The sequence below is a fragment of the Papaver somniferum genome, chromosome 9, assembly GCF_003573695.1.
Source record: "Papaver somniferum cultivar HN1 chromosome 9, ASM357369v1, whole genome shotgun sequence".
NCBI classification, from domain to species: Eukaryota; Viridiplantae; Streptophyta; class Magnoliopsida; order Ranunculales; family Papaveraceae; genus Papaver; species Papaver somniferum.
Genome location: NC_039366.1, coordinates 89,248,501 through 89,320,589, shown reverse-complemented (window position 1 = coordinate 89,320,589; position 72,089 = coordinate 89,248,501). Strand labels below are relative to the sequence as shown.

General features: G+C 36.5%; 3 protein-coding genes and 1 long non-coding RNA gene across 10 annotated transcripts; all 4 read right to left on the bottom strand.

Moving 5' to 3' along the window:
• Positions 1 to 28,104: 28,104 nt before the first annotated feature.
• LOC113308129 lies at positions 28,105 to 28,905 on the bottom strand. The gene is made up of 2 exons (XM_026556614.1): positions 28,558 to 28,905; positions 28,105 to 28,411 (listed from the first exon to the last, which is right to left on the bottom strand). Exons 1-2 carry the CDS (start codon positions 28,874 to 28,876, stop codon positions 28,380 to 28,382), a joined length of 351 nt encoding a protein of 116 aa, XP_026412399.1. The 5' UTR covers positions 28,877 to 28,905; the 3' UTR covers positions 28,105 to 28,379.
• A 2,921-nt stretch (positions 28,906 to 31,826) lies between these two features.
• Positions 31,827 to 35,031, bottom strand: LOC113307703. Of its 7 annotated transcripts, none has more exons than XR_003339246.1 (7): positions 34,895 to 35,031; positions 34,166 to 34,199; positions 33,972 to 34,056; positions 33,019 to 33,060; positions 32,832 to 32,905; positions 32,539 to 32,710; positions 31,827 to 32,261 (listed from the first exon to the last, which is right to left on the bottom strand). It is a non-coding gene; the product is annotated as an uncharacterized LOC113307703 (long non-coding RNA). The 7 variants fall into 7 exon arrangements; XR_003339245.1 differs by having other exon boundaries at positions 31,865 to 32,053; positions 32,171 to 32,261; positions 34,166 to 35,030; XR_003339244.1 differs by having other exon boundaries at positions 34,166 to 35,030.
• An 8,323-nt stretch (positions 35,032 to 43,354) lies between these two features.
• On the bottom strand, positions 43,355 to 44,145 carry LOC113308092. The gene is made up of 2 exons (XM_026556568.1): positions 43,697 to 44,145; positions 43,355 to 43,557 (listed from the first exon to the last, which is right to left on the bottom strand). Exons 1-2 carry the CDS (start codon positions 44,100 to 44,102, stop codon positions 43,523 to 43,525), a joined length of 441 nt encoding a protein of 146 aa, XP_026412353.1. The 5' UTR covers positions 44,103 to 44,145; the 3' UTR covers positions 43,355 to 43,522.
• A 1,050-nt stretch (positions 44,146 to 45,195) lies between these two features.
• LOC113309085 (ferredoxin-dependent glutamate synthase, chloroplastic-like) lies at positions 45,196 to 61,289 on the bottom strand. The gene is made up of 33 exons (XM_026557513.1): positions 60,773 to 61,289; positions 59,311 to 59,623; positions 58,215 to 58,657; positions 57,991 to 58,122; positions 57,466 to 57,564; positions 57,162 to 57,232; positions 56,468 to 56,564; positions 55,624 to 55,716; positions 55,159 to 55,304; positions 54,888 to 55,047; positions 54,112 to 54,222; positions 53,770 to 53,985; positions 53,271 to 53,428; positions 52,536 to 52,665; positions 51,514 to 51,572; positions 51,255 to 51,360; positions 50,745 to 50,841; positions 50,441 to 50,556; positions 50,164 to 50,361; positions 49,938 to 50,048; positions 49,501 to 49,740; positions 49,273 to 49,371; positions 48,939 to 49,034; positions 48,650 to 48,847; positions 48,492 to 48,566; positions 48,262 to 48,390; positions 48,052 to 48,150; positions 47,232 to 47,374; positions 47,058 to 47,151; positions 46,579 to 46,817; positions 46,375 to 46,453; positions 45,925 to 46,008; positions 45,196 to 45,800 (listed from the first exon to the last, which is right to left on the bottom strand). The coding sequence occupies exons 1-33, from the start codon at positions 61,061 to 61,063 to the stop codon at positions 45,633 to 45,635; spliced, it is 4,890 nt and encodes a 1,629-aa protein (XP_026413298.1). The 5' UTR covers positions 61,064 to 61,289; the 3' UTR covers positions 45,196 to 45,632.
• Positions 61,290 to 72,089: the final 10,800 nt, after the last annotated feature.

Here is a 72,089-nt window from a genome sequence, read left to right as displayed (position 1 = left end):
GTTACAAAGAGTATTGGCTTGCTCTTCAACAACAAGGCCTTCCCAAAAAGGCTCATTTCTTCCACTACTATCACTAGAATGGCCTAATTATAAGGATTCTAACCTTTTGGCTATAGATGCTATTTTGGCATCTGACTCATAAGTTCCTTCTACCCTATTAACATTTCCTCTACTTAGAAGAATTGTTTTCTGGGGTTCCCTACTATTTTCCCATTGTTGGGTCTTATCGGCGATTTCTTTCAAAAATGTCATTGCTTCATCAACAGTTTTATTCTCAAACCCACCTGTGCATAAGGACTCAACCATGGTTGTTGTTGAATAATCTAAACCCTCGTAGAGGACTCAACCATGGTTGTTGTTGAGGACATTGAGATATCAAGTCATTAAACCTTTCTAAGTACCTATATAAAGATTCTCCCTCTTGTTGGGCAAAAGTACAGATTTGTGTCCTAATATACGATGTTTTATGCCTTGGGAAAAACTTATGTATAAAGGCAGAAGTAAGTTGGTCATAGGTTTCAATTGACTCAGAGGACAAACTATACAGCCAAGATTTGGCTTTATCTTTTAAGGAAAAGGGGAATAATCTAAGTTTCAACGCATCATCAATTAGGTTTTTAATTTTCAGAGTGCTACAAACTTCCTCAAATTCCCTAACATGAAAATAGGGGTTCTCATTCTCTTTTCCTAAAAACATTGGGAGCATATGTAAAGTCCCAGGTTTCAGTTCATAATTTGCCTCAGTTTCAGCTAACTTGATACAAGACGGACGAGAGGTCCTAGTTGGGTTTAACAAAGCTTTCAAAGTTGCCATTTCTGGCACTACCAAAGGACTAGGAGTACTTTCTTCACTAATTGTCAAGTTTTCAAAGCTGAAATTTCCAAAGACAGGGCTCTCAAAAGAAAAGTCTTCGAGCTCCCCGCCTTCACAAGAAGAACTACTAGGTTTGTCACTAATCAAACGACCTAGACTGTTTCTTTTCCAAGTCCGCTCTCTAATGACCTCGGGCATACACTAGAAAAACAAAGAAAAATCCTAAAATGAAGGGAATATCTAAGCAAACACAAACAAGGCTGACTCCACCACAGCAAACCTACTGATTTCTAGCAAACAAAAAGCATGATGACTCCACTTAGATTGTTTCTAGACCAACTTCTAATCCTTCGAAAGGGAATTCATTACAGTTTAAGCAAACCCCGCTGGAATCAATCCGATTCAAAGTAAGTTTAATAGAGGCGAGGGAAGCTCAGTGGAGCTTTGATACCCAAGGCCTCACCGGTATTACAAGGCGGCGCAGTCACGCATTCAACTCACAGAAACCATCATGAACTTCGAAGTATGCTTAAAAGGGTAACCAATATTTTTCGAACGACTTTCCTACTAAGCTCGTTACCCTATAGGTCTCGTTCTATTCCAAATTTTAAAGATTGGGTTCGCGATAAGTATCGTTTTCCTAAGGCGGGCAAGAAGAGAACGGTGATGAAATCCGAACCCTTATCTTGTATGGCCAGTCCTTGCCCTTTACTAGGAAATTAAAGCAGCCGTATTCAGTTCCTCGACATATATGCAAACGAAGGAATACAATATCTCGCTAGCAGGGGATTCGCGAGTGTTTCGACAAGCTTACCTCCCATTCTAGACGGGGGATGAACCGTTGAAGTCGACTCGGGCCACGACTTCTATGTCATGTGCGAACCCGAGGGGCCGAGGCGATATCGTAATCGTCGTCCTTCTCTGCAAATAATTTAATATTTAAACTACCCTTCCGTAGGGTTTAAAAATAATGTCCCAAAGTTTACAGTCCAAAGTCCAAAAAATAAAGTACAAAGGAAAAGGAAAGTCTAAAATAAATAAATAAAAACAATTAAAAATGTCTCTCTTTTTTTTTTCTCTCTTTCTTTTTTTATAAAATAAAAAAAAATTCTTCTTCTTTCGCTCCTTTCGCTTTGCCTTTTACTCCAAGTCTTTAAGTATTCACCAAAAGCTTTGGAAAAATTTTCTTTCGCTCCAAATTCCAAATTCTGTAAGGAAAAGACAAAAACCAAAAAACGTAAAGAAGAACAAAAAAAATAAATAAATAAAAATAAATAAATAAATAAATAAATAAATAAATAAATAAAAACCTAAAAAAGAAAAAAGTCTAAAAACTCTAGCCTAAGGACAAGTCCGCGTCGGCGGCGCCAAAAATTGATGTGATTTTCAATTGAGTTGTAGTAAAAAGGTTCGTTGAGACTTGTGAAAGCAAAAGAATTTAGACTTAAAAATTAAAGAAAACTTAACTCAAAATTTGATTTCAAGATATGAGAAAATAACCAAGACACTGATTCCACTATTACACATGAATGAATGATGGTAAATAACCCAAAACTCTAATTATCTTTAAGTCCCTTATTTTCTTAACTCACAAATAATCAGGCAAATTCTCAAAAATTAATTGTATCCCCTAAGCATAGTTTATCTAATCAAAGCATAACCTATCTAATTGAATCACAACTAATGAAGAAAATTATGCAAACAATTAAAAACTCTGCAAAAGCAGTGATTGAGTGAATTATAATTAAATATTAGAGAAAATATAATAATTACCAAATTATTCATGCGTAAATAGCTTCCTCATTGCCTTGGTTGTGAGAGAATTAGCACATCATCATGTTGGAAACACGCTCGAAATTCATTATTATTGCTCAAAAATGGTTTACAAATGATGAAAAGGGAAAAATATAATGAAAACCGGGTTTGTAACAGTTATATGTGTTACAAACATGAACGACCCACAGTATGTGTCACTGACACTGTAGCAAATAAGTCTGCCTCTGATGTACGACCCTCGGCTGTGAGTCGTTATCACTGTAGAAAAACGGCTGTCTTTGCTGGTCTGTTCTTCGTGTTCTTCAGCTATGCAGCAACAAAAATGGAGTTTCTGCAATTTGATCTTCTCGACTCTCTGGTGCTCTGTAATTCTCCCAAACTCTCTATCCCCCTTTATGAAACACCAGCACCCTTTATATCGCCAGTAGCACCAAGAAATCTCGCTATAACTCAAGATAATTCTCTCTTAACTCGGCCTTGATGAAAAATATTTTGGGAATATTTTCTTCCCTGATTTAGCTTCTCACGCTGTTTCCCCACGCCAAATTACTCTCAACGCATCTAGTCATTGTCCAGAAGTGTTCCAACATGCAGCAGCCACGCGAAAATCTCTTGGTCACTCAATCAGGACTCGGAATGGAAAACCAACCCGTGATGCTCTGATTTCATATCTTCGGTTATCTAGCCAAATTTGATCGCAAAAAACACCCATACCAGCTTTGTTATGACAAATCACATCTACCCATGAAGTTTCAGGGATTGAATCTCACTAAATCACGTCCAAACATCCGATTGAAAATCTGCCAGTTCTCTTCACCATTTTCCCGCCAAAACAAAATTTTGAATTTGTTAAATAAGGTCACCCCTTATCCAGTGGTCGCCCCTTATCCGTTACTGGAGTCCGAATAACATATGTCCTCCGGGGTGCCTTTAACAACTTTTTGAGCCGAATTTTCCTCAATATTTATTTCCAAAAAATACCTACAAACACACAAAACACCATAATAAGGACGAAAACAAGTACTAACAATACGAAACATTGAGGACAAATTAGACACATAAATGCATCTATCACACACGAGTCATCGTCAGATTCATTCAAGGCAACAAATAGGGGAAAGTACATGTACTGAGAGAAGAGCAGTATATTTGTTACCTTCCCTGTCTCTTCCTCGACTCCTGCGCTAGGACCTCTATCCCTCTTCAGAAGGGTTGGAACCCTCGGCTGACTACTCTGGGACTTAGGCTGCAAAAACACAGACAGATTAAAACATTACCTTACTAATTACCCGGGCCGACTAATCAAGAAGACAAAATAACTTACCTGATCATCATTAACTACCCAGAATGGATAAGACTCGATAGGAGGTGGAAATTTGCCACTTAAAAGAGGACCACGAATGACAAGAGGGACCCGATCCCAGGCGGCATCACTAGTATGACTGGCGTTCTTGTTAGAATTCTCTCCTCCCTCAGGTTCCTCGTCCAACATCAACTTCTTAAAGCCCCCAGTTGGAACCTTATTGCGATGAGGACTAGCCGCAAAGTCGGCAAGATCAGAATTGGTAGCAGTCTCGCTTCGATAGTTGTCGAAGAAGCTGGCAGAGGTGTAATGACTCGCTTGAGAAGGATCATAAGTCGACCAAGGAGTAGGAGAGCACTCGCCCCGTCCTCACCTCTCCCACTCAGCCATAAGGAGAAAGGTGTTACCATTCCATTGAGCTAGGGCACGGGATGGACGAATCTGGGATAAGACCTCATACATGAAAGGACAGCTAGGATCATACAGCGGAAAGAGTAACCCGAGCTCTAATTGACCTTTAGTGATAATATTCGCCTCTGCCGAGTGAGAAAACTTAACGACTTCCTCCTTTTTTAAAGTTGCCTTCTGACCCGACAAGAGACTGACGTCATAGCCATGAAGATTGAAGTCATCCTTTAATTGGTTGATGAACTGTTCGTCAGTTAAGTCCTTGGCAACCTTCTTGTCATTCCTACATGAAAACAGAGGAGAACCATCAGAAAAGATAGAATTAAGAGCGTGGTGATCATGATGAGAAGGACTATCAACAATAAATAAAGAATCAATGGAAACACCATCCTCGTCGGAAAAAGGTATAAATCACACACCTCTTTTCGGTCATGGAAGGAGTTGGAGTAGCCATAGAAGAACTAGAGAAAAAACAGGAAGCAGGAGATAAGAGGTCGGATGATGAAGATGAAAAGCGAAAATAGCAACAACAACAGCAGTACCAGAAGAACAATAACAAGACTTAGGCAAAACTAGGGTTCTGAAAGAGGGAGTCTAAAGAAGAAGATGATCAAAAACAAAGCAGCAATGGAGAAAAGGTGGTAAAAACAAGGAAAAAGGAAACATATGCTCTAAAGGGGATGGATGAGGAATCGAGGAGTTAACTGCTGAATTTATATCAAAAGCAGTTATGACCGGAGGAGAAGTTAGCAGTCACAAAGGTGATGTTAATGGGGAACAACATGGCGGGAAAAACGGCATGGCTAGAAGCATGGAAGCCGAAGCAGTTTCTTCCCCTCGGGTCAAACACACGAGTGAAAGAAGAGGCATAAATGTAGGTGTAAATAATCCACAGACCTAGGTGGAGTAATCCTAAGCTACACCATACCGATGATAAGGAAGGAGCATAGTACCGAATCATTCCCCTCGGATCTGGGCACGAAGAAAGAGGTATACGGAAGATCCCGTGAAGCTAACAGGTGTAAAGATAAAGCTCGGATGTGATGTCTGTCGGACGCTAGGGTAATAAGTACACTGACAGGATAGTTGGAGAAGATAAGAAGAATCTGGTCAAAGTGGGACCAATAACTAATAACATCGGGACAGAGAACGACATCGGGTCAAGCAGCATCAGATGGTCGACATCGAGAAGAAGGATATTGGGAGCCATGTGTACCAATGTCGAACCAATGTCTCGGGAAGAACATCATTGGTCACCCGAGAACAACATCAAAGAAGATACTGAAAAAGTGGGGGTACAACAACCACACCCAATATTTCACTTAGCAATCTGTATGGACAAACTCCAATATACTTTCTAGAGAATCAACTAGACAGTCAGACTCAATCTATATAAAAGTATATCAAAGAGTTTATATCCCAATCTCTCAATTTGATCTTTACTCAAGAAAATAGAAATCTGTGAGTCTTTATCAAAGAGAGATAACTTGGATTGTACGAAAGACCAATATCCAAGTGTCAATCAATTTAAATCAACAACCAAAAGGTCGGATATTCTAATTGATTGAACAACGCACAACCTGTGATATTTTAATTATATAACAAAATATAATGCGGAAAAGAAATAACATAGACATCATAATTTTCTTAACGAGGAAACCGCAAATGCAGAAAAACCCCGGGACCTAGTCCAGATTGAACATACACTGTATTAAGACGTTACAGACACTAGCCTACTCCAAACTAACTTCGGTCTGGACTGTAGTTGAACCCCAATCAATTTCACACTGATCCAAGGTACAATTATGCTCCTATGCCTCTGTCCCAGCAGGATGCTACGTACTTGATTCCCTTAGCTGATCTCACCCACAACTAAGAGTTGCTACGAACCAAAGTCGAAGAATTTAATAAACAAATCTGTATCACACAGAAAAGTCTACGGTGATAGATAAATCCGTCTCCCACGAATATACCTATGAGTTTTGTTCCGTCTTTTGATAAATCAAGGTGAACAGGAACCAATTGATAAACCAGACTTATATTCCCGAAGAACAACCTAGTATTATCAATCACCTCACAATAATCCTAATTGACGTAGCTAAAAAAGATATTGTGGAATCACAAACGATGAGACGAAGTGTTTGTGATTACTTTTCTATCTTGCCTATCGGAGATATAAATCTCGATCCAATTATTACAGTCGTACTCGTAACGATAGAAGATGCAAGATCAGATCACACAACTACAAGAAAAGTAGTATCGGTCTGGCTTCACAATCCCAATGAAGTCTTTAAGTCGTTAACCTGGTTTTGAAGAAAACCAAAGGTTAAAGGAGAATGGACTCTAGCTATGCAACTAGTATCACACATAAGGTGTGGGGATTAAGTTTCCCAGTTGCTAGAGTTCTCCCTTATATAGTCTTTCAAATCAGGGTTTGTAATCAATGTTAGCTTGGTAACAAAGCATTTAATATTCAGCGCTAGATGAAAACCTGATTAGATTCAAGCTAATATTTCTCAACCGTTGGATCGAAAACTTAGCTTGTTACACACAAATGAAATGTCCAACTTTGGGTTTAAGAATCGTTCCCAAACATTAAAATTTGTTGGTTCAACAATAGTTAACCAAATGGTTAGCCATATGATCACTTTCATATCTACCATATTCTTCTTCACCATAACTAGTCCAAATGAATCAAATGAACTAGTTAGAGAGTTATTCAATTGCTTAGATCTTATGTAACTACACAAGACACAATCAAAACAAAAACGGTTTGATTCACTCGAATCGGTTCATGAACTTTATAGCCACGGTTTGCAAAAGCATTCCTTAGTTTATATAAACATGAGTTCAAGTTTGCGGACTGGGTTCGCGGACTTAAGCTCACGGAAGGAGTTCAAAAACTCCAGCAGAAATTCTCGGGGCGAGAACTTCCGCCAGTTCGCGGACTTGGCTCACGCCACATTCTATTTCTCTTGATCAACAAAGTTCGCAAACTTTGGTTCAAGGAATAAGGACTTATACATATATGTGTTTCCACAACAATGCTTATATCCTACCAATGGTTATGTAATCTAAACTCTCATTTCAATCATTGAAACATTCTCAGCGGACGTTATATAGCCGTTATTCACAGACCATTTTTCGTCAGAGCAATTTCCAAAGTGATTGAAACATAACACGACTTTCGTCACTAGGTAAACATGAATTTGGCTAAAGCAAAAGCTTACCAACACATATTTGGAGAAATAGATAGGCGAGTTACACTCGGCTCGAAATAGCAAATGTGTATAATGAAAGTCTATACATCATCACGACTTTTGTCTCAAGAGTAGGAGATAGAGTAGATAGACTTTTGAGTGACAGATAAGTTCAAGTCTCCACATACCTTTTAGTCGATGAAGATACACCAGTTCCTTGAGTAGTCCTTCTTCTTGTATGATGATTTCCATGGAGTCTTGAGCTCAATTACACTTTCTATCCTAGTCCGAGACCTTTAGATATGTAGGCTAGAAATCAAGACTTATAGTTTTGATCAATAACATTGACAAACATGCTTGAGATAACAACGCATGCGAGTTCAACCGAGCAATTATCTAACAATCTCCCCCTTTGTCAATTTTAGTGACAAAACTATTAATACATATGGAATACAAAAAATAAATGAATTAACTTTTGTATCTCCTATTCCACATGCCTAATCTTCAACATTACTCGAAATCTTCATCACTTCCAAGTACTCCAATAACCCCAAAGGTTGTAAGTTTAGCATCATCGTTGTTGAAAATCCATAGCTATAACAACGAGAAAACAATAGTTCTCAATCATTGTTATACAGTGTCATAGTATCATTACACAGCGTCAAATTCCAATTGTATCACAACTTCAACAACAATACTATGGTGATATGTATCACTCTCCCTTAGTCAATACTCCATCTCACATGGGAACCACTCCCCCTTACATAATGATCCGAAAACCATATGTATTTGTAGTGTGAACTACATATTAATTCTCCCCCTTTTTGTCAATAAAATTGGGAAAAGTACATTTCCGAAAGAGATATTTCTTGGCCAAAAGAAAGTAAAAATATATCATCTTGTTTAGATGCAATCATAAAGCCGAAGCTAAATGCATTCATCAAGGAGTTTAAAGATACAAGATAACCCCTATAATATTCCACAGCCGCACTCCCCACAAAGATTTGGCAATTAAGCGTAAGTTCAAAAAGAACTCTCCCCCGTCAAATGTCATTCCAGAAATAACAACAAGAGCGACCTTAATTTCGAAAGAAAAGAAGGATTTCTTTGGACATAACAAATCACATACAAGTATGAATTTGAATTCAAAATACTCAATTAAATTAACCATAAGAGAACCCATGATTAATTTAATCGAAAATGCTCAAACATAAGTGAACTTATAGAGACTTAAAAATAATTAGATTAATCACAAGAGAACCCATAATTAATCTAATCGAAATACACAACCAAATTAATCACAAAAGTAATCAATTTAATTGGTCGTGCTCGACATAAGAAAACTTACGAAGCAACAACTAAATAACCAAACAAGATGATTAATTTAGTTGAAAATGCTCGACATCAAGTACCTCACGGAACAACGACATAGCTAATCATAAAAATAATCAACTTGGTCGTTCAATGCTCAACATAAGACACTTTACGGAGCCTTACAGTAGTACATAAAATATGGATCAGGGAAGATCAAATACTGCGGAATACACAAGGATTCATTCTATTTTCCATCATCATTCGCACAATGACATATAATAGACATAATCCTTGAAAACAAAAGATTTTAACCTATCTTCCATCAATAATTGACATAATAGGCTTAACTTTTGTATTTTTCAAAAGTTTATTAATTCTTTTATCAATACATGCATATTGACATACGAAAGACTTTACTTTTGACAAGATATGAGATAGTCAAGTTCACGGACGTAAACACACAAATCCCATAACAATATTGCAATATATAAAACCATAAAGATTAATACTGCAAAAATCATCTTCCAAACAAATTTATAATTTAAACCAATAAATCTAAAAACATGAAGATGAAAACGTTGGACATAGCTATGTGTAATCACAATAATGGCTATTCCAAGCTCTAGTTATTCTTCTAATAAAACAAGAAAATAGAATTCTCATCCGAAGACTTACTAGTCGTTGTAGATCTTTCTCAGAGCCTCTACTGAGAATTCCTTCTCATTATTGAAAAACCCATTGATTATGGGATCGTTCAATTCCTCTAAATCTTCATAAATATCAGTCAACTCACTAAGTTCTATTTTTAGCTCACGCAAGGTGTTCTTGGTTAGAGACAACATTTGTTCAAATTGTTTCTTTTGTTGATGAAATATTTCACCAAACCCCTGAAGTTATCATCATGATGATAAAAAGACCAGAGGTAGTTAGAGGAAGAACCTTCTCCATAATTTGTAGTCTTCACTTTCTTTACCCTTGAGGAAGAGATTCCTTTACAAAGATACACGTTTATTGCTTCAGCTGCATCTCTGCTTGTGATGCCTCTAGTTACAGGAGCCATGAAACTGTATCTTTTTAGGAAAAAAGGAGTCTACAAATGAAATAAATAGACTTGTGAGCGTATAAACCCTAGAACAATGTCTTCCATTGTTTAAAGATTCAATATTTATATTGTTAGGAGAATATATATGTTTAAAAAAAATAAATACAATACATGAGCCACAAAGATACAAAGCCTCATTTTCTCAAGTTAAAGATGAGGATGCGAACGTCTCTGGGACTAGACAGAGATATTGTGAGCTAGACGCTCCCCTTGTTTATCACATAGTGATTTACCAAGGTTTGTTGTATAAACAAGTTTCCTACCTCTTCTGATTCTGGAAGCGTTGGTTTTATGAGACCTATGTTAATTATCCAGATTCATCTTTTGCATGTTCTTTTGCAGGTTAGACATTCTTTTGTTGTACCTCTTGAACCTCCTACACGTTCTTTGAATATGATTCGCACTTCCACAAAACGAACAAATCAAGGATCCTTTGTCTTGTTAAAGCGCCTTCTGTTTATCACAACTGTCAACCTTTAATTTCCCATGACATTTCGAAACAGGGTTGACAATACTTGCAGTCTTGCTTTTAAATCCTAAACCATTTGTGTTTCCAAAGGATTTCTGACCAAATAACATTGCTGAGATTTTGTCAGAACTTCCATACAATCGTTGTAGATCATCTTTGAGAGTATTAATCTCTTTTTCCTTTAGAACAGTGGTTCTAGTGAGTTTATCATTGAGACAATCTATCTCAAGATCTTTCACCTGGATTAATGATTCTAATTTCTTCAACGAAGCTTTTAATTGAAGATTATCTTGAAGAACCTCCTTATTCAAGAATTCAAAAATCTCCGTGTCAGACTCAATTTCTGAATCAGACTTTGAGTATGTGGATGTTTCTGCTGCGAGTGCTGCGGGTTCATCACATCCACCAGACGTATTCAAAACGTTGACACTTAAGGATTTTTCTTTCTCAGAATCATTAGCAGCAAAGGATGACAGAGGATGTTTATCATATCTCATGCTTCTTTTACAAAACCCTTGATCCTTTCTGTTATCAATGGTTTCTCAAACCAATCACTATTTGAACAGCATTCATCATCCCAAGACAAGTTAGAGGTTTCACTTGTGTCAGAAACAGCATTGAATGCAAAGGTTTGAACAGACTTTGGATCAAGTATTTTTACCTTTCCAAGAGAGATATTTTTGGAGAGGGTGTTGAGGTTATTTCCTCCATCGATGACTGGTGGTACGTATATTGAGATAACACCTATGTCTATAGAGTCAAATCGCTACAAACACAGACTTGTGAGGTATTGAACGTGTTTGCCTGCTCTGATACCAATTTAAAAAGTGGGGGTACAACAACCACACCCAATATTTCGTTTTACAATCTGTATGGACAAACTCCAATAGACTTTCTAGAGAATTAACTAGACAGTCAGACTCAATCTAGATAAAAGTATATCAAAGAGTTTATATCTCAATCTCTCAATTTGATCTTTACTCAAGCAAATAGAAATCTGCGAGTCTTTATCAAAGAGAAATAACTTGGATGGTACCAAAGATCAATATCCAAGTGTCAATCAATTTAAATCAACAACCAAAAGGTCGGATATTCTAATTGATTGAACAACGCACAAACTGTGATATTTCAATTATATAACAAAATATAATGCGGAAAAGAAATAACACAGACACCAGAATTTTGTTAACGAGGAAACCGCAAATGCAGAAAAACCCCAGGACCTAGTCCAGATTGAACATACACTATATTAAGCCGCTACAGACACTAGCCTACTCCAAACTAACTTCGGTCTGGACTGTAGTTGAACCCCAATCAATCTCACACTGATCCAAGGTACAGTTATGCTCCTACGCCTCTGATCCCAGCAGGATGCTACGTACTTGATTCCCTTAGATGATCTCACCCACAACTAAGAGTTGCTACGACCCAAAGTCGAAAACTTTAATAAACAAATTTGTATCACACAAAAAAGTCTACAGTGATAGATAAATCCGTCTCCCACGAATACCTATGAGTTTTGTTCCGTCTTTTGATAAATCAAGGTGAACAGGAACCAATTGATAAACCAGACTTATATTCCCAAAGAGCAGCCTAGTATTATCAATCACCTCACAATAATCCTAATCGACGCAGCGAAAAAAGATATCGTGGAATCACAAACGATGAAACGAAGTGTTTTTGATTAATTTTCTACCTTGCCTATCGGAGATATAAATCTCGAGCCAATTATTACAATCGTACTCTTAACGATAGAAGATGCAAGATCAGATCACACAACTACAAGAAAAGTAGTATCGGTCTGGCTTCACAATCCCAATGAAGTCTTTAAGTCGTTAACCTGGTTTAGAAGAAGAAACCAAAGGTTAAAGGAGAATCGACTCTAGCTATGCAACTAGTATCATCACATAAGGTGTGGGGATTAGGTTTCCCAGTTGCTAGAGTTCTCTCTTATATAGTATTTCAAATCAGGGTTTGCAATCAATGTTATCTTGGTAACAAAGCATTCAATATTCACTGTTAGATGAAAACCTGATTAGATTCAAGCTAATATTTCTCAACCGTTGGATCGAACACTTAGCTTGTTACACACAAATGAAATGTCCAATTTTGGGTTTACGAACCGTTCCCAAACATTAACATTTGTTGGTTCAACAATAGTTAACCAAATGGTTAGCCATATGATCACTTTCGTATCCATCATATTCTTCTTCACCATAACTAGTCCAAATGACTCAAATGAACTAGTTCGAGAGTTGTTCAATTGTTTAGATCTTATGTAACTACACAAGACACAATCGAAGCAAAAACGGTTTGATTCACTCGAATCAGTTCATGAACTTTATAGCCACGGTTTGCAAAAGCATTCCTTAGTTTATATAAATATGAGTTCAAGAACAACCGGTTTTAGATATAACCTTCTCAAGTTCGCAGACTGGGTTCACGTACTTAAGCTCACGGAAGGAGTTCACAAACTCCAGCAGAAATTCTCAGGTCGAGAACTTCCGCCAGTTCGCGGACTGAGTTCGCGTATTTAGTTCGCGGACTTGGCTCACACCACATTTCGTTTCTCTTGATCAACAAAGTTCGCAAAATTTGGTTCAAGGAATAATGACTTATACATATATGTGTTTCCACAACAATGCTTATATCCTACCAATGGTTATGTAATCTAAACTCTCATTTCAATCATTGAAACATTCTCAGAGGAAGTTATATAGCCGTTATTCACATACCATTTTTCTTCAGAGAAATTTCCAAAGTGATTGAAACATAACATGACTTTCGTCACTAGGTAAAGATGAATTTGGCTAAAGCGAAAGCTTACCAATACATATTTCGAGAAATAGATATGCGACTTACACTCGGCTAGAAATAGCAAATGTGTATAATTAAAGTCTATACATCAGCACGACTTTTGTCTCAAGAGTAGGAGATAGAGTAGATAGACTTTTGAGTGACAGATAAGTTCAAGTCTCCACATACCTTTTAGTCGATGAAGATCCACCAGTTCCTTGAGTAGTTCTTCGTCTTGTATGATGATTTCCATGGAGTCTTGAGCTCAACTACACTTTCTATCCTAGTCCGAGACCTTTAGCTATGTAGGCTAGAAATCAAGACTTATAGTTTTGATTACTAACATTGACAAACATGCTTGAGATAGCAACGCATGCGAGTTCGACCGAGCAATGCTCTAACAGATACACTATGACTCACATTATATTTTGAATGTATCAACATGTTAGCTATAAATAGAGAGCCTTGTAGAGAGCTAAGGACCAAGTGATCTAGTGAGAGGGAGAGAACACTAAGAGGTTTGTGGAGACAATAGAGAGCTTGCTAGTAAAAAGACACCATTTGTAACCTTGAATCAAGTAATAAGATCATATGTTTCACCCCGTGGACATAGGTAATCATACTGAACCACGTATATCTTGTGTTCATGTCCATCTATTACTTGTTTACTTAGATTATGTGTTCTTGAGATTCATTGAGTGTAGTAGTAGGAATTTCTACATCTACACCAAGTTTCTTCTTTTGTTGTGTTATAGTTCCTAGAACAGGGACAACTTGTTATGAATTGGCATATCAAAATTGAATTTCTCTTGCATTAAATATAATTAATCTGAAGTTAGACCTAACTCTGATTTTAGGTTAGGGTTGGTGCTACAATCAACAAGACAGTTAAAGGGTATTGGATTTCAAACTTATTTCCAATATGAAGGTTTAGGGACTAATTAATTCTTATGATATGATAAAATTTCAATCAGGAATGGGTTTCTTTACTATATGATATAAACTTCAAAATAAAAAATACAATAAAAATCAATGATCCATTTTCTTGTATACAGGGAAAACTGAAAAGGAAGAAGATGAAGATAGAAGTTCATATTAGCTAGGGTATGGTTTAAATGGATTTTGATTGCTAGGGTATGGTCTAAATGGATTATGATTTATGTGATGTTTAGTTAAGGTTGGGCTTGGAAATTGAACGAGGAAGAATAATTCATTTTGAAAGGATCAAAGATTAAATCGGGAGTAGGAGGCAGTAGGAGGAGGAGGAGGAGGCGATCGGTGGTGAGAATTGGCCCTGTGAAGATTAAAATAAAAACACAAAATGGTCAAACCGTAGTTTTGTTTTTTCAAAACTTCTCACTTTTTGGTCCATCCACAATGACAAAAGTCAAAAAACACTCGGCCCTCTGTATAACACCCAGCCCTCGGTATAACATAATTTTTTTACGAAAAAAGCCAACGTTCAGTCAAAATAGAGTGACTTAGGGGTAAATAGAAGATGATAAAAATATATTATCCCTCCTATCCATAGGACTAAATCCATTGTTTTCCTTTAATACTTCTTCCAAACCAGTCATATCGGGTAAAGGCAAGCAGAAGAAATAAAAATAAAGCAACAGAAAGAAAAAGGAAAAGGTGAACAACATGGTTTTAAGCTTATTACTCCTTCAGTCTTGTCTGACAGACTCGGGATTAATGGATCCCTAGCTCATAGGGAAATAAAGGATTTGGTAGTAAAGGGTTTAATCAGGATGGTGTCATCTCATTCCACCCGATAGATATATATCAGAGAGTCACCGACACTTAGAAGAACACCAAGAGTTCGTCAGTATTGTTTTTGGTTGTTCTTAGAATTGATTAGTAGGGTATGAAGTTACATCTTAAACCACTGGGAAACACATTTTAAGCTCTACACCATACTAATCAAAAATTATAAGGAATGCAATCTTTGCAAACCGTGGCTATAATGTTCATGAAAGTGAATCAAACCGATTTTGTTTCAATTGTGTCTTCAAAAAATCTAAGCAATTTAAAAACTCTTTAACTAGTTCATTTGAGTCATTTGAACTAGTTGTGGTAAAGAAGAATAAGGTTGATATGAAAGTGCTCATATGGCTAACCATTTGGTTAACTGTTGTGAACCAACTAAGTGTACACGTTTATGTACGGTTACTCAAACCTAAATGAAATACATTTCATTTGTGTATAACAAGCTAAGATTCGATCTAACAGTTGAAAGATATTAGCTTGAATCTAATCAGGTTTTCATCTAACGGTGAATATTGAATGCTTTGTTACTAAGCTAACATTGATTTCAAACCCTGATTTGAAAGACTATATAAAGGAGAACTCTAACAATTGGGAAACCTAATCATGACACCTCCTGTGTGATACTAGTTGTATAAGCTAGAGTCGGTTCTCCTTTAACCTTAGGTTTCTACCGAGACCATGTAGGTTAACGACTTGAAGACTTTATTGGGATTGCGAAGCCAGACCGATACCACTTTCTTATAGTTGTGTGATATGATCTTGCTGTTTCTATCGTATTGAGTACAATCGTAACGATCGGCTTGAGATTGATATCTCCGATAGGCAAGATATATAAGTAATCACAAACATCTTCGTCTCATCGTTTGTCATTCCACAATATCTTCTTTCGCCGCGTCGATTAAGATTATTGTGAGGTGATTGATAATACTAGGCTGTTCTTCGGGAATATAAGTTTGGGCTATCAATTGGTTTCTGTTCACCTTGATTTATCAAAAGACGGAACAAAACTCGTAGGTATTTCTGTGAGAGACATATTTATCTATTACCGTAGACTTTTCTGTGTGATACTGATTTGTTTATTAAAGTCTTCGACTTTGGGTCGTAGCAACTCTTAGTTGTGGGTGAGATCAGCTAAGGGAATCAAGTGCATAATATCCTGCTGGGATCAGAGACGTAAGGAGCGCAACTGTACCTTAGATCAGTGTGAGATTGATTTGGGTTCAACTACAGTCCATACCGAAGTTAGTTTGTAGTATGCTAGTTTCTGTAGCGGCTTAATACAGTGTGTGTTCAATCTGGACTAGGTCCCGGGGTTTTTCTGCATTTACGGTTTCCTTGTTAACAAAACTTCTGATGTCTGTATTATTTGTTTTCTGCATTATATTGTTTATCTTTATAATTGAAATATCACAGGTTGTGCGTTTGAATCAATCAATTGGGAAATCCGACCATTGGTTGTTGATTGATCCTTGAACATTGGTCTTTGGTACCGTTCAAGTGATTTCTCTTGTATTCAATTAGACTCGCAGATTTCTATTTGCTTGAGTAAGAATTGAATCGAGAAGGAGAGATATAACTCTTTGATATACTTTATTAAGATTGAGTCTAGTTGATTCTCTTGAAAGTATATTGGAGTTAGTCCATACAGATTGCTAGTCGAAATATTGGGTGTGGTTGTTGTACCCCCGCTTTTTCAGTTAGATTTTCACAGTTTTAATCGTAAATGTTAAGAATGGAACATCAAAAATAATGTCTAATCAATAAAAATAATTATTAAATAAAATCATACCACTTTATTATGGAACACCGGCTTCGTCCCAAAAGTTGAGGTTTAGCTCCTCACGATGTACTCTCTCAAAATAATGATTCATGCTTAAAGTGTTTACAAAGAAGAAAAAAATATTAAAAAAAATATTTAATGAAAACCGGGAATTTGTAACGTTTACAAGTGTCATAAACCCATTGTTACAAAGAACACTCAATAAACTGTCGCAGGAACGATAATCTTATACGAAGAAAATGATGACGTTTTAAGAACGACAATTCTCGGCAACTTAATATTTTTCGTCTTCTTGTTCTTCTTCTGCACCAGGAGAAAACCTTGAAACTCCCTATGAAACTCTGATTTTCTCGCTTCTTTCCACCCCAAACTCTATATATATATATATATATATATATATATATATATATCTTTCTCAAACTCCCTTACAACCTATTTATACACCATAGACCCCAAGAATATCTCCAATTAAGCCGAGAACAATTCTGCTTAAGTTTCTGCCATTTACAAGAATAATTTCCTTTTTCTTTCTCTGCACGCGTTATTCTCCATCTCAACCACTCCAAACACGTGAAATACACGTCTGAAATGAAGTCAAATTCTTTAAAGACCCACGCCAACCTCCAGTTACTTCCAAAAATCATCCAGAAACGCCCGAGAATAAATCCTTCTCTGTTTAATTGAGAATCCATCCAAATCTCCTATTTTTTTTTCGAATCTAAATAACTTATAAATCCTATTTTGATATAACTGGATGGTATTAATCCAAAAGATCGAGAAAATCTCACCAAATCTCGTCCAGAATCATGCAGAGAAATATGCAAATTCAAACTGATTTTTCTCGTCAAAACATTGTTGGAGAAGATGGAGAGTCCCTTTATCAGTTGTCCTCGAGTGCTTTTAGTAATTTTTCTGGGTATGTTTAGTAATTTTCTGGGTGACTTTATCACTTTTGCGAGCTAATTTTTCCCCAAAACACCTACACATGCATAAAAGACCACAAAAATTACAAAAAAAATGAATATTAACAATATATGAATCGAGGAAAATCAGATACAAAAATTTGTCTATCAACCTCATTTACTACTTCTAAGGATTACAAACCAACTAGTCATATTTACTTCAAGGGATATTAAGTGCAATCAAAAAATGAATTTCTCCTATCAATAGAGACATATACCTCAAAATATGCATGCTATGTTGGTTATAAATGATATCTTAGGAGAAAATCAATTATATATGATAAGTACGTAAGTGCTACATTTTATACCCATATTTATATTAGTTAGGACCCGATATTTTGGCTAACAATATTATTTTAGTGCTTTTGTACAAAGTACAAACAGAACCGATCACCGTCACAATAAATAGCTAAAAGAGAAGTTTAATGGTGTTTGCCGCCAAAAACACTGATCACCACTCACGGCACCAAATGGAGACGAAGCTTAATGGATGTGGACTGTCTGCTCACCCATCTAACATTACACCATAACCATTTACTTTGTTATGTCACTATGTGACGTAAGCATGTAAAATGAAAGTGGGACCTGGTGATGGTGATGTTCTCTCGAAGTCAGATTCACCACGGATTGGTAAATGGAAGCACCAGCCCTTTGAAGGGTTTCTAGATCGATGGCGTTGGTCGAAACAATAGCCGATAGAGATGGTTGTTTGTGGGGGTACAATGGATGTTGTCTACCGGTGAAACAAGGAGATAAACAACTGCAGTTCTACCGTGATTCGATGGCTGTATGGAGAGCTTGGTTCTAAGATGGGAGTTGTGCTTGGTTATGCGAAGGAAAGGAATGGAGTTGTGGCCGAGATAGTGAATGGGATTTGTTTGTTAATCGATTTGCAGTCGAACGAGGGTGACTGCAGTTTCCGGTGATGACTTGGAGTTTGTGTAGTGGCTGCGAGCTTATCATAAGGAGTGGTCGGAGCTGGATTATTCACTAGGGAGTAGGGTTCGTTCGTTGTTTGTCGATGGAGCAAACGGAAGAGCTGAAACGGTGAGAAAACGGAGAAAAGAAGTTTGCTGCGGCATCGATTAATAGAGAAGAATGGTTGTAGGCAGACTGCACGGGACGGGTTAACCCGTTTCTTCACAAGCCACTAATTATACAACCCGCGCCCGTCTTGTGTAGTTACGATCCGGGACGGGCACGAGTTTTCACGGGACGGGACGGGCCAACCCGCGGGTTTTGGCTCGGATTGCCAGCTCTATAGGCAGTGTAGGAGTCGATTGTGCTCGATGAGTGATTGCAGGCAGCGTTAGTGTACAACAGCAATGAACAATGAGAAAGAGGAACTGGTCGTGTTCGATGCCAGTACTATTGCTGCCACAAGCCACTGATTTGTTGTGGCTGATGGTGATGAAGGGTAGATGGAAGAAGGACAGAAAAAGAAGGAGTGCTGGTGATTCTCGGCGCTGGAAGTCAGTTAGAAAGCTTTGGATGAAATCGGTAGTTGTTGCAGTCAGTGGAGAACTGGAGATGAACTTTTACTATAAGGAAGTGCTAGCTGTCGTCGTGTGATGAGGGTAGTACTGAAGATTGGATGCAATCGGAGGTGATGGTATGGATGGACAGAAAATATAAATGGTTTCCTGTGGTTGAATGAAGTATATGGCTTAAATGATGGTGATGTTGATTCGACGAAGAAGGACCTGAATTTGGATAACTGGCGTCGGTAATGGAACGCAGACGGTGACTAGTTGGACTTTGATGCTATGGTTAGTCGAGTTTTAAGTGGAGCCAGGATTTGGAAATGGTTGGGTTGGACTGGGCCTAACTATTGTGCTAGGTTTAGACTTTTGCGCAACGGCATCTAGTGAAGATATATGAACAGAGACTGAAAAAGAAAGAAGGGAGGCCGTTTGGAGTTCTTGGTTTGGAGGTACTGCCCGGAGTTGGGAGGCGGCAGAAGTTCGGTTGGAGAATTTCGTCGTTGAAGCATAGATAGGGGAAAAGACGACGCCATTTGGTTTAATCTTTTCTTTCTTGATTAGTCTTATTTTCATGGGTTTTAGGAAATCCATAATTATGTCTTGCTAGAAATATAGTTAGGATTTATATTGAAACCACATGGAGTTTTAGGCTACTTTAAATTGAATAAAATCGAGCAAAAGACTATTATGATCTGACTAGATTAATTCTTGATATTGTTTATTGATTAATTGAAAAACGAGTTGTTGCTTCACCGGTTCTGTATACAATAACCTTTGTGCCTAATTATTAGGTTCATAAATATATTTTTGTCTCATTATATGATAATTACATGCTTGGGTTCATATCTTTGATGGATTATGCTTAGAAGAGCCATATAACTTTTGTGAATCAATATTTTAGATTCATATAACTTTCTCGCTGATGAAATTCGATGGGTGCATGCTAGGATTAATTCTTTTGATGTGCCATGCTTAGGGTATACCAGTGATATTTGCGATTCTAATACATATAATAGGTGATGTCGATAGAACGAACAATAAATAAATATTCATGAATTATGTTTCATTTCAGTAATTGAATAGAAATTATGGTGGATACTATAAACCCTGGTTATCGACCTTCTCATCAGATTCATTTTATTTGTTTAGTTTAATTTTATTATTTCTTTTTCAATTCTAAAAATCCCAAAAATATTGTTCCTGGTTAATTTATTAGAGATATTGATTATCGGTATTTCCACCGCTCCTTGTGGGTTCGACCCGTACTTGCTTCTGTCTACTAGTTAGACACCGTGCGATTGCGGTTATCACATATAGGTATTCCCATATCCTATCAGTATACTGACTCAGGTGCTTCAAATCACATCACCACTAATGATTGTGATCTCACAGGTATCCAATCTTACAATGGGAATGAGCAAATCTTAAATACTGATGGTGAAGGTATGAAAATCTCCAACATTGGTAATACTTCTAATTTTTTGTTGCATAATCATGTAACTTTACTTAGTATCATGCATGTTCATTCTGCTTCTCACAAATTATTGTCAGTTGACAAGTTTACTAGTGATAATCATTGTAGTATGACTTTTGAGGGTGATAAATTCAATGTGAAGGATCTCAACTTTGGGAACAAAATTTTCTAAGGAAAAAATAAGGATGATCTATATCGTTTGCACTCAGCAGTTTCTGCAACAACTGAAAACGCAGGGGGTACAAACCACACCCAACTATTTCGTTCGGCAATCTGTATGGACTAAACTCCAATATATTTCTGAGAGTATTGTCACGCCCCAAATACTAAACCTTCTTAGCTGATACGATACAACCTAATTGAGGCATCAAAACTAGATTACCGATTTTAAGAAAACCCAAACTCTCTCATATTACATAAATGAAAGTCTTTCGAGTGCTAAGATTATATTGATGTGTTGTTTACAAAATAAGGAAAGAATACATATAGTAAAAGATATAAAATTGTTAGAGCATTGCTCGGTCGAACTCACATGTGTTTCTATCTCAAACATGTTTGTCAATATTAGTGATCAAAACTATATGTCTTGATTTATAGTTTACTTATGACTAAGTCTCGGTCTAGGATAGTTAAGTGTAGTTGAGCTCTAGATTCCATGGCGATCATCTTACGAAGACGAAGAACTACTCGAGAAACCAGTGGAACTTCATCCGACTAAAAAGGTGTGTGGAGACTTGAACTTATCTATCACTCAAAAGTCTACTCTATCTCCTACTCTTGAGACAATAGTCGTATATGTATGATAGTTTTCATACATACACATTTGCTATTTCGTGCCGAGTTTACTCGCCTATCTTTTTCTCGAAATATGTGTTGGTAAGCTTTTGCTTTAACCACTTTCATCTTTACCCGTGACGAAAGTCATGATGACGTTTCAATCTTGAAAATAGCTTTGACGACGATGGTCATGAATAACGATTGTTATAACATTATAGAAGAATGTTTCAATGATTGAAATGTAGAGTTGAGATTACGTAACCAACTATGGATATAAGAATATATAGTATGTTCGCACATTAGTGTATAAATCCATGTGCCGGAAACCAAGTGTGCGCATATGTGTGCATACGGTATTGGTGAAGGAGACAGGTTTGGCAGCGGAAGTTTTCAACTGAAAATTTCTGTTGAGTTTGTAGTTTGCAAACTAGTAAACCAGTCACCTTAGGTACCATACCCGTACGCGTACCCACAGAAGTTTTCGAACCAAAAATTTCTGCTGAGTTTGTGAACTCAAATCCGGTAGCTAAGGTACGCTTACCCGTACGCGTACCCAAGCTGGTTATTTCTCAAATCGGTAGTTCACGAACTTAAAACAATAAATTATAAGGAATGCAATCTTTGAAAACCGTGGGTATATTGTTCATGAATTGATTCAAATGGATCAAACCGATTTTGTTTCAATTGTGTCTATAATAAAGACCTAAGCAATTGAACAACTCTTCAACTAGTTCTTATGAGTCATTTGAACTAGTTATGTGAAGAAGATGAATACGGTTAATATGAAAGTGCTCATATGGGTAACCATTGGTTAACTATTTGTGAACCAACTAAGTGTACACGTTTAGGTACGGTTACTCAAACCTAAATGAATACATTTCATTTGTATGTGACAAGCTAAGTTTCGATCTAACGGTTGAAAGATATTAGCTTGAATAAATCAGGTTTTTCATCTAACGGTGAATATTGAATGCTTTGTTACCAAGGTAACTTGGATTGCAAACCCTGATTTAAAAACTATATAAAGGAGACATCTAGCAACTGGAAAAACTAATCCCCACACCTCCTGTGTGATACTAGTTGGTTTGATAGAGTCGATTCTCCTTTAACCTTAGGTTTCTTCTCGAGACCCTGTAGGTTAACGACCGAAAGACTTCATTGGGATTGTGAAGCCAGCCGAAACTACTTCTCTTGTAGTTGAGCGATCTGATCTTGCCATTTTCTATCGTACGAGTTCAATTGAATAATTGACTTGAGATTATATCTCTGATAGGGCAAGATAAAAAGAAATCACAAACATCTTCGTCTCATCGTTTGTGATTCCGCAATATCTAGCTTCGCTACCATACGATTTAGATTATTGTGAGGTGATTGATAATACTAGGTTGTTCTTCGGGAATATAAGTATGGGTTATCAATTAGTTCATGTTCACCTTGATTTATCAAAAGACAGAACAAAACTCATAGGTTTATCTGTGGGAGACAGATTTATCTATCATCGTAGACTTTTCTGTGTGATACTGATTTGTTTATTAAAGTCTTCGACTTTGGGTCATAGCAACTCTTAGTTGTGGGTGAGATCAGCTAAGGGAATCAAGTGCGTAGTATCCTATTGGGATCAGAGATGTAAGGAGCGCAATTGTACCTTGAATCAGTGTGAGATTGATTAGGGTTCAACTACAGACCAGACCGAAGTTAGTTTGTAGTAGGCTAGTGTCTGTAGCGGCTTAATACAGTGTGATGTTCAATCTTTCCTGGGGTTTTTCTGCACTTGCGGTTTCCTTATTAACAAAATTTCTGGTGTCTGTGTTATTTTTATTCCGCATTATATTTTGTTATATAATTGAAATATCACAGGTTGTGCGTTGTATCGATCAATTGTGAAATCCAACCTTTGGTTGTTGATTGGAAATTGATTGATCCTTGGATATTGGTCTTTGGTACCATCCAAGTTTATATCTCTTGTATCTGATAAAGACTCACAGATTTCTATTTGTTTGAGTATAGATCAAATCGAGAGATAGAGATATTAACTCCTTTATATACTTTCTATTAAGATTGAGTCTGACTGTCTAGTTGATTCTCTTAAAAGTATATTAGAGTTAGTCCATACAGATTGCTAATCGAAATATTGGGTGAGGTTGTTGTACCCCCGTGATGTATTTTCAAAAGTTGTTGTGAATAGTGGTAAGAACTGGGGTTCTTTTCGAACTTGTGAAGGAGATAAATTTTTTTTAGATTTAAATAAATTTTATAAGTGAAGCAAAATAGCAAAGTGATTGGAATATTTTTGGAGAAACTGGGGCTAAGGATTCCACTTTTTCTACCAATTTAAAATGATATTTCTAATATTATTATGCAAGTTTTTCCTTTTAAATAGTTTTAATTATTTCAAAAATGGATTTTATAAAAGAATAAATGTAAGTTAAAAGCATGGAATATCAAAAACTCTAAGTCAAGCATATACCATCAATTAAAATGACAACTATTTAATAAAAATCCTTGGAAAAACTCTTTGTTCAAGGTAAATAATTAAATATAATAAATTGCATAAAGAATTAAAATAGAAATTACCCCTTTTTCATTGGCCGAATAGTTTCCTCCGTTTCCCCAGAGGATGGGTTTAGCTCATCATTGTGTAAACTTGCTCAAAATTGATATTCATTGCTCAAAAGATGTTTACAAGGATGAAATGGAGAAAAATGATAAAATCGGGTGTTTGCAACGTTTATAACTGTTGCAAACACCGTTACAAAGAATGATATCCCTAAAGTGCAGTAGTATTTAGAATACTACGACCCAGAACCGACAGTCGTTGTCACTGTTGATAAACGACTGTCTTGGTCAGTGTGTTCTTCGCGTTCTTCCCTTCCAGCAGCAGCAGAAACTTTCTTCTCTGGAAGTTTTTCTATCGATTCCCTTGAACTCTGTGTTGCTCTATTCTATCCCCTCTCACTTGCCAACCTTTCTAGTAGACCCAAGGAGCATATTTATACTCAAAAACACGCTGAAATCCATCGCTATAATTCCAAATAATCCTTCATTACTCGGGCAGTGAAGAGAATATTTTCTTACCATTTTTGGAATTTCACATGTAAACTTCATTGTAGCACGCTCCAATTCAGCTTATACACGCCTCAGAATTCGTCTAACGCTAGCAGAACTTCTCCATGCACAACAGAAACATATTTTTGCTCGTGTTACAGTCCATGTACTCTGTTTTGGGCTTGTGAATCACACCGAGAATTCCATCCAAAGTTAATCGATCCTGTCACTCATACTGTGTTTCTTAACCTATATCACATCTCTCTACCAAATTTCAGCCATTGAATCGACCCATAACCCCTTCATTTTCTCAATTGAAATTCTTACAGAACTGTTTAAGTATTTCCCGCCAAAATTCAGAATTTGAATTCTTGAAGATGACTGCCCCCTAACCGTCTGTGGAGTGTAACTAGCAGGTGTCCAACTCAGGTGCCCCTTATAAATTGAGGTGCCTCTTATCCAAAACAGAGAGTCCGAATAACAAATGTCCTCCGGAATGCTCCGCATAATTTTTCGAGACGATTTTTCCAAAATTATTTATTTCCAAAAAAATACCTACAAACACATAAAACACCATAATAAGGACGAAAACGAGTACTATCAATAGAGACATTGAGGACAATTCAGACACAAAAATGTGTTTACCAAATACCCCCAAACTTATTATTTGCTAGTCCTCGAGCAAATTTATTCTAGAAAGGAAAATTATTTGAACCCCTAGGTGGCCCTAGTGGCGGAGTGTTGTCTCCTGAGGGTTTACCAGAGGTGCACCCACAAAATCTTTACTCCGGACCCTAGTTAATTATGCAGAACCTTGGAAGGCACTAAAGAATCTCCTTGGTTGGCATACTTATTGACTATAGGAGGAAGTACCCTGACGCGAAATTCCAATTGTTGTACACGAGTTTTCACTCAAGCATACTAAAATTCATATAAAGTGACAGAGCTCTACTAAGATAGTTTCGCAATGGACATCATACTCGGAGTCAAACTAATCACATGAAAAGATCAAGAAGATGGAAAAAGAAAAATGTAGATGGTTGAAAAGTGAACGGTGTTTCCCATATCTGTCTGAAGGCCTCTGCCAAGATGAACCTAACCTAAATGACTGAGATACCGGTCTGACTAATATCAACACGACTGGCAAATACAAGGGAACCAGTGGTCGATAATCCTAACTCTAGGTCAACATAACTGGCATACACAAGGGTACCAGTGGTCGACTTTATTGAACACACATTTATTTAATAATCAAGTCTGTGAACATATGAGTCAACCTACATTTGCTTATTTGATTGTTACCAAGATAATTCTTAGATATCTCAATTTTACAGCTGATTATGGTGTCATTCTTCAAACGGTATGACAACTTTATCTTTATTTTCTGACTCTGATTGGGTGGGAAATCATGATGACAAGAGGTCTACTTGTGGTTTCTTTGTGTGCTTTGGCTCTAACCCTATAGCATGGTTATCCAGAAAACAACTAACATCGGCCACAAGTTCCACTGAAGGTGAATATAGACCATTGGCATACACCGCGGCCGAAGTGTTATGGGTATGTCAGCTTTTGAAAGATCTTAGTATTTTTCTTCTTTCTTCTCATACTATTGGATGTGACGACAAGAGCTTAATCTCCCTGTATTTAAATCCAGTTCTCCACAGAAAAATGAAGCATGTTGCAATTGACTCCTTTCGTATGATCCCCGGTGCACTAACTTTCACTTCTTGAAAGTCCCCATTCAATCTAAAACTCTGAAAATTGTTAAATCTCACTAATGAATTGGTGGCTGATGTTTTTACAAAAGGTTCTGCAACTCGCATGTTTGATTTTCTTAGAGACAAGCTGAGCGTAAATAGATCTTCTTAGCTTAGCCTTGGGAGGCCTAATAGAGTATTGTTGCATATGGTTATCTATCCCTTATCCTTTACGTATTTGTAATTATCTTAACTGACTATTACAAATGTCAAGTAAGATTCTGCTACCATTCTGTTATCACACTACCAACTTGTCTATATACGTTGTTGTCTATATAAAGACTGAATCGTCACTTTAATCTTGATCAGATTCAACAAATCTGTGATTTCTTCACCTTTTACCATATATTTATAGCTAGGTGATGAGGATGATAACAATAATGATACCGAAATCAAAGATGTGGATTTATCTAGATAATTACCAAGTTGGTCTAGAATTTGGCATTTCTATCTCAAGTATGGTTGCAACTCATAAACTCAAAATTAGACATAAGGGAGCTGATGGGAGATGGGTAGGAAATCAGTTCTTAGCAAAATTAGAAGAAAAAAAATAACAAAAAATTTATATCGCTCACTCTGTACTAGTGAGGGTGTTTCTAATATGTACAAAAATCTAATATGTACGAAAATCTATATAAGATGGCTGATGAGTAATAAAAAAAAATAAGAAATGGAATCTTTTTTCCTTTTTTTTTTAAGCATGCATATATCATAAATGGAAATGATATGTTGCATTGTACTTCCTCCGTCCCAAATTAGATGATCTAGTTGGTTTTAAATTTTGTCCCATAATAGATGAGCTATCTCTCTAATTATGGGGATATTTCTAAAACTACCCTTTTAATCGATTATTGTTACTATAAGAAACATGTATAATTTGATAGCGATGTTTATATTCGTTATGTAGGTGTTCTAAAATGCTTTTCAACAATATATAAAGTTTACGGAAAACCGTGATATAGTTTATGAGATAAATCATTTCTAAGTTTTACTAGTTATTATACATAAGGGTAAAAATACTTAAACATACTTCTTTTTCCTCCTTGACTTATAGGGTTGTCAACGGTAGCTATCGAAACGGATATGGCCTCTACCATATCCGTTACCGATAAGATTACCGGATATCCGATAATATCCGACGGATATTCAAAAATATTTACATTATCCGTTTCGATAATAATGTCGGTTATCCGATAATATCCGATACTAATTCATTATAATAAAAATAATTTAAATTCTTTTTTAGTCTTTCTCTAATTTTATAAATTACAAAAAAAATCAAAGGAATCCTAAGGAAATTCGACTAAACAAAACCAAATAGCATGATCAAATACACAAATTTGACTTTAAAATTATTATATTAAATTAGATTTAAACAAAACTCAAATCTTCTCCATCAATATTGAAAAATTCTCCGCTTTTCTCACAACTAATAAAACTAGTTGTGTTTTTGTTCTTCCATGATATTTTTATTTCTACCACTCTTCACATATTACCAAGCTAACAACTAAATATATTATTCAAGAAAAATATTAAAAAAAATTGCATATGCATTCTTTAACAGATATCGGATATTATCCTATAAGATAATGCCTTTTCCGTATCCGTTTCGTTAAAGTAAGAATATCCTATAAGGTATCCGTATCCGATATCCGTTATCCGAAATTCCGGATAATATCCTAACGATTCGGACAGACTCGGACGGATATTGAATATTTTGTTATCCATTGACAACCTTATTGCCTTAAAAATTGTGCAAACTACAACTAACTCATCTAATTTGAGACGGAGGGAGTATTAGGGAAATTCTATAAACACGCTTAAATATGAACCGAAAAGGTGGTGTTATGTATTTTGGATTCAAACACACGCATGCAACGGATAAAGTAGTTATTATTTTATTTTTGAAGCATAACAATAATAATGATGAACATACTAGTACATAATAGAGACTTTTTTTTGCTAAGAAGAGAAATTAGAATACTCTTCACTTCATACTGGTTCTAACATGTTTAGAGATCAATGCCGCCAGCATCACTCTATTGACATTCCGACTAACAAAAGAAGAATTGCGACAATAAAGGAATATCAGATCTCCCTACAAGAGAATATTAGAACTCTCCATCTTATTTTTCATGATTTCCTCTCTTAATTTTTCATGGCTGAAGGAATAGTCACACCTGCAATGATGAATCAAAGTAACGCCAACGTAAGGCAAATTAAAAAAAAGTAATTTAGCCACATCACATATATGATAGAAATCTTTCTACAGTGAAGGAAGTATGGAAGATCGAAATATTTTAATTATTTAATTATGAGTACTTACTTCCACATTTGATTCCATGGGGGAGATCCTTGCCACAATACTGAGCAACATAAAGCACTTTTTTGATGCTAACATAATTCTCAACCTGAGGAGTAACATGTTGACAGACACAAGGAATATCAACTCCCCGAACAACATCACAACATCCACGAGATGGTCGGAACTTTGGTCCTATCTTTGAAACATACTGAGCACACCGGTCAGTCAGTCCCTCGAGATCGCCTTCACATCCATCAGCTGAAACTTCATTAGTACTGGTAGCTACTAATACTACAACCATCACTACTGCAAACCCAAGAAACCCGACCTTTGATGTCATATTCTTTCTTGTACTACTAGACTATACGGTAAATGATACTTCTATATTTCTTTGTTTGTGTAGGTTTTGCGATATATATAGGAAATGAAAGGCTCGGACAGAGGGGTAATTAGGCTATACACTTCAACTATACATATTAAACAAAAGTAGAAAACAAAATGAAGTTAAAACCGGTTTGAGTTCGAACACATTCCAAATAAAAAAAAGAAAAAAGAATTCGAACACTGATAGATAACAACATCATTAGAATCGTAGATTTGTTACTATCCATTTCTTTAGATAGTAACAAATCTACGACTCTAATGATATTTCCATAATAATCATGCGGTTCTAAAGAGTAAAGACTAAAGAAAAAAGATAAAAAAAAGAATCTATGTTCTTTTCTATTTTTATTTTTCTAAAAAAATCCAAAAACAATTCTTCACCCGTGAACGAATTGGGGCATGTCGGCATGAGAGGGAAGTGCTGTTTTGGAAATTGGAATAAATTAGGGTGTGTAGGACAGACGCTAGTTAGTAAGTTCGTGAATGATTCGCGAATGATTGGCGAATTTTTCCGTATCTCGAATTTTACCGTTTTATTCGCGTACGTTTGCAACTCCGAACCCAAGACGCGTATTATGTGACATTCCCGGATTATTTGCGAATCGTTCACGAACTTTACGTATCCCGAATGATACGTCCGTTTAATTCGCCAGAAATTCTTTAGCTTTTATGGTTTCAAAGGTCTTATTTTTTTGGGCTTTACTGCCTCCCAAGCATACATGGCCCAATATTAGACGTTGTTGTAATTTTTATGAAACAAAAATGACAGAAGAGATTTGAAGGTGAAGGTGAGAGATCTAAACCACTATACCACGTCCTCTTTGATGACTAACGTTGTATATATTATTAATATCATCATATTAAGTTTATTTTTCTTTAAATAACTCACATGTATGCATAAAAATTAGTCTATGACCTTATAAATACTAATTATTTATTATATATAGATACCGAATTTTCAGATCCGAACTCACATTTATAAATCGAATTGTACACGTACGTATGCCGTTCCGAATTACTGACGAATCACGTTCCGTTGATCGAATTTTGGACCGAATTTGGGTTTTACAAAACCGTATAATACTCATACGTTTGCCGTTCCGTACGTTTGTCGAATCCCGAATTGCTAACTAGGGGACAGACCGACAAAGAATAAAGAAGAAAAACAGGGATTGTGGGACCTAGGTATGTAAAGGGTGTCACAAGTCGCGACCTGGGTCAAGGTCAATGGTCCTGAAAAAGTTGTGATGGGATCGTGCACGATTTATAAAGGGGATACCAGCATTATTAAGTGTAGATACAATTTCAGCGATCCAACGGTCAGGATCGGTGGGATCTTTTTGTCCTATATGAAACGGTATCAACACTTTGTAACCTTGATATCCCCTTTAAAAATCATGGGATCGTGGGAAATAAGTTGAGATGGACCAATGTTTGAAAGATGAGTCACGACCTGGGTCAAGGTCAATGGTGGTGACATGAATAGAAGAACGTTGTTTGTTAAAAATCTTTGGGCTTTTTGGATTTGATTTTCGACCCATAAGCTTTAGCAATGCTTTATACGAGTTAATTTTCAAGATTTTGGTTAACGGACCGAAAAAGAAAATAATTCTTGACAAGATAATTGTTGTGAACCCGTTAGCATTCATCTCGAAAAGATAAATAATGGATAACATTGTGTTGCTCATGAGATGTTGCATCCTATGAACAGTACTAAATCCAAAAAAAAATACCCATAAAATTTGATTTATTCAAAACTTTCGCCAAAATGGAGTGGAATTTTATTGTTTATATGTTTACTAGGGTTTAACCGGTGCCGTAACGGCGCGCGCTTGCATTACCTTTTGGTGTTTCATGAAGCGAGTGTTAACTTTTGGTGTTTCATACAAAAATGATGGAAGATTATTAAATTATATTAATGTTTAAACGGAAATTGAGTAAACATAAGAAATTTGTGATGGACATTTTGGTCGGAAGTGATAGACTCGCCGCGGGCTGGATTCCGCGTTGTGTCACGTAAGAAAGAAGGGCAAATCACTTATGACCCGGCGGTTTAGCAGGGTGGGTTCCGACCCTCTGTCACACTCTCACTCATCGATTACCCGCGAGATATAATTATATAAAGCATTTCCGCATTTTGGTCAGGAACTTGTACCCAGGTAATACAATGGATAAGACGTGTCGACTGTAACTTTTGTTTTCCACCGAAGACATTTAACTGTGCCACAAACTACCGTCCTACTTCATGAATCAGGTCGTCGAACTTCTAGATGAGAATTTTTTTTTCTTTTTTTTGGGAGATCAGGTGCGATACATAAACTACATCATTTGTGTCCATGAATTCCAGCCTTTCCTCCTATCTTTTAATGACCGGCGAAACTAAAAGTATTAGTCATGACTTATGCACTTGCCATTGTTTTACCACTGGTTTGTGCAATCCAATAATTTATCAAAAATAAATAAGATATGCATTGACATTTTAATGTTGTTTATCCTCCGTATCTGTACAGGTACGACAATCAGACTAAACTTATATGAAAATCACAGTTTAGCTAATCCTGCAAGAGGATATGAAGCCACTGCGAGTGTCTTTAATTTATAATATCCACCGCTTTGTACCATTTAGTTTCTTCAATTTTTAATTTAATATAGAGTAACATTATGTGTTGTCCTAAACACAACCCCTACTTAGAAATTGCAGAAGTGTTAATATGGTTCTTTATAGACTCATAAACAGCTAATTAATGACTACACACTCGCGTAGATGGTACACACTCAGGTTAGTTAAGTGTTTCTGGTTACATATATGAAGTCCAGTTAACTGTTTCCGGTCATATATATGTTAGGGATATATTACATGGTCAATTAATGAATCGTGTATCCAGTGATGCCAGAGAAAGTGCAAGTGCTTAAAAAAAGTTAAAAAATAATATGGAAGTTAATATGCTAATGAATAAAATATAGAATTGACTGAAAGTCTTGCCAACCACAAATTTTACATGGAACATGGTCAATCATTCCGTTGTTCCAAACATGTCTTCTTCATTTTGATATATTATTCTACAAAACATGGTAATCACATTGCTGGTTGTTTCCTTCAAATTTGATCTTCCACCAGATGGATGTCATATATCTACATTAAACTCATCAAAAACTTCAATATGTAAATTTATCTCAAGATGACAATTCCGAAGAATAGGAATTTGAACCCGAAACATATAACACCGTCCAAGTTAGCTGTCTGGTGTACCTGAAAATATGGCAAGCCAATGGCTCTCTCAAGTACTATTACATTCTTTTCCCTTAACCGCATCCATGTTGAGTTGTTTCACTGCAACTACCTACAAAAACGACTTCCACTCAATTCACAATACAAATAAAAAGCTCATTATTGAACTGGAATACTAATATCTACTGCATTTTTTTTTCGTTCACGTAGCAAAACTGATGAAAGTAGAGTAACCACACAGACCTAATCAGAGCTTTCAAGATAACCCTTATATGTACGTCCATATATTACTTTACCAGTTCACCTAAATCCCAATCTTCCTTAAAGTTATTCGTAGCAACAGATAGCTATCAATATGTGAAAGTATGAGTGGAAATATTTGGACTAACCCATCAACACGAAGTAGTATTTCCTTCTTAGCAAAAATTTGACCATGAGATTCCGGTTATCGGTCGACAAAAGTATCCCATCAGTTAAACCAAGTTCCAAGGATACCATTTTTCCCGCACCGCAACGCGTACACATGACTACACACCACTAAGCATCTGTCAAGTGAGGGGCCTAACCATTTTCACATGACAAAAGCTTCGTAATCAGACTCAATTGTTTCCTAATCAGACTCAATTCAGAAAATAAATGCAGACAATCTGAAACAAAAGATAGGCGAATGGTAAAGGATGACCATTTTCCTCCAGAACAGAGTAATGGCGGACATCAATAGTGTTATCATATGTTGGCTGTTCATGAAGTACATTTCTGTGAAATAACACCAATCATCGAAAGTTAATGTATCGACACAGTAAAACACAAAATTACGGCGACCTCAATTATGTTATCCGCTGCAAGAAAGAACCAAACAAATTTTTTACCTTCGTAAACGCGCATCACCCATAGTCTTGCTCGTTAAACACCTACATAACACGCAATAAAAAGTGAACTCAGCATTCATGTAACTAATAGTACTTGGCTAAATAGTGATGACATGTGCCACAAAAAATTACCACAAATAACCAAGTATGAGAAGCTAACAATCGAAAATACCCTCATCACCAGTTTAATTAAAATGAGACAAATTATAGCTTGTGTCGAGATCCCACAAAATCCTAAGTACGTCACTCGGACGCTTTAGAGGCAAGTTTGAAGAACTAATTACTAACCACATCATCAATAGAGAAGCCATGTGAGTTCTTTAGTAATGAGATTAAATAATTCCTAAAACTTTAGCAAAAAGAAACCATTAGCCGCTTGAAGTTAAATAACGTTTCCGAAATTGACATAGAAGGTCCAAATTATCAAGACCATAATTGTACATATGCTTGAAGTTGGCTGTCATCAATTTGGGAGGAATTGGGACTCCAAAGCATAAAACAGTCCATGTTCTTCGTTGCATCAAATAGCCCTTTCAATAAGTTATCTCTTTTAAGAGACATGACCGTTCAAAAACTCAATGCACTACTTCACATACCAAAATTATGATTTCAAATAAAAAATAACCCAACTGTAAGACAAATTTAGCCAGCAAAAATATTGCAATCTCATTAACTTGTAAACACACTTAAATACAATCCACACATTGAGTATATTAGTTCTTAAAAGGACAATCAATTTATCAATGTGAGTTTTTTCTATTACAATCTAATCTAATCAATAATCCATTTAGGAATCTAAGAAGAGAGGTATATATCCAGCAAAAAGATGATCAAAGTCTCAAATACGCATCTTCATCTTACTACCACCTTCAGAAGTAAGGGTAGAATGCATCTCAACAGTCATACAATTAGGATAAGAAAATAAAGAGAGATTAGGGGTTTGCTATCCTTACCATGGTTTCTGCGGCGAGTTGGAGACCACGAAAGGATAAGTCTTATTTTCATTTTTTTACTCTGATTTTATTTGAACCCTGAATACTGAAAACCAAAGAAGAACACAAACGGGTTGCAATGAGAGAGAAGTCAGAAAGGGTTAATTCGATGAACGTCCACAGCCTTACATTTATCTTTTTTAAGTTGACCGTACCTGAATTCCTCTCGTATTGTGTCTTGATGTCAACCTTGGAGCAAAGAAGATCCCGCACATATTATTAGTGGTTGTGTATTTTTAAGTTTCCAAAGAAAATAATGGGGTTCATAGTTTTATGAAATAAACCATAAACACCCAAATAACTCAAACAGCCAAACCCATGGAAACTAATAGAACCAAAAATGACTTACAACTAAACCGGGGAAGATCGATCGTGAAAACATGACCGGATGGAAGTTAATCCAAAAAAGAACAAAAAGAGCAGCCATCGAAATTTCTTATGTGAGGACAACATTTACCAATTTTTGTAGATCTGAACTAATTCAATACTCTATGGGTATGTCTATAATTAATTCACTTCTAGACATCCAGAATGATGCAGAATATTATCAACATATGAAGCTATCAAATTTCAGGATTACCCAGAATTTGAGTAAACAGAGAATTTGAGTCTTTCGGCTGGGAGAGAGGGAGAGAGAGCAATTTGGTGCACAGGATAAAATCATTCGCTACTCATAACTCCCAAAGCACATGAGAAGAAGAATTTATGATATCACACCATAAGAACAAAAACGGAAATGCGATAATGAATGAAATTTCATTTAAGGTAGAATATCATGAGATCACACCACAACCATAGATTTATCTCTTGGGATGAAATCTTGGCTGCCACTTACAGTTAGAGAAGGAGATGAACATGAAGCCATACAGAACTGAAAAACTTACCTTTGGTTGGGAGAATTAATCATAATGGATATTTCTCTGAGTTGGATGACTCCTCTTTGTTGTTCGTCTTCTCTTGAGGTATTCTAGAGAAGTGATTTCGTCGAGAATAAAAACTGATAATTCTCAACTCATAGACCTAGAATCTACGCATATGTGCGAGTAATAGGGTGTGGTATGCATAACCATATCCGAATTAACTTGACATTGTAATTAACGCCACACGTGCGAGATGTAAGGGGTGGTCTGAGAAACCACGTTCCTTGATTTATCTTTGTCTGGACAAATTCTGATCACCACTAATACAGACAAACTTAGTCTAGCTTTGTTTTGTACTAATGAGTATAAGTTTGAGTTTCCTAAAAAAACGATGCAATATTATCTTTGGATGCATCTCAACCGTTACATTAGCAGTTCTTCTAAATGAGGTGTCAAGACTACAATTTAGTCCTTCCAAGGGTTTCCAACAAGGAGGTCCCTTGTTCCCATATTTATTTATCACAGTTCTAGAGGGGTAATATAGGATGTTTATATATGATGAACAAATTAAAACCTTATCAGGGATGTAGAAGTTAATCTGTTATATCATATTTGTTATTCGCAGATGAATACTTTATATGTTGTAAAGTTGATATTACTAAAATTAGGCCACTGATGAAAATTCTAGACAATTTTAGTCTATCTTTTGGGCAGAATATAAATTATCACAAGTCTTGAGTATATTTTAGTAAAAAGTGCACCATAAACATATAAAGATTCTGTCAAAAATGCTACGAGTTCAAAGAATATCAAAAGATTAACAATATTTAGTAGACATAGAGCTTTAGATTTGGAGTCTTTACTTGATAAAACTTATAGGACTCTCCATGGCTAAAAAATTATCTCAGGAAGGTTTTATGGTGCTTAGGCCTATTCATGTGCACATGCTAAAAAACGGCTGTTTGGCATACCAGGTGGCATGGAAAACCAAGTGCGCCACTATAGGAAAACCACGGAGCGACCTAGTTTCTAGCGAGCGTTATTGACAACAACGATGGCTATATTATGAGTATCGTTGGCGTCATACATCCCATTGCTCGATATAAATAGTATGCTGGCGATGTTAAGATTATCGACCAGTAGATATTTTGCAATTGCTATTTCCCCCTACTGGTTCTTACATATACGCCCTTGTATTTCTCCAAGATTACTCACACCTACTTTTACCAATATTTCACCAATTTCTTTATCTTTATTCTCATTTTAAATTTCATAATCATCAATGGCGAGATCCAATGAAGAGAGGAATGTTATTATGAATCGATTTAGATTACAACAAGAAATACATCGAAGGAGGTTGCAAGAACTTGATGATGAGGAAGCTGAAGATAATAAACTAATCGACACCTTGATGCTTGTACATACAAGCCAAATACCTAGAGTTCCAGAGCCACAAGAAGTATTCTCAATAAGGTATACATATCGAGGGAGGGAATTTTACCATCAGAAGCTGATGCACGATTATTTTCTTCCCAATTGTGTGTACTCTGATCAAAATTTTCAAGGTCGATTATGTATGCCTCATCATCTAGTGATAAAGATTATTGAAGAGCTTTGTCGAGTAGAACCTCAATTTAATTATCAGTTTGATGCACTCAATATTAGAGGTCATAGTCCTGAACACAAAGTTACTTCGACTTTAAGGATTCTAGGTTATGGCACTTTAGCAGATGCGAACAATGAGTACCTTTGTATGGGTAAATCAATTTCATTCACTTACCTTTCATTGTTTTTTGAAGTAATGATTAATCATTTTGGTCCAACATATTTACGAAAACCAACCGAGGAAGATGTTAGACAAATATTGAGGGAGAATGAGGAAAGGGGATTCCCAGGAATGCTAGGTAGTCTCGATTGTATGCATTGGGTATGGCAAGGATGCGTTGTTTATTGGGCCGATCAATATAAGGGTCATTATCCAAAACCAACAGTTATCCTTAAAGTTGTTGCTTCTTATGATTGTTGGATATGGCACGCTTTTTTTGGTCTTTCGGGTTCACAAAATGATATCAATATTTTGCACAAGTCGCCTTTGTTTGAAGATTTGAAGCATGGAATTTGTCACTAAGCTCGTTTCATGATCAACGACCATCAGTACACTCATGGCTATTGTCTTGCGGATGGTATCTACCCAAAATGGTCCACCTTGGTTCAACTCTATCGTCAGCCTTCTGCCGGTGCATTGGGTCGTTCATACCGGCATTTTAACGATGCTCAAATGGCATTGACGAAGGATGTGGAACACGCTTTTGGAATTTTGAAGAGGAAGTTCGTTATCATTTGTGGCCCATATCGTGGGTTGAGTCCTCATGAAATGCACAAGACTATGTTAACTTACATAATTCTTCATAACATGGTAATTCAGGAAACCCGTCGTGATTCGGAGTGGACTAACTATGAAGATGAAGATTTGAGGCCGGAGATTCAACCAGAAAGAGGCGTCCCTGCAAGGAATTATGCTCAAATGACTAATTACATTCAGAACCGAAATTCGTATGACAGTTTAAAAGATGATCTGAGATTGAATCTTTGGGCAGAGCATGGAAGACAATAAGTTATGTAGTTTATTAAGTTATGTATTTTAATTTAAGTTAATGAGCAATAGACTTATTTAAGTTAATGAGCAACAACATTTCAAATTAATCATCTTTTCATTTCAAACTAATATTAAGTAGAATGCAACAACAACATATCAAATTAAAATGCAATACTTAAAATTAAAACTTAAATTAATACATCAATCATCTAGAGGAACTATTACATCAAAATCATCATTAGTTCCCTCCTCATCATCATCACCATTGTTAGTAAATCCAGCTTGTTGTTCAATCTGTGCTTGAATCCTTTCAAATTCGATTTGCCACACATGTTTTTGCTGGGCGTTCATAATTGAAGTGTTAGCTTGAAGAATGTTATGCTTGTCATAGTCAAACCCAAATTTTTCTTGAGAAATGTGACTTTGTTTTACTCTCCATGTTTTGAAATTTCCTATCAACTGCTTTTTGCTTCTCGATGATCTTTTGATGTTCCATAAACTCTGCCATGTTAAATCCACCGGAACTCCCTCCTTCTTGAGCTAATTTTCTAACTAGTTTTGCATTGTTCCTCCCTGGAATTTTTCTCTTACCATCATCATAATTATTAAAAATTAAGTTACCATCTAGGTTTCTTGCATTATCTTGTGAAGAATTTGATGGACCTAGTGAAAATGGTGAAGAATTTGGTGTTGAGGGAGAAGAATTATATGGTGACTTTTTAGTTACTTGTTGATTAGTTGCTAAGAAATCTGGATTTATTTTTTCAACACCTTCAAAATACCATAACAACTTTTGTAAGCGAACTCTTTACCATGTTTTCGCTGCCAATCTGTATGAACCTGTCTTTCAAAATCAACATCCACCTGACCACTCTCCTTGACTCCTTTCTTGGATTGCATTATCAATGCAATATAAGCAGCTACTTCCCTGTTGATTACAATGAAGTGTTCTGCCAATCCTTTTGCATCACGACCATTGATGTTCATGGTTTGTTCTTTATATTTACGAAATATATTTTCCCACATGGTGTTACCATGTTGTTGTGCACCATCGATACAATCTTGGGTAAAAAAACTAATTACGACATATGCATTCATCTTCTATCATGTTGTATTTTGCACCACGAACTTTGAGATTACAAGAAATAAATAATTGTAAAGAAGGTGTGATTATTTTTGATTTGAAGAAGAATATTGAGAGATTGAGAAATTCTAGAGAGATTTATAAATTCTGGTGTGAGTTGAAATGAGATTGAAATTAGGTATTTATAGAAGGGGAAAATGGTAGTCGTTGGATGAAGATATGATAAGCGATGATCAGACCTGCGAGTGGTAGCTTGACTACGGCTGGCACTTTAAAGACCAGCGAGCGCTATTATGACCACCGAGCGATGGACCCTCTATTGCTCGCTGGAAACTCCATCGTGTATGCCGATATGTTATTCCTGACATATATGCATATGAGTTTGGCAGTTTGGCATACCCATAGTGGGTGTATATATGGCAAAATATGATGTTTGCCATATGCATAGGAATGTGCCTTATAAACTTAACATTATCTGCTTTTCCATGTTACCAAATGCAATGCTTTGAATTTTCTTCCTTCGTTTGTTGATGCTAGATCTTTGACGAAGGCTAAAATTATAAAACTATAGTTTTATATATTTTTGACCTAGCTTCAGGCGAATATATGAAATTCATATTTTATGATTTAGACATGAAAGCTCGTGTAGCCTCTTCAGAAAAAAAAATACGTGACGATAATTATTGGAGTCTCTCAACTGAGTTTTCAATGTTCCGCGCATTTCATCATTTATACTGAGGAATTTCAATATATAATGTGCAATTGCAATATCCACTTCTGTATAGAATCAAAAACGATTGGACGGCTAGTATAGAGCGATAACGTCTTCATGATGTCGCCAATGTTCCCTGACTATATATAGTACATATGTATAGAATCTTAATGGTTGGATGACTTTTAGATGGATTGACCACTAGTATAGAGCGATAACATCTTCAGGATGTCACCAATGTTCCTTGACTATATATAATATCTATGTATAGAATCTTAATCATTGGACGGCTCTTTGATGGATTGGCAACTAGTATAGAGTGATAACGTTTTCAGGATGTCACAATGTTCCCTTCCTATACAGAATAAATGTGCATAATGAGTATGACGCTTTTACTCAATTATCGAATAAATATAATTCTCCTAGACAGATTGCCTGCTAGTATAGAGCCATCAATTAATTAATTCTAATGCAGTGTTCATTAATTGAATTCCTAAAAAATATACTATTTTCACCACAATATTCAATTACCTAAATTCACGGCTTTTCTCAGCTGAATTCCATGGATTAGTAATAGGTATGCATCTATAAGGCATATAGGCCACCATCTAGTAAGCCCCGAGAAAATTGTTAGTGTGTACTTTGTAATAATGCACAAACGGGCACTCAAAATATGGACGAATTATGATATGGAGAGCTAATCAAAAAAGGAAAATAAAAATAAAAATAAATACAAAAAAAGGCGCGGGACCGGGCCCACCGGCCGACCATGTCATGGCCGGTCTCGCACCTCTCCGCTTCATTTATTTTACATTATTATTATTTTGTAATTCTTGACTCCCCCAATCGAGCAAAACCCTCGGTTTTCCATAATTTGTTACATATTGCTCAATTCTAGCCTACAAATCAAATGGTCTCTTGACTATTAATATGTCTTTTTTACTAGTAAATATTAAAATATCATTATTTTAATATTCTAAAATATTGGACGTTCAAGCAAGAATCCTACTTGCTCATTCAAGCAAAATTGTGAGTTTCAGTCAAGATAATATTCTTCTGAAAATATTGAATGATCGACCAATGGGATATTGATGCTCATAGAAATTGGACAAATTAATATAATATTATTTCGTCTAGCAATTAAAATACTGATAGCAAAACTGAACATTAAATATTTAATTAAAATATTGATAGCTGGATCAATATGAAAATTACTGGTGCTTAGACCTAATTAGAATTATTCTTTGCGGAGCATCAAGTAACCCTAATTTGGCAAGCGATATATCAAGGAGATGGACGACTGACCAATGGGTAGAGAGACCGGTCGACCAATGGATATGAAGACCGACCATTGGTGATGGTAGGACCGGATAGGCGACATATGGATGATTGTCCATTTGGTGTAACGAGGATATACCAAAAATAGATGCAGGGAATTAATTAGATGATTAATCAATACATGTGATGAACCAGCCATGGTAGTGCATGGGCCACCATAATGACGGTCGTCCATTCCTGGGAATTTTGGCATTTTTTGTGGCCCTCCGAACATTATTTTTATATTTTCAGAAGAGTTTAAACTTGACTGAAACTCTTGATTTTGCTCTGATGGGGAAGTAGGATTTTATTTTAAAGGCCAATATTTGAAATTATTAAAATATTAATATTTAGAGATATTATATTGTGTAAAAACCTAATGGTTGCGGGGTACTTGCTTTGTAGACCATATGATGAATTGAGAAATATTTGACAGGATATGAAAAATCAAGGAAGTTGATCTAATGAGGGAGTCCTTGATTAAGGAAATATAATATAATAAATAAAAAGTGAACGCGCTCATCTTTTTTTTTTAAATTATTATTACCATTTTTTCGTTTCTCTCCTTTATATCTCCTTTGATGAGTCTTCTACATCCTCGTTTGTCCATGGTTTTGGGTCCTCGTTTGAGCATTATTATTACATACACCCACGCCATTTTCTCGGGGCTTACTCGGCGGTGACCGGTATGCCCGAAAGGCGAATATTCATTAGTAATTCATATGATTCAACTGAGAAAAGCTATGAATTGAAGTAATAGAATATTTTGGGGAAAATAAATATTTTCTAGGAATTCAGTGGATGAATGTATCCATAGACTTTATTTATAAGTCGTTTTATACTAATATGCAATTTATCTAGAAGCATTATATTCATTCAAGAACATGGTACATGATGGCAGTAGTACCATACCTGTTTTGAATAATACAACCAACACTAGTGACACCCTGAAGCCATTATTGCTTTATACTAGTGGTCAATTCGTCTAGGAGTTATCCAATCATTCTCGATTTTATACAGAAGCGGATACTGAGTTATAGAGTATATATGATGAAATATGTAGAAATATTAAAAGTTCATCAGAGAGACTCTAATATTTTCGTTACATATTTATTCTTTGAATAGGTTACATGATCCATTGGAGATCATCGTGAAAAGAGCTTTCATACCTAAGTTATAAAATATGAATTTTGTATATTCATCTGAACTCGGGTCAGAGATATACGAAACTATGATTTAACAATTTAGCCTTCGTCAAAAATCCACCTTCCACAAACTCAAATGTTTGAAATTTCGGAAATTTCGGCCTTGTAATATGGGATCGTAGAGAGAAAGACTCAAGAATCTAAAATCCAACTAAAATAAAATTAAACTTTAATTTTCACTAGTTTATTAAAACGAGGGAATTGAAAACTTAACCTTTGTTTTCAAGATCGTTAAATTATCTTTTCTAAATCCATTATACAAATAACAGACTAGTCGGGGTTAATATTTTAGTTCACTCATAATACTATATTTATCCGAAAGAGGTTAAGTGAATATTGTTGGATATTTTTTAAACATATGCATTTTGTTGCCGCTACGATGGGCGATCCCATGGGGTGCCATCCCCCCAGGTTTATGGTCGACCTGCCCTAGGTCAAGAAGGCAGGGTTCTAGCAGAGTGTGAGACATCATCTTGTCAAAGTAGTCATGATATTTCTCATTCAAACACATCAACAAAAAAAACAAACTTATTATTTACTTTCTCTTCAAATAGGATTATCATAAACCTTTTATACAGTGTGTTCTTGGTCGGATCAAGGAAGTACAATCCTTGATTTCGACTACGGTGTTAGAGATTCTTTGAATCATGAAGGAATAATTCATTGACATGTTACACTCGCCAATTATCTGAAAAAGGTCGAGATTGTGGCAAAGAGTCGAACGATCCTTGAAGTCAAGGGTACACCATGCTCTGTGTGTTTTTCATCCTCTAGTTTAACTTAATTTTTCCAATAAATACGTGCTAAAAATATAGTACTGCTTATAGTGTCCCCAAATGAGTACGAATCAAATTTAAATAAAACTTATATTTTGTGTTTTAAGATTAACGGAAAGGAAAAACCGAAAGAAAAAATAAATAATCAGAAACCAGTACCAAAGACTGAGAACTTATTTGTGTGCTGGAGTTGGGAATATGTAACCAGATGCATATATTAAACGCCACTTGTCGTATAAGGTAGTGAATTTACCCATAACAACTCAAGTATACCTCGTTAATATCGACTGAAATTACAACCTAGATAGTATCGGTGACTCCTTTCGTTAATGTACAACACAAAGAAAACTCCTAACTATTAGAAACATCCCAAACATGATATTATTAAAAAAAATCTTAATGTCCCAATTATTTTATCGTAGAAATTTGTATCATCATCCAGTTCTTTATCATTGCACTACACATCGGCTTAAAATCTAAATTATAGTATAAGACTACTTTAGTAGAATTACTAATGAGAATTACCATTGAGTTCCAATCATCCAATCACTCAACATTGAAATTATTAATCGGTGAAGTATATCCCCAACTAAATTATTAAATTCTTTCTTACAAACTTAATTATGAGTTTTGAATGTACTGACTATGAGTTTCAAATCCAGGTCATCCAATAACTTTATCAATAATATCAGTATTGGCTTAAAATCTGAATTATAAATGATTATAAATAAATAAAAGGGAAAAAAAAAGGATTTAGAATATGGAGATCGTAGAAGTGGTAGAAAATACAAATGGTAGAAAACATTAGTAGAATTACCAATGAGTTGCAATATCCAAACGAAATCATTCATTCACTCAAACATTGAAATTATTAATTGATGGAAGTACGTGACCAGATTGATACAATAATAATCAGAATAATAGAAATTCTCCATCTTATTTATCTTGGGTTCCTCTCTTAATTAGTTTCTTTTCATGGCTGGAGGAATACTAACACCTGCAACGGCACAAAGTAACACCAAAATATAAGACACGAGACACATCACATACGTGCAGGAAGATATAATAAAATCTTCAACAGTAAAAAAAAAAAAGTAATTATAAAGATCAAAGTATTTACAATTATGAGTACTTACTTCCACATTTGGTTCCACGCGGAAGATCCTTGTGACAAAATTGAGCAACATAAATCACTTTCTCAATGCTAACAACTTGCTCGATCTCAGGAGTAATATATTGACAGACACAAGGAATATCAGCCTTCTGAATAACATCGCAACATCCTTGAGTTGGGGGTGTCTTTGGTGCTGCCTTGAAGACAAAAGGAGCACACTGAGAGACCAGTCCCTGGATATCAGCATCACATCCATTAGCTGAAACTCCATTATTAATGTTACACAATGCTGAAACTCCAATAGTACTGTCACACAATGCTGAAACTCCAGTTCTACTGTCAAACGATTCTGAAACTCCAATAGTACTGTTACACAATAAAACGACTACCAAGACTGCAAAACCTAGAAACCCAACCTTGGATGCCATATTTTTTCTCTTACTGGATTATGATGATTTACTCTATATTTTTTTTTTTGAGTTTGTAGGTTTTGCAGACATCTACTGCAGGATATATAGGAAATGAAGGCTCGGAGGGCGATACTCTTAAGGCATGTAATTCCATTAATTGGATTCATAAATGGTAACTGCTATTAATTCAAAAGATATGGAATGTATTGGCAATAAATTTTGGAATTAAGAATCAATTGTAAATTCGTTTGTAATTTGTTTTCTGGTATTCCTGATGTTCTGGCTAAACTTACGTTTTAGTAATTATGACGTTCCATGAATGGCATAACGTATGCACGTCAATTAATAAAAAGATTACGACAAGACAACCTTTCTTAACTCATGGGTATGTAATACTAACAATAATGGATATTTCCGGTCCTGGTCATCAAATTTCAAGGGTACTGCACCAAATGTAACCATGCATCAACTGCTATGTTGATCAGTCTAACATCAAGCACCACCTAACAAACAAATGGCTAATGGTGTTAAATATATCCTGATATTATTTAGATGGCTTCTATTTTGCAGGAAACAGCAATGGGCTGCCAAGAGGTGCATCATTAGCTATTGACCCGAAGCAAGCTGAAGTGATTGAGAAGCAGTATTATGGGCAAAGAGGAATGGATGGAAAAAGCTACATCTGTAAGGGGACTGCTTGAGTGTAATAGCTGCGCTTAATGGGAAATCCGCTGCAGTGAAATTGACAACATACAATCTAGTCTATGATGCACTGGTTATTCTTAATTCTCTGATATCTGGATATGTACTTATGCACGTAGGGATGCGGCTTAGCCGACTCTCTAGCTAAGTTCGCAAGAACATTCTGTTTGTTTCAATTGGTTTAATAATGGGCCTGACTTGGATTATCTCGGATACAGCAGGACAAAGACAGTAATATGTACTAATAGACACTTTCCTTTCCTATTAAAAAAATAAAAATTAGACGACTTCTCCTGCAGGTTCAAATTTTTGGAGAAGATTACTGTACCCAATACAGGTTCAAATTTTTGGAGAAGATACATGAACGTGGGAGAGGTTTTACCATTAGTAAGAAAGTTGAAGCATAGAATACGAAAAAAATCATCATCAACTATGCCTGAAAGAATTTCCTATTGGGAAAATTCCATCGAATAACAGACAGGATGCCTTTATTAATGTAGTATCATGCACAAGCGGCAAATAGATAGAATATTCAGTGCAAAAAAATTTACATTTGGAACAACAAGGTTGGACACACCACTTTACAACTTCCCAAACACATTCCAGTGGTCAACAAACATTCACCTTCTGAACTGGGAAATCAAGGGATTCCATTACCTTCACCAGCTTCATTAGAAGATTCCAGTAAACGACGGAATCCTGATTCCTTTATGTTACCAACTTAAAAGAGTTCAATTCCCCTGTGCCTGAGAAAATTCTTGCTACAGTGTCAGTATCTTTCTTTTTTGTACTGTTGGAGTCCCAGGATTCTTGGTATGGTTCTATACGTGTCAAGATAATGTTTGTTTAGGCAGCAGACTTTTGCAATGATACCTGTGCAGCTTTTACTCTCTCAAATTCTGTACAAGCCTCTGGTGTGTCCTCTTCACTGGGTGGTACTAATTGCCAGAAGAGAGGAAGGTATGTTTCCCACTCTTTCAAAATAAGAGTGCCTCTGCTGCTACCAGTTTTCTCCTACAAAATGGAAATTATACTTTACATTTAAGTTCTCATATTCGTTTCAGAAGAAAAAAGCCTGCAATGATGCCTATTGAACAAGCTCTATATGTAAGTGCTCGATTTGAGTGGATGGACTTACAACATGAGCTTCTATTAGACTCTTCAATTGTACTTGCCCTGCAGGTGCAATCACTCTCTGAATCTTCACGATCTCCTTGTTTATCTGTGGCAGTTTCAGAAGAATGAAGATGAGGAGAGGATTCATAGTGCTACCAATGTCACAAGTGATGCAGTATGGAGTGAGATGTGCGTAACAAATAGGTTATACCATTTTGATTTAGCTGTAAAGCAGGCCTTTTCTCTATAAACTGCTGTAAAATTAACATGACTGTAGTACATCTTTTTCTCAAAGATTAGACCACGTAGGAACTTACAGTTTCTGACCTTATTCTTATGCCATGGCACATTACGAACCATGATTTTGATTTAAAAATGTTGCATCATTTTCACTTCTTGTGCTTATTATATAGAAGTATCACTAATCTCAAATTTTCTTAAACCTAAAAAGACAATAAACATTACAACTAACCTTGGAGATGAGTGTGTCATCCTCATCAAGCATGTATGCCAAACCACCAGTCATTCCCGCAGCTACATTTCGTCCAACCCTGATAAAAAATGAAAACCAGCAGTGGCATTAAAATCTAGCCTTTCTTTTTTTTTCCCCTTTTTATTATCAAAAATTTAGGTAAGAAAAAAAACGAAGCAGGGGACAATAGAAGGAGTTACTCACTTTCCAAGTACAACCACACAACCACCAGTCATGTACTCACAACAATGATCTCCAGCACCTTCAACCACGGCTTGAGCAAGAGAGTTTCTTACAGCAAAACGTTCCCCAGCTTTTCCTCGAACAAATATTTGACCTCCGGTAGCACCATAGAGGCATGTATTTCCAACAATAGTCGCTTCTTCAGGAACGAACCCAGTACTCTCCACAGGAGTTACAACCACTTCGCCTCCGGCCATGCCCTGGTAAAATATAATTTTACTACTTGTTTTAGTAGAATGTACAGAATCATGGATCATATCTGTCCATCCACGTCTAACTTGATTCAAGAAGGTTATGTGATTTGTGGGAGTTCGACAGACTTAAATGTTACAGAAGATAAGGAGGATTGTTCATGGGGTCTATCTGGTCTATCTTATTGAATCCCCACATTTAGACATGTCCTACAAATTTGAACAGATACAGCAGTTATTCCCACATACCTTCCCCACATAGTCGTTAGCTTCTCCAACAAGTCGAATGTTCATTCCAGGAGTCAAAAAGCATGCAAAGGACTGCCCAGCACTTCCATTAAACCTGAAGATATGCAGTTTTCATTATTAGCTGATGCAAACTGTGACCAGACAGAATTTATAATGCACCACACCCCGACTTACGTTATATTGAGCTGTCCTGCAAAACCGGTATCGCCATACTTCTTTGCAATTACCCCCGCAAGACGGCCACAAACAGATCGATCGATATTGTAGATATTTATGGTTTTGTTAACTACTTTTTCATGCTGGATGGCGTCAGACACCTGCAAACAGGAAACAAGGCTAAGGAAAACGTCCAGACACAAGCTAGCATTTGTAATTCTAACAATCATAAAGTTGCTTCAAAAGGCACAAAACAGGAGATGCTTGGTTTAAGAACTTAACCATCTGTGGAATGGTCTAAGGTCCAAATGTTTCTTAGACCTCGTACTTGAGGATTCTATTGCTCAAGTGAAATCCCTTAAAATTTTACGAGAATGTTAACTGGTCTTTGGTTCAAAAGGGAAATGTCAAAGATTCATTGTTATGAAAATGAATCAGGGAGTTGAACTATGTCTGATTGAAGGTATGTCAAATGACATGGATTGTTCTTTATTCCACTCTTTTAATAGGGTAGAGTTAGGATTAATATGAGCTCCTAAGAGAAGTCAAAATGGCTTTCGTGAAGAATATTTCTGCCATTACAATAAAAATTGCTAATTCTACAGAAAAGCAAGATAGAATATTAGAACTACTCCAAAATTGAAAGATAAATAAAAGATGCCAACAAATGATAGTTTCATAACATGCATAGGCAACAAGAAAAACTATGTATATCAAGTTTAATTTTACAAATAATTAAAGCTTCAATCCAGGTATGGATTGTTAAACCAGAACTCAAGAGAATCAATCACCTAACATACTGCATCATCCTAAGGATTAAGTAAAAGGTAATCTTTACCTCTGGATCAGAAAGCAAAACGTCATCCAAGACATGACCATTTGTGTGAACATCCTGATTTCTTATCTGAGTGCTGCTCCATTTTGGTAACCCAACATTCTGGAAACCAACAGAACATAAATTATGTGAGAAATCATAGGAGTAAGGTGGGAGAATATGGAGATGCTAAGGCATTTTAGCAAGTGAACACTAAAGTTTCTCGTCACATACTGCTAGAATGTAGCTGAGATCAAGCTGCTGAGTCTTCACCAACGAAATATCCCTTGGTCTTAATAAGTCTGTTCGTCCAATAACATCATCCAACTTGTCATAGCCCAACTGAGCAAGTATGCCCCTTACCTGGCAAAATGTAAAACCTATTAATTTGTATCCAAAAGGTGAACTTGAAACTATTAGCGATCTTTATACCTAGCACAACGAAACTGGAAAAGTTTAATCACCTCTTCAGCAACATATAGAAAGTAGTTCACAAGATCACCTGGCACACCAGGGAAACGAGCTCGCAGCTCTTCTCTCTGAAAGAGGAAACTAAAGGTATTAAGCATATATCCTACGAAAAGGAATCAAAATAATTATGTACAACTCAATGATTTAGCACCTGACTAGCAACACCAACTGGGCAGTTATTTGTGTGGCAAATTCGTGCCATAACACAACCTGTAGCAATCATTGCTATAGAACCAAATCCGTACTCATCAGCTCCCATGATCGCAGCCATTAGGACATCAACCCCACTTTTGAAACCACCATCAACACGAAGAATAACCCTTTCCCTAAGTCCATTTGAAATGAGTGTCTGCGAGAAAGGTTACAGATACCAAGATTAGAAACCTCATCAGGGGTCTCAGGGAAAATAAATCTTTGTGTACTAATAAATGGGAAAATACCTGGTGAGTTTCTGAGAGCCCAAGTTCCCAGGGACCACCAGCATGCTTGATTGAACTTATAGGGCTAGCTCCAGTGCCCCCATCATGCCCTGATATCTGCAAAATCCGATTGTTACAACTTTAGAATAGAGTTTACAGACGGATTCTGAAAACATTACACCACAAGATTCGAAGCTACAAAATGGGAATAGAATTTCTTGGCCATCTCACGTTGCAAGTTCTTAGCTAAACATAAGGGTGCATAACTACTAACCATAAACTGTAACTAAAAATAGATTTAGATGACATATATGACATCTTTTACCCAAAAAAAAAAAGAACAAATCAAGAGTACCTGAATAACATCAGCGTTACCCTTCGCTACACCAGAAGCAACGGTACCAATACCCGCTTCTGCTACAAGCTTCACAGATACCTTTGCCCTGGGATTGACCTGTTTACAAGGTAGAAGTCATATTTTAGCACATTATGATAGCAACTGAGACTTCTTTCTCATTATAAATACTTTAAAATGGAACTTTGATCAGAAGATAACCAGACCAAGGAAGCAGAACTAGTTCACCTGATGAAGATCATAAATCAGTTGGGCAAGATCTTCAATTGAGTAAATGTCATGGTGGGGAGGTGGGGAAATAAGTGGAACACCAGGTTTTGAGTTCCTCAGTCTTGCAATATATGCACTAACTTTCTTTCCAGGCAGTTGCCCACCTTCCCCAGGCTTTGCACCTTGAGCAATTTTTATTTCTATCTGCTCTGCATTGGCCAAGAATGTTGGCGTGACACCAAAACGACCTGAAGCAACCTGAAAAGATTCCAAATATGGCTTTTAATTTGCACGGAATACAAGAAGGCAGTTTCTCCAGCGGAGATAACCGCCTGATCTATCATAAGAGGCATCAACATTTAAAGAATCAACTGTTGCGGTTTCTCATAAAGAGACAGCTGACTCAGCAAAAAAATTAACTCGGTATCGCATTTGGGGACCATTAGTGGAGTTACCTGCTTGATTGCACTTGTTGCAGTATCCCCATTCTGAAGGCCTTTGAGATGTGGAAGTGTAGCGGAGTAGCCGTCAACTACATCTGCCAGTGGGGTCCAACGTATAGGATCCTGCATAAACAACGTGAAAAGTTCCAACTGAGCGAACATTGTGCTTCAGGATCAAAATTGAAAGCTAAACCACTTTACAAGCACAAAAATTGATATATTTGTTCGAACAAACTACCTCTCCACCTTCACCAGAATTTGATTTGCCACCTATTCTATTCATTGCAATTGCAATGGCTTCATGAGTTTCTCTTGAAATTGCTCCGAGAGACATTCCACCAGTACAAAAGCGTTGCACAATTGAAGTTGCAGATTCAACTTTCCCAACAGGAATAGAGGGTCTGTCACTCTTAAACTCAAGAAGATCTCGAAGAACCTGGGTGAAAACAAATACTAATTAGCTAGATTTACAGGACGTTTCAAACCAGTAACTAGAGGCAACTACAGTTACTCACATTTACAGGACGGTTAGCCAGATGCTGCTGATAAACTGTGTATGCACTCTCACTCTTTTCTCGAACTGCTTTGTGAAGCAGTTTTGACATCTCAGGATTGTTTCCATGGTATTCACCTTCGAATAGACAAACAATTAAGATTGAGCACTTTGTTATCAAGGGACCACTCTATATCACACACTGAATTGCAGTATGCTAGCAACTAAGCTAATATTTATTTAATGCAAGATACTCAATCCCGTCGTTGAGGAACTCAAGTAAGCTTATAGCAAATTTGAACATCTTTCGAGGAAAAAACTGATACCTCCAGGTCTGAGTTGTATGAATCCAAAATTTTCCAGTCTCTTTGCAGTATCTTCTGAAAAAGCTTTAACCCAGAAAGACATAGTTTCCCTTCCCAACTGCAGAAAACAACTAAACTCTGTTAGAAATATTCCCACATCACCTGTACTCTGGAATTGTGAAGTGTGCAAGTTTTGGACACCCTTCTTAACCTGGTACCAGAGCAGGTGTTTAGTTAGTTTGTTCAAATTGTCGGTTACTAGTTCTGATTGAGAGGGAGAATAAAAATTAGCCAACTTGAGGTGTACAAGCCAACCCATAACCCTGTAAGCGGCTTTGAACCAGCCATCCATGTTTTATCGTTTTGTCTTCGTAATTACCAAAAAGACAAGTGAGATATAGAACAACTTACACCGAAAGTGACGCAAAACATTTCTAATATTTTGGGACATCAGATTCCATGAAATCGAACAAACAAAACAAAATAGTGCCACGAAAAATAGAGACAAGAACTTATTTGTGGCAGTTGTACCTCATTTAGATTCAGCCCTCCAACTTTTGATACACTTCCACAGAAAGCCAGATCAACAACCTCACTTCCTAGTCCATAGATCTCAAATATTTGTGCCCCACAGTAACTAAATAAAAACAAAGAAATAAATCAGAAAATTTAGAACAGAATGAATTGATAGTCACAGAAGCAGCAGAACTCTATGAATCATCCAACACCAAAAGATATCAAAAGACATAAAAGGGATTAGAATTCCGAAGTAAAATTGCACAGAACAAACCTGGAAAGCAATGAGATGCCCATCTTGGAGAGAATTTTAAGTAGACCAGATTTAATTGCCTGAATTGGGATATCATAAACAATCAGCAGAGTAATAAATTGTGAGGTATTAGAAAAACTACACAAAAATGAAAAAATAAGAGGACAAATTGATACGTAATCTTTGAAAGAACAACTCAACGAACATGAATTGTCTTATTTTAACACTACTAGTGAGGCTAAGCTATATCTCCACCATGATGATTGGAACTACTATGCCCTCTTTTATACAAAGATCATTGGCTGACGCTATTTCTCCTTCTCCCTCTTTTAACTTTTGTTCTCACGTGGTCACACAGGATCAGCTGTAGGCCGACTTGGTATAAATTGCACCAACTATTTCAATACTTATTGTTTAACTTATGCCTAAAACGTGTTGTTCTTTAAGAATGTTCTCTGCAGGTTCTCTTTAGAGAAAGGATACAAGTGACAATGTTGGGTTGATATTAGATTAATAACGAAACTATTCCATGAATTTTTGCTTTGTTGAAATGAATCATCGAGCAACTAACACATTCTGCTGGCGAAGGATACGTCACTTAAATATAATTCTGCATATCTTATTCCCTTCATATCACTATGAGATATGAGTTTGTAGTTGTCTATCAGAAGAAGTATAAATGATCACTTTGGAGTAGCAGAATGTAGGATGGATATGTCCAGGATGAATAAATAAACGGATGGCATCATGCAAGTATTATAGAGAAACTAATCACATGAGACAAAGATCCCCCAGATAAATCAAGAAACTAATCATGAGACAAAGATCCCCCAGATTTTTCTTTGGTAAGCATCCCTAGAGATAGGTGGATGTTGTAAACTCAGTAGATGATGGATTAGTTGTTTCGTGACTCTGAAATCTCAAAAACATGCAAGTGCTGATTGTGTACAAATCAAGGTGAATAACATAAAGTATGTAGTCCCCCGTGAAGAGTCAGACAATGAACATCTTGTGCTACCATCATAAACAACCTATTGACATACCTTGCAGAAATTCCGTTGAGCCTGTTCAATTGTAACTGTAGGCATCTTTCCATTTCGCATCAGGTTCACAGTTTTATTACTTAGACGCCACTGGCGACATGTTTCCAGAGCCAAGTGAGGGCATATGGCACTGCAAAGATGGCCACGATATTAGGAACTTCCGCAGCAATGTAAGCAGTTCATGAGTCAAATTCTGACGATTATAATAATTATTTGCCTCCATGATTATGAACCGATGGCAACCGCAGATTCAGGGAAAGCATATAACACATGCAAAAATTATGTTAAAGACATAAAGGTTGCAATACACTGCTAGGAAACATGGTAGCAACTGGTGGAAAACTTTAACGCCAAGAGTCATCTTATTTACGTCCTAAATTTTAGTTTCCCGGCAGAAAATTTCTACTGCTGTGGTCTTGAGTTTTTGATCTCCCACAGTGTTTTTCTCATAGTGTTGTGTATCACATCATCCTCGGGGAGAAAAATGTATGAGATCCCTTTAAAACTGTAATTCTACATTATATCTCAAGGAACATTTGGAACAATGGAAAAAACAATTTCCTAATGAGATTACTTGGTTAATATCTACACTAATCAACAAATACATTGACATTTGTTAAGAAACCTGCAAGTGATTGTAGGCCAGGAGGAAGATTGCAAGACTTAAATCTCAAAAAGAAATAAACTGTATAGACCAAAGAAATAAACTGTTGGTAAGAGAGAGGAGCAAAATACCTGGCACCATATCCAATTAAACAAGCAAACTGATGCGTACTGAAACATTGAGCAGTATCCGCAACGATGGAAGCTGACATCCTCAAGCCATTTTGAATCAGATGCTGATGTACTGCACCAACAGCGAGAAGTATAGGAATTGCAGGCCGAGTTGGCTCCTGAAAGAACACAGGAAAATACAAACTTAGGGGATCTGTTGTATGTCACACTAAGCAACTACCTCACCGATTAAAACCCTAGTAAAGGTTGGACAAATAAATGTTCTTATATAAGTCGCCTCACAGTATGCAAAATCAAACCCAAGCAGTAAGACCTACCATTAAGAAAGAAATATGAAACAACAACAAAACTCACAAAACGGAACTTTGGTAATGACATTCTGATGACATAACAACGAGCTGAAACCAAACATCTTGAAGCAAAAGCAGCAACCCTAGGGATTCAAACTAGTCTAGATATTTGTAGATACCATGGAATGCCAGTTAAGAAAGTTGACTACCAGTTCATCAGCGCGATCAGAGAGAACCAGCAGTTGTGAACCATTTCGAACAGCCTCGTCAGCCGCATCACAGAGTTTTTCAAGTGCTCTTCCGAGTGAACCATCAACCCCTTTACGAATGTCATAAAATGTTGGAAGTACTTGAGGTTTCAGATTAGAATCCTTCATCAACAACTCGAGCTCGCCTTCATTCAACACAGGACTAGGCAGAATAACCTTACCAGGAAAATATCACAAGAAGAGGCAAGTATAAGGTGAAAAAGAATAAGATCCTAAATACAAACTGATTCCTACACAGAAAAATTAAGTGTGTGATACAAAGAAAACTAGAAATGAACAAACCTGAGAAGCATTATCAGGTCCGACCTCTAAAATGTTTCCCCTCTTCCCAACATTAACTTCAAGGGACATGACTAAGCCTTCTCTAAGAGGATCAATTGCTGGGTTTGTAACCTGCCACATACATGTATAACAATGTAAAGACATATGTAGGAATTGTAAACAATAGCATCACTTAACTTTAGTAAAAACAGAAGTACGCCGTATGGAACTTCTTCCTGAACTACCATAAAATATGTTCATAATATCCTTGAATCATCACATGCACAATATAAATAAAGTAGGGATGCCTGATATTTAGCACTGCATACTTTAACATGCTCTGTAGTAGAGAGAAGAGTGGCAATCATTGGACTAGAACAAGGATCTGCGGCTCCAAAAAAAGAAGTAGCAAAAAGGAAAACTGTACCACCCCTAAGGACCGTGATAACAAGCACTTGATCTAGTGCTGAAGATATTAGAGATTAGCAAATCAGAAGGCTCTGTGATTAACAGAAGTATGTACACTCCCTATAAAACGTACATGCTTTCCAGTCAGCGGAGTAAAAAGTTTGAATTTCATTTGTTCCAAAGACAAGGTAAATCCCATCCACACAGTTTGAAACTTATCAATGCGATCAATGACCAGATTAAGACAACTGACAAACATAAAATTAACGAAAGAAAATTCTAAAGTTGCACTTACCACAGCACCAAGTGAGAAAGAGAAAAAGCATAATCACTATGCGACGATAACCTTTTCTCAGGTAACTCAAACAAGCCAACTTAAGCTAACATACCTGAGCAAATCGTTGCTTGAAATAGTCGTAAAGCATATGTGGCTTCTGAGAAAGCACAGCTAATGGAGTATCGTCACCCATGCAAAATGTAGGCTCCTTTCCCTGCGCGGCCATACTTTCAATAATCATCTGGACATCCTCACTTGAGTAACCAAATGCCCTGGTACACAAAACGCGAAGGTTTCATGCATCAAGCCTTATAAACTGTTAAGACCAGTATGTAAGCATTAAAATCTGGAACCTTAAAGGGGGGTGGAAGCTTAACACTTACTGCTGGTTTCTCAAAATGGTATCACTTTCCATAGTTGCTGATGAAAGGAAGTTGACAGGCTTCAATGTACGCATATTTTCACTCAACCACTGTCCATAAGGATTTGATGAGGCGACCCGTTTTTTGACATCGGTATTTTCGTAAACCTGTAATGGATGAAATTTTCTTTAGTCAGATCCAGAGTAGATGTCGCATCAATCAGTAACATAGGATAAGAAAAGAATGATTTAATATAAATAGTCACAGGAATGCCGGATGGAGAAAAAAAATCAGAAACTCCTTCATCGTCTACCAACACACTGCTATTTTCGCCGGCACCGATATGCCTCAATGTTTATTAAATGGATGCAAAGAAAGATGCAAACTGACATGATCATGCTCACTCCAAGATAAGAGAGCATAAGATTGAATTTTAAAGGAAGTATGTCATGAAGCAATACGGAACAGGGTATGCTGCTCACTAACCTGGCCATTCTGTAGGTCAACCGTAATCATCATTCCAGGGCCTAGACGACCTTTCATAATGACTTTTGACTCATCCATTGGAAGTACACCAACCTGCAAAACAAGAAAATATGACATAAATAAAAACTAACATTAAGCCCCTCTAACACTAAAGAACCTTAAACCAGCTTATACTTGAGCACAATGAGAATTTATTAACATAAAGCTATAAATCATGTTCAAAAATGACAAGGTGGATCTCGAAGGAACTATATATTTGACTGAAATAACTTCATTGCTCTTCATATGGTTACTACTATATACTTGATGTTTCAAAAAGGAAGAAGAAAACAAGTTGCACATTAAAGTGGTTCCTAGAGTGCAGTTTTCACAGAAGAGACCTAATACTGACACTGTCTGAATCAATGTCGACCAAATTCTTGAATTCTGAATCTTAGAGTCGATCTCTGAATTTATTGGAATTGTAATTGGAAAAGTGCAAATGTCAGCTCCACCATGATATACCTTGTGATCGTTTCTACATATAAATCCAAATTATTAGAATGTAGCTATTTGTTTCTATAATGTCCTTGAGATCAGTTATACTTCAAACGACAAAAACTGAAGTTGTATGTCTTCAGGACTAACTGAAATTACCGTTTATGGTACATAGGGATAACTTTGCAAGCTATAGAACTACTTTTTAACTGATGCACATTTCATTTATTACTTCTTGAAAGAAAGAAAGAAAGAAAGAAAGAAAGAAAGAAAGAAAGAAAGAAAGAAAGAAAGAAAGAAAGAAAGAAAGAAAGAAAGAAAGAAAGAAAGAAAGAAAGAAAGAAAGAAATGAGGACCAAGAACTGACCTCAGATGCAACATAGACAACATTGTCCACAGTTTTCCAATATCGAGCAGGACGAAGACCATTACGATCAAGACAAGCTCCAACTGTTTTCCCATCACTGAAATACCAAGTGTCGGCGTAAAAACAAAAGAAACTAGATGAGTGATCCACTATAGCTTATTTTTTTCAATATGAGTCCTTTGAAGGGATCTTCATCTTATCCCTTTATTCAGTTAACTTTTGGCCGCCTCCAGTTATAAAGGTAACAACATGATTAGAAGCACAAGGGCAGTCCCAGATGTTGCACTGGTACCTGCTTTTGGCACATTGCTTTTATAGCCATATTATTAGGTGACTGGTGTACAAAATTTGAAGTATAATAATCAAAAGTAACTGCAATTGATTCCTTATAGAAGTAGATTAATCAGAAAATAGGGATGAGAGCATGTTAGGGCGCCAATAGATGAAACTAATGTAATGTACATGGGAGGAGCATAGTTGTTTATTCTTCTTTTTAATGTTTGATCCAAATAATGTGATATCTAATATTTTCTGTAGTACTACAACCCTTTCTTGAAAAAAATCACTGCATGTGGCCAATATATTCCGCTGAAGTAGAAAATGGGATACAACAACTAACAAACAGAACCAAATCCAACATGTTCCGGAAGATACTAGAGATGGACTCTATATGAACATGCTTCTTTAGATTTACCTGAAAAGCAGAAGGGCAGGTCCATCCCAGGCCTCCATTTGACCTTTGTAGTAGTCATAAAAGTCAATAACCTGGACAAGGATTAAAAAAAAAATGAAACTGGGCGTAATGTTTGTTTTTGGAGACAACTAAAGCAAATTTTATACGATGACATGTAATTACTAACTCAATGCACATTATATAAGGGTAACTCAATATACGTAAAAGACTATGACCACAATAAAATGACATCATACATACGCTCTAGAGCTGGCCAAAATTAACAAAAATATATGCAGGATCTTGCATTGCCAACACAAATTACCTCTGGATACTTCACGGAGAGAGTTGGATGGTTCTTGTATGCCTCTGGGACAAGAATCATAAGAGCTTCCTCTGGATTACGGCCACTTCTTAGTAACAACTAATTACAAAAGAATGAGCCAAGTTTAGGTAAATGCTTTTCAACGGAGAATGAGAACAAAATGGCAAAAGCAAACAATTAAATGAAACAGAGAGAAGAATGCAAAAGGCAAAGGAATGCAGTTGACAAATGAAGTGAATCGTGAATCACACACACAAGGCTTAAACTGACCCGAAAAAAGAACAGTCAGAAATGCAATTTATATATGTTCCTTCATGAGATTGTTTTCTTTACTCTTTTTCTCAGTATCTTACTTTAGTTTTGCTATTTTAACTGCACCATCATCATAGCTAAAATATGTGAATATATTAGGTTTGTTTCAGTTGTCATCAGAGGAAAAAAAAAACATCTCAGCTTCACAGTATGTATGAAATCTTTTCATCTAGCATCTGAATAACAGAAAAAATAAATAAGAAAGTCTCGTACTTCAGCAGCACTATCAAGGTTTGCTGAATCAGATGCCTTTGGATTACCAAAAGGACGAATTTCACTTTCACGGCCTCGCCAAACAGGAGACTTAAGCGAGGTCTCTCGAGATTGCATCCAGTTCAAGTTTCCCTGCCAAAACAAATGAAAATTTTCAAATATTTAGTACAGGAATGTGGAAGCAACTGAGTACCAAGTGATGAAAAGGAAAAGAGAAAATGAACCTGTATGGTATTGATTTCTCCATTATGACCTAGTAATCGCATTGGCTGTGCAAGAGGCCACCTTGGACTAGTATTAGTGCTGAATCGTCGATGATAGATGGCAAATGAGGACTTGTACAGGTCATTCTGCAGGTCAGAATAGAATTGCCCCAGAACTTCTGAGCGAAGCATGCCCTTGTAAACTATTGTTTGATTGGACAGTGAACAGAAATAAAGTTCATCCCCCCATCTTTCTGATCTGGTCGCCTTCTCAATCAATTTCCGGCAAATGTACAATTCTCTTTCTATATCATCACTGCGTTCCTCACCCGCTATTTTAACAAATACTTGCTGTATGTTAGGCATTGTTTCTTTGGCGTTGGGACCAACTACAGACATATTTACAGGAACCGGCCTCCATCCAAGAATTTCAAGACCCTCTTGTGTAAAAATGTTTAAGATAACTGCAAAGAAAACAAACATAATTATCTTAGATATTAAATGAACAAAAAAGGACCACCTACTGGATAAGAAGGATGAACAGTGATAAATAGCACAGAAACAATCCCTTCGTAAAGGTCTTTTAGGTCGATTCTTTGATTTTTCCTATTTGGTTGGTCTTTCTGTTCCATTGCGTGCTCTGGTGATCATTTTGGCATCTAAGCCTTTTAGCTCTATGGGTTTTGGATCATTGATAATATTAGTTCTTTAGTTGCTGTACAAGCAGGATAATTGTTCAGACACTCTGTAATCTCTATATCTATAACCTACCTCTATATATCAATAACCTACCTAGGTCTTATCGTAGGAGTAACCTAGCATTCTCCACGCAATTTATCCATGCTAACACAAGTTTGTAACTCCGGAACTTCGTGATTCTTGGGACTGCCATGCCTCTCAATGTTACCACCTAAGACGGATGGGCATGCATGAGTATACTCAAAAGCTCACCAAGTTACAGCAAAGCAACATCAGCTGTGTATAACTCATGCATAGTCTAGTCTACAATTGAAGAATGATCAATACAGACCCATGGAGAAACATCTCTGCCTACTAAAGATAAGTAAGGTTATAAATAAAATGCATGGAAATATTGATCTATTGGGTATACAGCTACCTTTTTTAGCTTCCTCCATAGAGTCATTATCTTTGGGAAGAAATAACATTCCAACACCTGTGTGCAACTTGTCCAAAGAGGCAATTCCTTGTTTATTGGCCCAATTGTTGCATAAATCCCAGGGAATTGAAGTCATTATTCCGGACCCATCACCAGAGTCATTATCAGCTCCACAGCCTCCACGATGTTCCATGCAGCCAAGTGCTGTAAGAGCATCCTTAACGACACCGTGTGATGCGATGTTGTCTAAATTAGCAATGAATCCAACACCACAAGCTCCTCTTTCTGCTAGTATATCTTCCAAGTTTGCCACCTGATAGTCTTAACAATGTTAAACCTCGAACGAAGAAACGCTGAACAGCTTCTATATCAAGCAGAAAAGGCTATAATTTTGGGAATTTAAATAATAGTATTGTTTTCTTGATGTAGGACAGAAACATAAAATTTTGCTAAGATTATTGGACACTGGTAACATCACCCCATCTTCAACAACCAATAACTTTGGTTAAATATCACTTTAATCGACTCTTTAGGTTGTCCAGAAACAGTGACATTTTGTTTTAAAACCATGCACTGAAGTATCAGCACAATTATACAGCTCTATACTTTTATTGTATGGGAGTGGAAGCAATATTGTGGCAATGTATCCTTTCTTCTCTTCCAGTCTCTTATTTTTAATTTTATTTTTGTCAACAGATACCTCAAGCTTAAGTGGGTTATTCCATAGAATGGATGCCATTCTTTAAGACCAGTAAGCCTAACACAAAAAAAGGCTAGACCAATTCTTGTTTATTTTTCTTTTAGACTTCGGGTATTCAATGTGTTTTATCTTGATTGATCAACCCAAGCAAATAAAAATTATAAGAAGTGATAAAGAAAAGTAAACTGAGTTTTGTGGACGACCGATTTCTATTCTGAAGTTGATAAAGTTTGGTCCCTAATTATTTAAGATTTCATGAATATTTTATGTCAGACTGGACAATGTAGTCAACTGAAAAAGGCATAGAGCAATTTTCGTGCACATGAAAAAAAAATCCATAAAATTTGGACGAATGGATCTTTATAGAATTGTATGTTTCATTGCTAAGATATAGTTGAATCCGAGAAAAGATTGTCAAAAAAAAAAAAAAAAAAAAAAAAAAAAGTGGAGAAAAACAAACACAGTGAAACATCTATCGTCAGGGTTATGCTAACAACGGACTTTAACTCATAATCCAATATTCCAATATGCTTTCATGGTACAATCCGACTAACCTAAGCACTAACATGTCAACACGATTAGCACTAAATTAGATGTGTTTGGTGAGCATAGCACAGAAAAATCACACCAAAGCAAAAATTAATATTCCCATATTAAACCAGGAAGCACATCGTAAAAACAGCATTTGAAAGAAATTTGAACAGTAAAAAGAGAAATTAAAAACTGAATCTTTTTTATTTAAAAAGAAAAAAGAAAAAGTACCTTTTGATTTTTGGGTTGTTTATCTTTAGAATCAGTAAGTTTATTTGTGTTTGCTGCATCCATGTGAAGAACAGCCTTAAGAGAAGACCAAGAAGAAGAGGAAGAAGATGCAGGTCCAATTCTCCGTTTAGTTGTTTTTCTGTTGGATTTACAACATAAACCAACAAAATCCCCAAAAATAAGTCCTTTGTTAGCTGATAAAACAGAATTTGAAGACGGAAACAAAGTAGCTGAAACACCATTAGAGTAGAGAAGCTGCGACACAGGTATTATGGATTGAAGTGTCGCCATGATTTGATCAGTATCTCTGTCAGTCAGTCAGTCGAGGTCAACACACACAGAAGAAGAAGAGAACCTAATAAGAATGAAAGAGGGAGAGAGAAAATAAGAGAGAGGATGGCGATCGTGTGGAGAAGGAGATGGATGTGAAGATAAAAGAGAGATGGAAGAATGATCGGCTCTTCTCGTCTCTCTGCCTCTCGAAATCGAGAGAGTGGTATTTTTCTTGTTTGCTTTCAGTTTCACTACCTTATGTTTTTCTTTTAACCCTCGAAAATCTTCAAATATAATTTTATATTGCCATATGGGCCTGATGGCTTGCCAGAGATTCACACTGATGGAAACACCTTTTATTTTCATATTATTTTTAAAAAGATTCTGTGATCTTGTTTATGTTTTGACGCGTGGTACTACTTATTGATGCTACTTTGTTGGAGAAGAGACTGTTTTTAGTTACACAGAGGCTTACCAGCGAATCATGTGATATGATGCTGCTATGCTACTGGGGTAACTGTTTGGATTTTGTCTTTCCTTTTTTGTTTGCAAAAATGTGATTAGCAAAATATATAGAAATAAAATTAAGAGGTTACATTGTTTTGAATAGGTCTAACAGTATCATTGTCCAAGAGCTGGAGAATAGTTGAAGGGGATAACAAAGCATGTTGTGTTTGCCTTAATCTGTGAAACTAAGGCAAAAGCTACCTGGTTAGCTGTTCTAGAAATACAAATGAAAGTAAATAAGTTTCTGATGGTCCAAAAAAATTGTGGATTTGTAGTCTATTCATAGAGATTTAGCTTGCCATGCCAAGCCATTCTGCCTTCCTTTGAGCTCCTTAACAAGATTGTTGTACCTAGTTGTCGGTTTCATTCAGTTGCTTCTATGGCAGCCTGCACCTCTACTTGGTCTCTATTTCACGCCTTTAGAAATTTGTCCTTACTTTCCTGCAAACGCCAAGAAATTTTTTTAAAACAATTACTATACTTTCTAAATTAACATCCATGTTCCAGCTAACTGCCGCGTTTAATTTAATTATATTCCTTGGAAGTAACTTTCAGTTGACAAGTTGCTTATGATTCTTGGCTTTCTGGTCTAGTGATTTGTAGGTTTTTGCATTGTCAATAAGTTGTTGCTGCAGAGGAGGTATTTCCTGGCTGGGATTGAATATCCTTCAAAATCTTGATGCACCTAACCTTCCAAATGTGCCATATAATCGAGGCACAATAAGCATTCCACTCACCTTCAACATTATTCCAACCTGCTGGACTACTATACCAACCTAAATCCAATCTCTTACCGAATTTATGAAGTGGCATGGCGGGAAAGGGTTTGCATTGCCGACAAACCAAACACTCCGAGCAAAAGGGCGGAAAATGAATAAATGTTCAATAGTTTCATCATAATGATTACAAAAAATACAGCAGTTAGACAAGCCCGTATATTTAGATAGAATGAAAATAAGAGGCAACATATTATGGAGACATTTGATGACAAACAATCTGACTCTTGGTGAGGTTTTTATTCCCAAAATTCTATCCCAGTTGATATTGCTATCATTAATACTCGACTTTATCAAAGAATATAAAGATTTAATGTTAAAAGTCTCTAATTGATCCGGTTACCATCTCGGAGAATCCACCTAATCTAGTATAAGCCTAATGATAGCAATGAGTCTAGAAATATTTAAAGGATAAACAGAGTTAATAAGGTCTCAATCCCAATCTAAGTTTTCGTCCAAAATCTCACTCATTAACTTCCGCTGACAAGAATGGACATCTGGTATAGTTATGTAACCATGGATCCAATAGTCCTCCCAAATGTTAATGGAAGATCTGCTGCCTGAATCCCAAATGCAATAAGGCAGAATTTGTTCGAGACCTTTTTGAATACATGTTCAGATCCATGCTTCATTCTTATTTATTTTTGGATTCAGTGGGTGTCTACAGTTTCTATAGTACTTGGATCTGAGGAGCTTAGCCCGTGTGGAGTCAGGATTTGTGACTAAGTTTTAAGATATCCTCCCAAATTATGCTAAGTTGTTAGCCTCTATGTCCCTAAATCCCGGTCCTCCTATATCTAAAGGTTCGCATAAAGGCATAAAGCTACCATGCTTTTGGATATAAATTCTTCTTTTTGCTTTCGTCTTTCCCCACCAAAAATCTCTTTGGACAGAATTAAGCAGGCAAGTGATAGTTTCAGAAGCATATAACATCCCATTTGATAGATGGACATAGATTCCAAAGTTGATTTGACAATGACCACTTTCGTTGCTTGGGAATGTGTCTTTCCTTTCCGGTTCTGAAGCCTACCTCTAAGCCTTTTAGTCATAAAAATAAAAACATTTTATTTTAAAGCAAGAAATGAACATAGGTGTTCTTAGATAATTGTCTTCCAACCTAATTTTACCAACCCTAAGGATCTTTATTATTGTTTTACCAAACTCTAAGGATCTTTATTATTATTTTACCAAACTTATTTCCAAACAATAGTTAAAGAAATTTCCAAACTTCTGGATATTAATCATTTGTCCCGACCCATTATTAAATACATTAATGATTTCTGGAAGGTTTCTAACTTCGACTATAGTGTCATTGGCAAAGATTACAGTCGTCAGCGAATAAAAGAAGAGAAATGGGAATGCTACTGTTCACGGCCTTAATACCGTAGATTTTTTTTTTGTTATTCATATTTCCTAAGAAGCCTAGTTAGGCCTGCCATGCATAATAAAAATAGGTAGGGAGGAAGGGGGTCTCCCTGCCTTAATCCCCTTTTTGGCTTGAACATCTTAACGGGGGGATCCATTGCACATGACATTGATTGAAAGGGTACTAATGCATTGGTTAATGAGTTCACAACCCTCTTTGGAAAAGCCTAACTTAGCCATATTCTCTAAGAGTTAAGGCCAACTAACCCTACCGAAGGCTTAATTTACTCATGTCTAACTTGAGTTCTATAAGAACCGACTTTTTCCTTGATTTCTTAATAGTATGAATAACCTCTTGTGCCATAACGATATTTTCTGTAATCCTTCTAGAAGGCAAGAAAGCCGATTGGAATGGGAGACTATTTTAGGAAGCAGTCGCCTAAATCTGTTGGCAAGGATTTTGGATATTATCTTGTGATAAGTGTTACAAATACTAATCGGCCAAAAGTTGTTGGGCGTAGAAAGATTATCGGTCTTGGGAAATGTTGAACAATTTGAGTAACATCTTGCCCAACATTTGGCCATTGATGTTGAAAAATAAAATAGATTAAAACCATCTGGTTCATTGGATTTGTGTGATGCTATAGACTTAACCTCTTTATGGACTTGACGAGCGGTAGGAATGGAAAGAAGATCAGAGTTTTCCCTTGCAGATATTACTGAAGAAAACTGATTAGTTATGGGTTAGGAGAGACCCTGCTGATATTCGAATTAGATGTTTCTGAGATGATCAACAAGAATGTTGGATATCTCGTGTTGGTTAGTTATGGTGTTACCAAAAATATTCGAGAATATCCACCTTTATTTAACGACCGTGTGATAAAAACCTCCATCTTTTTTTTTGGAAGATTTATCCAGAACCACTCGTGTTTTGCCTTATCTAACGACACAGGCTTGTATTTTCCAAATCGTATATGTATTTGTTAACAAACATCCTTAATTTATCTGCCGACATAAACGATATCTTTGTTTATCAATACATGTCTGTTTATACGCACTTATACCGCCAAATACTGGCGGTTGTGGAATATTAAATACATATAATCGTTAAGGCATGCTCAAAATTATTAATATTAAATACTTCAGGTCGATAATCATTGTATTGGTTTCTATCATACCAGTTCGACATTCTTAATTGCAAGGGAATTCTACACAATCACAAACAAGGCTGACTCGACCAAATCAAACCTATAAAATCTAGAAAACAACAAGCATGATGGCTCCACTTAGATTGTTTCTAGACTTGCTTCTATCTCTCGAAGGGGAATTCGTTACAATTTAAGCAAACCCCTCTGGAATCAATCTGAGTCAAAGTAAGTTGAATTGAGGCAAGGGAAGCTCAGTGGAGATTTGATACCCAAGGCCTCACCGCTATCACAAGGCGGCGCAGTCACGCGTTCAACTCACAGAAACCGTCATGAACTTCGAAGTATGCTAAAAGAATAATCAATATCCTTCGAAAAATTTTCCTAACAAGCTCGATACCCTATAGGTCTTTTTCTAATCAGATTTTAAAGCTTGGGTTCGCGTTAGGTTTTGTTCTCCTAAAGCGGGCAAGAAGGGAGCGGTGATGAAATACGAACCCTTATCTTGTTTAGGCCAGGCCTTGCCCTTTACTAGGAAAATAAAGACAGTCCAAATTCGTCCTCAATCAATGATCACCTTAAGGAATACAGTAACTCGCTTACAGGAGATTCGCGAGTGTTTCGATAGACTTACCTCCCGTACCAGACGGGGATGAACCGTTGTCGTCGACTCGGGTCATGACTCCTATGCCGTGTGCGAACCCGAGGGGCCGAGGTGATATTGTAATCACCGTCCTTCCCTGCACACAGTTTGTATTTAACTACCCTTCCGTAGGGTTTTAAAAAAAATAATAATAAAGTCAAAGAGTCCAGTCCAAAGTCCAAATAAAGTAAAGTGCAAAAGAAAAAGAAAAAAATAACCTAAAAAAAATATAAAAATCTCTCTTTTTTTTTCTCTCTTTTCTATATATAAAATAAAAAAAAAATTCCTCTTTCGCTCCTTTCGCTTTAAGCTTTTCCTTCCAAGGTCCTTAGTACTCCACTTCGAACCTGCAAATCAAAAACAAAAAGAAACGTAAAAAGGAAAAAAAAAATAATAAACCTAAAAAAAAAAATTCTACCTAAGCACAGGTCCGCGTCGGCGGCGCCAAAAATTTGGTGTATTTTCAAATGTTGTTGTAGATAGTGGTGAAAAATGGGTTCTTTTCGAACTTGTGAAGGTAACTCTTTTATTTTTAAGATTTAAACAAATAAATAAATGAAGGAAATTAATAGTAATGTCAAGGTTTTAGAAAGATTAAGGTCAGGATTCACTATTACTTCAAGTTGATTGGTTATAAATAATATTTCAGAAATTATTATTAAGCTCTTTTTCTTATTAAATCACTTTTTAATTTAAAAGGTGTCCAAATATTAAGTTGTAATCCTTAGGCATGATTTATCAAAGAATTATTCTAAGCATAAAACATCAAACTGATTCACAACTAATTAAGAAAACCATTTTATCCTTTTTTTTTATATTTATCCAAGTGAATTAAATAAAGTAAATAATTAAAGAAATTATAAATAAAAATATTACCAATCAAACATGAGTGAATAGATCCTCCATTGCCTCAATCACCAAGAATTTAGCCTCTCATCATGTTGGAAAAATACTCAAAAGATTTTATTAATGCTCAAAAGTTGAGTACAAATGATGAAATAAAAAGAAATCGTTTTAAGACTGTCCTTTGTGACACACAGGAAGCGTAGGGAAGAACGGCACTTCAGAAGTGTTGTAAGCTCGTCGCGGGAAAGGAACTGAGAATTGTCGCAAATATGCGACACTAATCAACGACTTTCGTGGACTGTACAATGTTCTTCATGTTCTTCCTTTGACAACATCAAAACTTTTTCTCTTTCGACTCTTCTGGTGATTCTCTCGGCTCTAAATCTCTCCCAATCCCGTGCTCAACCCCAACAACCTATTTATAGCCAACAGACCCATCGAATCTCGCTCATTCACTCCATATAATTCTCCATTACTCGGAAAATATTTTTTTCCATTTTCTTCACTGTCAGCCGAGATATGATCTTCTCCATCCCTCTGCCTGCGCATATGAGCTGTAATACTTCCATAGTTGCATAAACACTTAAGAAGATCAGATATCTTCCCCATTTAGTCCACAAAACTTCCCAAAAATTCCTCTCACAGAGAACTCGAGCGTATCTTCCCTGTTTAACTCTCGATTGAAAGTTAGCGGATTCTAGCCAAATTTAACTCATTCCAACGCTCAGAATAATCTTGTTATACTCAATAGATATGACCCAATTAATTCCAGCCATTTAGTCTCTCCACAAATCCATCGAAAATCAATTTGAAAATCTGCCAGGGAGAGAATATATTTTCCCGCCAAAAATGAAATTTGAATTATGAGAAGAAAAGTGTCCTCCCCTAATCTTGTACGGGTGTCCCTTTAGCAATTGGGGTGGAAATAGTAATTTTCTGGGTTCCTCCGGTACATTTCTGGGACGCTTCCGGTGCATTTCTGACGTGCCTCCGGTACATTATCCTGGGGTGTAAAACACTACTTTTCGAGCTCATTTCGCCGCAAAGGCTTATTTCTCTAAAAACATCTACAAAAACACAAAATAACACAATAAATACTTAATCGAGTCTAACAATACAGAACATTGAAAACAAAATAGACACATAAATGCGTCTATCAAATACCCCCAAACTTATTATTTGCTAGTCCTCGAGCAAATTTATTCTAGAAAGGAAAATCATTTGAACCCCTAGGTGGCCCTAGTGGCGGAGTGTTGTCTCCGGAGGGTTTACCAGAGGTGTACCCACAAAACCTTTACTCCGGACCCTAACTATCTACAACGAACCTTGGAAGGCACTAAAGAATCTCCTTGGTTGGCATACTTATTGACTACAAGAGGAAGTACCCTGATGCGAAATTCCAATTGATGTACACGAGTTTGCACTCAAGCATACTAAAATTCATATATAAGTGACAGAGCTCTACTCAGATAGTTGCACTATGGACATCATATTCGGAGTCAAACTAATCATATGGATAGATCAAGAAGATGGATATAGAAAAACATAGATGGTTTTGATGTTTACTAAGTGAACGGCGTTTCCCATATCTGTCTGAAGGCCTCCGCCAAAATGAACCTATCCTAATGGATTGAGATACTAGTCTGACTAATATCAACACACTGGCATATACAAGGGTACCAGTGGTCGATAACCTAACTCTAGGTCAACACAACTGGCATATACAAGGGTACCAGTGGTCGACTTTATTGAATTTATTCCTTTTGGTCAAATGGTCTGGTCTCAATTTTTTTTTTTTTTTTTTAACTTTTTTTTTCATGGTATCTCAATCACTCTAATTCACCCTAGCATTGGTAACAACTTGAATCGTGAGACCCACCAAATCACTTAGAAACATATTTAAAAAGAAAAAATAAAAACAGAACTGAAAAGGACTCAACGAGATATGGTGAAACTATCATGTTATTTCTAACACCTGAGCTTTGTGCTTTTATGAATGGACTCTTCTAGATGTTTCCATCTAATCAGATTGGTTCCTCGACTCCTACAACCAACATGCTTCCATCCACTTAGATTAGTTAGTTCCTACCTCAATACACATAAATTTCTAGGCTCTGGAGTTTATTTATTGCAAATAAAAAGTTTCTCCCATACCCCCAAACTTAAATCTAACATTGTCCTCAATATTCTAAAGATGAAACTAAAAGCATGAACAAGGAGAAACTGTTACCATTTGAAGCGAAAGAGTTAAGGAAAGATATTACCGTGTTGCATGAGCATGGGATACCTCCCAAGAAGTGCTAAGTTTAAAGTCTTCAGCCAGACTTAGAAAAGGATTGGTCAATTCGAACCATAAAGTAACCGTCGAAATAACTGTGGGTCTTCAAAACAAAATAGAGATGACCATAGGAAACTGCAGTGAACCAATAAAATGGACAAGAATAGCATGCCATTACCTAGTTTCCTGAAAACTATCGCTAATTGCGGTTGATGAGTCCTAAAAAGTGCATATTTCTATATCTTTTTGTTGGCATTTAACTCATCTTTTGTGCATTAATTCTACATTTTATCCCATATTCTGTATTTTCTTTGTTTTCAAGAATAAATATTTTTATTAACTAATTTTGCATTTTTAGGTAATAAATAAAGTTTGGATGAATTGCGGAGCGAAAAGAGCAGAAAAGTAGTGAAAAGCCGGAAGAAATTACGCAAGGAAGCCGCGAAGAATGGTGCGCATAAACCCAAAAGACTATAAATGGGCTCAAGAAGGAATATTTGTTCTTAAAGAAGAAGTGGGCTCAAGATTTCCCAAGCCCAAACTCATTTCTCAAACCCATATTCTATACCCAAAAGCCTAAAACCCAAATCCATATCCGCTCGCGTTTTCAGCCGTCAGAACAGTTCTCAGAAGCATCCTACGGTCGCTCCCTTGCTGTGCATCAAAGTTTGATATCTCCGCTTTACACTACAGTACCTAACTCCACCAAGTGCCGTTCGTTTCGTTGTATCCCTTCATCCGACGGTCGCTCATCGTTTGCCTCCGCATCGCCGTCAGATCTACCTACCATCTTCTCATCCTACAGCGCAGATCGCATAACATCTTCCCTCGCTGAAACCGCTCAACACCATAACATCCGAGCCATATACCCCTACCAAACATCCCCTTCCCCTTCTTCCATCGACCTCTCCTCCTCCATACCCTGTGCAGAACCACCACCACCTTCTCCACCTGCTCTGACCTCGCCACCACCACTCCCTACGCCACCAAACCAACCCTAAACCTAAACCCATCACTACCATCATCACCCCCTCTTTCTTGCCCCCTATTTGATTGATATTTCTTCTCACCTTTCTCTGAAACCCTAGAAGAAAAATCAATCGATTAGGCGAGTCTAGAGTAGCAATTGACACATGGGAATGGAGCAGGAGAGTCAGAGGAAGAATGGGTCGACGCATGGGGGAGAGATTGTGCCATCAAATTAGGTAAAGTCGAACCCTAATTTCAACTGCCAATTTGGGGGAAAGTTGTAAACCCTAAAATTTGGGTATAAATAGGATGTATGTTGTGTTGTAGAGGGCATGCCTGGGCTAGCCAGAGCTTCACCCAAGGGGCCTGGAATAGCCAGTGCTTCCAAGTTGTTTTCAGTTCATGTTTTGAAGTCAGTTAATTTCAATTTCAAATGTTAATTATGTTTATCATGTTCTAATTTCATGTGCTAGGGTTTAGATGAAATTCTTGATTGTATGTTAAGATAGTTAGTAATCTGTCATTGTTCTTGTAGTGCTAAAAATGAGTTAGGACTGCTAGTAGCCATTTGAACAAGCAAGCCTGTGATCAGCTGTGCTGTAGAAAGACAGCTGATGCTAGGGGTAAGTGAGTGATAATGGTTAAAAATTCAGTACATTAGAAGGATTGATCCCAAATGCCTTAGAGTTGATAGATTAAGTGGTTGTGCAAGTAAACCTGTGATCAGCTGTGATGTAGAAAGACAGCTGATGCTAGGGGTATGCTAGTAAAATTAGTTGATAAATCATCCATTACAATCTTCCCTGAGATGAAACAAAAACATGATTGATTAGGATCTGCCTTAGTCTAGGATCAAGAAGTAGATTCAAAGACCCTAGTACCTTCATTCTTTACTTCACTGCCTTTGGCTCATTGCCATTGTAACTGTCACTGCCACTGTCACTTACTGTCACTGCTTAGCTTAGGAAACCTCAACTACACACCCAAGTCCCTGTGGAATGATCCCTTGCTTATTTTCTATACTAAAACTTGGCCTTGTATACTTGCAAGAGTTTTTTGTGTGTTTTCAAACCCCACCAAGTTTTTGTCAATCTAATGACCATGCACACATGTACCATTCACCACAATTTGAACATGAAGAATTTTGTACTCCCATGAATTTAGACTCCACCGTAGAAGCTCTCAGACTCGGTGAGCAAAATTCTGATAGAACTATGTCACGCATTCAGGCGAAGTTAGATCAGATTTTGCTTCAACTACAAAAGGAGGAAATTCATGAGAAAATGCATGTTGTCCCTAATGAAGTGTCCAGTCCCATTCATCTAAATGATATTGAATATGAACCTGATTTAGAGGAACATGAATCGACTAAGGACACCACCACTTTTAATGAGGATCAATATGCATGTTACCATGATGATGATTGATGATAATGATATGTTAGAAGAACATGTTTTTGCTGAAAATATTGTGGAACCTTTTGGTTCAATAACATATGGCTTCTCAGCCTCAACCTTCATGAATGTGTTTCTTCTGATACTCATTGTAATTCATATGCTTTTGATTCTAATATGGGGCTTGTACAATTCTTTTGTGAAGATGAACATGACATAGGAATAGTTGAATCTTCTGTAGACACTAATTTTATTATGCATGAGGACGAATTTGATGTGTCTGATTCCTTGCCTAAGTCACAAAATGTTATTTCTTCCGGTGATGATTTGAGTACTTCGAACAATCATGATACTGATTTAGGTCTTGATGTTTTGTTCGATGAATGTGAGCATGTTTTACCTGTTTCTGATTTAGGGAAAGTATGTGTTGGTACTATTGATCTTACCCATGAAAATAATTTAGATGTACCCACTTTCTTACCTAAATCTCAAATTGAGATTATTCCACCCAACCTAGATTTGGTTTGCAACAAAAATTTAAACCAACTTTTCTGAAAATTCCCAATCTAGGATTGGAACTGTGTGCCTCCCAAGTCCTCTTGGACTATTTTGCTTCAAAATATAACACTTTTAAAGAGCCACAGTTGGAATGCATTTCTTTGCCCATCCCGAAAACAGTCCATTATGAGTTAGACCTTTTGAATCCTGAACCCCTAAAATTAAAAGATTTTGTGCTTAAAAGTAAACCTGTTGAACAATTTAGGTTTAGGGGTGATTCATTCGGTTTTTCACTCTCACTCCCATTTCAGTCCAATTTTAGTGTTTTGAAACTTTCTATGTTTCAACACTTTGTCTTTTGGGTTGATCCTCAACTCTTTAGACTTTATGTATATAGTGAATTTTTGTATATAATCCAGTAGATAATTTTTAAAACTTTTTGGTTTCTTTTGTATATATTTTTGCTAATCCAATATAATCTAAGTTGAAAATGTTGGATTCTAGCCGGTGAATAATGGAGTTCGGTTCGTGTTTTCGACGAATCGGGTATTCTCTCTCCTTTTACTCTACTTAGCATGTTCCTCTTCATATGTTGCATTATAATTTTGTTATCTTTTGAAACA

Bases quoted from the DNA above. Each gene is read 5' to 3' on its own strand.
- LOC113308129 (XM_026556614.1), bottom strand. From the start codon at position 28,876: ATGACATCAAAGGTCGGGTTTCTTGGGTTTGCAGTAGTGATGGTTGTA. The intron at 28,412-28,557 runs GTAAGTACTCAT...TCATCATTGCAG, and splicing joins CCATGGAATCAAATGTGGAA to GTGTGACTATTCCTTCAGCC.
- LOC113308092 (XM_026556568.1), bottom strand. From the start codon at position 44,102: ATGGCATCCAAGGTTGGGTTTCTAGGTTTTGCAGTCTTGGTAGTCGTT. The intron at 43,558-43,696 runs GTAAGTACTCAT...GTGCCGTTGCAG, and splicing joins GCGTGGAACCAAATGTGGAA to GTGTTAGTATTCCTCCAGCC.
- LOC113309085 (XM_026557513.1), bottom strand. From the start codon at position 61,063: ATGGCGACACTTCAATCCATAATACCTGTGTCGCAGCTTCTCTACTCT. The intron at 49,741-49,937 runs GTAACTCCACTA...GAATCTTTTCAG, and splicing joins CAACAAGTGCAATCAAGCAG to GTTGCTTCAGGTCGTTTTGG. The intron at 48,151-48,261 runs GTATGTGACGAG...GTTGGTTTCCAG, and splicing joins ATCTCAGCTACATTCTAGCA to AATGTTGGGTTACCAAAATG.